The sequence below is a fragment of the Lissotriton vulgaris genome, chromosome 6 (genome assembly GCF_964263255.1).
Source record: "Lissotriton vulgaris chromosome 6, aLisVul1.2, whole genome shotgun sequence".
Lineage (NCBI taxonomy): Eukaryota > Metazoa > Chordata > Amphibia > Caudata > Salamandridae > Lissotriton > Lissotriton vulgaris.
In genome coordinates this window covers 1,703,929,912-1,704,002,000 of record NC_141694.1, presented here as the reverse complement: position 1 = coordinate 1,704,002,000, position 72,089 = coordinate 1,703,929,912, and positions in this window count along the sequence as shown.

The window sequence follows — 72,089 nt, the reverse complement described above, 5'->3', positions numbered from 1 at the left end:
TATGGAAAGAGGGACCGCCGGGTACAGGAGGAGTTAGGTTAATTTTAAAGTTTGTAGGTAAGAAGGATCAGACGCATTCAATCCACCGAAAGCACATGGCAGGCAACGAACCAGCGAATTAGCAACAAAACGAGGGAGAATAATTGAAAAAGCAGCAGAAAATAATACTCATCAGGATAGTAGCACATTCAAACAGTACATGCTGGCCATCGCCCGCCCCACGGACTTAGTACACCCAAATCCACGACAATAACAGTATCAACAGCGGAGAGAATAAGCAGCGCTACCCCTAAACAACTGACTGACCCAAAGGAAAAGGAAAGAGAAACCAAGAAAGAACAAGAGAAATAAGGCCCATAGAAACTGAAACTAAACCAAATCCCCACCTCCAACCCCCCACCCTGCACGCATGCGGAGGCTACGGCCTACCCCCCCCCCCCCCTAGCAGTGTGCCTGTCGCCCATAAATCGAACCTGAAATTTAGAACAGAAAAGGGAAAAAGAAAAGAAAAAAAAGTAACTTAATACACATAAGACCGGAGGAGGGCCATACGGATACACCCAAAACTACCAGCATGTATTACTCTGGCCGCCCGTTCCCAGACCCCGCCGCCAATACATTACCCATGTTCAATATCCCCGGCAGTCCATCAGCATCCCAGCAGTACAAGCGAGAACAGTCCTCACATGAGAGGAGACACCCTCAACCCTGTCCCCTGCGATGCGAAGCAGCGACATAGTCCAGCCGTATGGTAGACATCTTGGAAGAGGCGAGCAAACAAAGTGACCACATCAGAATGGGGGGATGGCCACTAAAGTCCATCCGGCACACAGTCACGTACGCAGCAGTGGTACAAGTAGAGGCAACGCACAGCAATGATCCTCCAAAATCGGCGAGCCCAGTCAATAGGAACCGCTCCAGGATAGGGGAGTATGTCCTGCCAGTAATCCCCTCAGGAGTCGCTAAGCATGGCGCCTGGCTACGTTTCCCCAGCCACATCGCAGCTCCAGAAACTTCAGGCCACCCCAAGGATATTACAGCCGGCACCTCAGCAGTATTAGGGTCTCGCACCTCCAGCGTGTCAATAGCGACCGGGGAGGAGAAACCACAGAAGGCAGAAGCAGGGTGTGGCACAGTGTCTTGCTCCCGGAGGCATCCGTGGTCAGGCAAGGGTGCTGCAGACAAAATCACATCCAGCCAGTCCCCCAATTCACTGGCAGCAGTACATAGGGCCGCTCTCAGAATACCTAGGGCGCCCAAAATGTCGCCAATCAGCACTGGTGCATCGGGGAGAGAGGACACAGCATTCCTCTGCACACGGGGCGAACAAATGCAGCGCTGTCCCGGAAGCCGGCCGCCATCACCCTCCGCAGTTAGCAGATCACCACACCAATACACCCCATTGCACAGCCAGTCCGGGGGCACAGGGGGAGCACACTCCATGTCCACACAGTGTCGAAATGGCGTGGACAGACTCCCGCGTCGTTAATAGCAGCCCAGGGTCCGCTGTCTCAGGGGATGAATGCAGGCTGTAAAATGGCGCTCAGCACAGCTCGCTGGGAGACAAAGTATCAAGCAAAGCCGTCCCCGGCTGAGGAAACGATACAATGTTTCCCCCTCAGCGGCGGTGTCCAAAGCCTGTGAAGCGGCGAAGCAGAATGCAGAGGACGAGACGCGCCTGCCACGCTTACCCGGCCGACCCCGTTCCGCCTGTAATGGCCGCTGTTGTTGTGTGCAGGGCCGGTCTCAGTCGGAGAACAAAGACCCGGTCACAGCCGCGCAGCGCCAGGGGGAGGCGGGGGCGTCTTGGCACTTTCGCTGCCGGGATCGAGCAGGGAAGCACATCAATAGAACCGGGTTCGCCTCCAGGTTCCGTTAACGCCGCTCGGTAGCAGGATAGACAACAGGATAGGGCGGAAAACGGGAGAAAGGCAAGATGGTCGGCGAGCCGAGGAATCAGGCGGCCATCATGGTTGCGGGCTAGGCTCCTCCCTCCATGGGTACTTTATTAACATGTTTCTCCTATACTTTGGAGAAGGCCGGGAGGAAGGAAATGGGTCTGTAGTTTGTAGGAACATTGAGGTCCACATTTGGTTTTTTCAGGAGTGGCATCATTTTTGCCTGCTTCCAGAGTGGCGGCACAATGTCCATTTCAAATGAGCAGTTAAGGACCTTTTTGACTGGTCCGTTTAAGGTGGCTGCTAGGGCAGGTGTCAGTTTAGCTGGGCACGCATCTGTTGTTGAGCCCGACTTGAGGCCCGGGATCTGCAACAGTGGTGGCCATTGTAAAAGTGCTGTGGGGGGAAGGAGTTGTGTGATGCTTCCTATCAGGCGTGAAGAGAAGAGATATCCTCCCTGGCCAACGTGGGGAATGACTGCTGGATCGTTGTTAATTTTCATGAAAGGAACAGGCCACCTGGCTTTTCCAATCTGCTGATAACGGGACTTCCTTGTTGACTGCTTTAGGAGCAGTCAACGATTTTATGATATTGAAAATTTCGTTGGTTGGTAGCTGCGATTCTAATCTACAGATAATTAATTTTGGCCATTCTTACCAGTTTGAACGGATACACAGACAAAATATCGAGTTTTAAATTTCGATATACAATTATATCGAAGTTTAAATATCGAAGGGACATAATATAGAAGGTAAGTAATATCGACACTCTTAATATCGATATTAGTAATATCGAAGTTTTAAATATCGATGTCAGTAATATCGAAGTAAATAATTTCGATGTTACTAATATCGATTTTTAAATACATTTTGTGTATATTATATTGTATTTGTTATGTTTTATAATTTATTTTTAATGTAATTTAGTTAAATGTTGTCTTTTAGTACTGTAGCCGGTTGTCGGTTTATAGGGGAATAGGGTGGGAAGTAATTTAATTATGTTAAATTAATTATTAATTAGTAGGAACTATTAATTAATTAATTGAGAATTATTTTTAATTAATTTTAATTAATTGATTAATTGATAAATATGTTCTGTAGCGGGTTATGGGTTTATAGGGGAATAGGGTGGGAAGTAATTTAATTATGTTGAATTAATTATTAATTAGTACGAATCATACATTAATTTTAATTAATTGGTAATTACATTTAATTAATTTGCTAATTATTTTTAATTAATTGAATAATTGATAAATATGTTCTGTAGCAGGTTATGGGTTTATAGGGGAATAGGGTGGGAAGTAATTTCATTATGTTGAATTAATTATTATTTAGTAGGAAGCATACATTAATTTTAATTAATTGGTAATTAATTTTACTTAATTGGTAAATAATTTTAAATAATTCATTAATTGATAAATGTGTTCTGTTGTGGGTTGTGTGTTTATAGGGGAATATGGTGGGAACTAATTTAAATGTAATTAAGTAATAATGATTTAAAAATCCTTGTTAAGTTAATTTAATAATTGTTAATTATTTATTAATTGGTAATTAAATATTATAAAATGGTATTTTTTAATGATTATTTTGGTTACATATATTTAGCTAATCATGTTCGTAATACTTATGTATATGTATTGTAAATGGTTTATATTTATTTAATAGATCATATTTGTATTATTAAAAAAAAATAATAATTTATAAGTCTGTCATTTTAACCCTTACGCTATCCAACACTTTCCCTATTGTTGCACTCTCTGCAGTGGGAATAGTAATTGTTACCCCTGCGCTATCCAACACTTTCCCTACTGTTGCACTCTCTGGAGTTGGAATAGTAATTGTTACCCCTGCGCTATCCAACACTTTCCCTTCTGTTGCATTCTCTGGAGTGGGAATAGTAATTTTTACCCCTACGCTATCCAACACTTTCCCTACTGTTGCACTCTATGGAGTTGGAATAGTAATTTTTACCCCTACGCTATCCAACACTTTCTGTACTGTTGCACTCTCTGGAGTGGGAATAGTAATTTTTACCCCTACGCTATCCAACACTTTCCCTACTGTTGCACTCTATGGAGTTGGAATAGTAATTGTTACCCCTACTCTATCCAACACTTTCCCTTTTGTTGCACTCTCTGCAGTGGGAATAGTAATTGTTACCCCTGCGCTATCCAACACTTTCCCTACTGTTGCACTCTCTGGAGTTGGAATAGTAATTGTTACCCCTGCGCTATCCAACACTTTCCCTACTGTTGCACTCTCTGGAGTGGGAATAGTAATTTTTACTCATACGCTATCTAAAATGTATTTATCTTTTTTATTAGTTTTATGTTGTTATTAATTGTTATTTATATGAATATTTTATGTATATAAATGTATTAGTAATTTATTAGATTTTTATTTGTTTATACGTTATGAAAATACATAATTTAGAGTTATTATTAATGAAAAATATATTATGTACTATATATTTATTATTATTAATTTGTATTACATTGTGTAATAATTTAAAATATTATAGTATATTTTTAAATATGTTTATTACATTTATAAGTATTATTTTGTTAATATTAGATTTTTATTTTATAAAAATAAAACGATATTTTACAAAAAACTATATTTTTGTCATTCTATATTTTTTTTCTGGATATTTTTGTACTTATCTTGTTAGGGATAGGATTCCGATATTTTTGCCATCGATATTTTTGTTGCGATAATTTTGTAGCTCGATATTTGTGTATTCGATATTTTGTCAGACATTCGTTTGAATGACATTTGAGAGCTGCTTTATAAATATTCATGTCTTCTGAGAGATAGTGCCTACGCCACTTTCTTTCAAGGCCTTTGCATTTGCTTTTGCTGATTATCATGCATGGAATGGAATGGAATGCTAAAATATTTTCAAGACAACAAGAGAAGCATTGGAGCAGAGAGAGCGTAGACAATTCTGTTTAGCTGGTCTGGTGTCTTAGGGTTCCCTATTTAACTATAGTGCCAAAAATCCAAATACAGATGGTTTTCCTCAGGATTTCATGATTCAAGTTGATAATACCAGCACCTATGAGTTGGGTAACAATACAAATCATCCTAGAGAAGAAAGAAACATATTTCAGTGGTTAAAGCAGTGATTTACAAATAGAGAGTTGGTTTATGGTGTAGTATAATCGACAGAAATATGGAAAAGTAAGTAAACAAGATGATAAAGACTGATTAGATGGTAAAGAGATGAAGACAAAGAACCTGAGCCGCTGGGACATCATATGAAGAGGAAGGAAGGGCGCGAAGTGATCATATTGAACGTGATCGGTTAGAAAATCAGAAAGTAACAAAAATATGTAAAGACATGACCGCAGTCAATAGAATGATAAGGGTAACTGTGCACATCTAAAACGGAAACTGTTCGAGAGTGGTAATGGTAGAGTGGAAGAACCTTCAGAGTTGCAAAAACATATGAGGTGAGCCAAGGGAGAGTTACAATTTGATTGGAAGCGAAGAACAGAGATTGATAAAAAATAATCACAGGTAATTTAAAAAATAACAAAACTGTGTTAAAGGGAGTCACAAGATTCACCGACATGTGAGGACATTTCCGTCATTCTTGTATAATGCATATGGATGATTTAACGATTGATGACACATTTACTTGAATGTGCATGCAAATTATGCATGACCTAGGCTGCTCACGTAAACATTAATGATCACAGAAATAAAGATCACTTTACAAAGGCCCTGCATCATTTTCTAAGGAACTAACTTTCACATTTTTGAACGAAACATGCAGAAAGCTGTACAAAAATCCACACCTGATCGCTTGCATCTTCTGATTTGAAATTCCCAACTTACATCAGGCTGAAAGAGGTATACTTGAACCGCAGGGGCTCATATTGGTGTTCGGATTTATGAATCATCAAACAAGCTTTCAAATGCTTGCCTTCGTAGCTGTAAATCATTACCCATTATGTGCATACCCTATCTCTGGTCACCTCTTGGACGCTCATGTGCAAGCCTGCGTCCTTGTTATTTAAGTCACGTGTGTGCACCTTTCATTACTTGCACACAGATTGCACAGCAACGTGAAAATTATGTTTTTATGTATACTTCACCGTTGCTTAAATGATGCATCTTGAGGGGATATAGGTAGTTTGAAAGACATTTCTTATTTTGTGAATTTTTCCTAATAGGTTAAAAGGAAAGGGTGATAAATGTGACAGAAGTCAGCAGTAAGCAACAAGGGATACTTGACCAGCGAAAGAATATTACCAAGTTGTAATGCTTTCTGGGAAGCTAGCTGGATTATAATGAAATATATAACTGAACAAAAACAAGAGTGTAAAAGACAAAATAAACAACTGAATGCTTCATCAGCAGAGCCAAAGGCAAAAGAGTTAAACATGACACTTGTACTGTAGCACCTCTCTTCCACAACCATCTATTGTCACAGTGGAACTAAAAGACGTATCCTAGTTGCACCAAACAGTCGTGGTTAAAGGGAATGTACTGTGGTAGTGAAACAGTCCACAAGAAGTAATTCCAGAAGAGCTTTTATTAGCTCATCCACACTCCGGAGCCAGACAGTACAACTGGCCTAAAGACTCCCTGGAATTTAGAACATAGGTTAAACAGAAACACAATGGCATCGCTTACATTGAAGAATAACAAGCCACATCTTATGCTGACCCTGGAATGCACATAAACTGTGCGAGAACCTTTGACAACAAGCATCCTGCATTGCAGGCTGACTATATACATCACTACACATACTATGCGCCTTGTTTAGAAAGACATTTTCGATTGTAAACATTTGTTTATATTAGGAAAGGAATACTTTTAAGCTCGCCTGAAATTCCCAGAAGGATTCTCAACAGGGGTTACTGCTGTGTACTTTATATGCAATGAGTGCAAAGAAACTGTAATAGGAAACCTCACCCAAGCATGAGGAGTTGGTAAGGAGGGGTTTGTGAATTGATACTTGTATAGCACACTACTCACCCGCAAGGGTCTCAAGGCGCTTGTACGAATACCACTGTGGAACCCATCCTGGCTTTCCCTGTGAGGCGTCCACTCCTGGGCACCCCCAAGGTGGAGGCCAGGCATCCTTAGCGTTGTGGGGGCCGTTGTGGAGATTAAGCAAGCTATTGCCCAGAGTTGCAGAGTGGGACTCTATGATTGGAATAGGCACCGAGGCGAGAATTATCAGGTCCGTGGAATTTTTGAGTCCAAGACCCGCCGAGGCGGGGAATTGAACCCTGGTCCCGGGCTAGACCCCTGCATCAGGGTCTGCTGCTCCAATCATTGAGCCACACTTCTCCACCCGCTCTAATCATTGAGCCACACTTCTCTGTGTTATACGTTTGTGAATCCCGGGTTTGGCTTTTACGAACTTCAATCCTACCCTTTTTTTTTACCCTGTAAATGGTTTTAGTTTTACCTGAGCATAAGGCTGGAGGAACTCCCCTTTCAGGGCGGGAAGAGGAACCGACCACCTCCAGACTTTGCTGAGGTTTACGGGAACAGGTTTCCCAGTGGAGATAAAAAATGAAAAGAATAGATGTGCAGTTGCACAGAAGGTAGAATTTCAATACCTTCAATTCTGCATCCGGGCAATGGGATACAGGGGAACATGTCACAGGATATCCTCAGTAGCATGCCTGGAAGAGATTTCAAGGCGTTCTAGTGGTACTGTTTGTGAAGTATCAAAAGCAGTAAATCTGCACCCACTAATAGGACTAATAATCTGTGCATGGAGCAGATTAAAACTAGGCTTATGCATGATTCCCCCCAGGATGCTGGTGGTATCTGCCATTCCTTTTCCTGTGGACACTCACCCTGCACTGCAGTAATATTTTATGTGAGCCAAGATGCTGTGACCGAAGCTACTGCAAAGTGTGCTGGGTACTCATATTGTGATCAAAAACACAAATAATAATGGCCGTGCTGCTGGAATGCACCAAGTTCAATTACATCCACCAGATTAATAAAGAGTAGAACTCGCTACAAATGTGGATTGCAGCTGTTTACAAAGGCCTATAGCATAAGCAAGGACGCACACATATATTACAGAATAACTATAATGTACACCGTCACCAAAAATGGGTAACTCTTTCAATGTAACATTTAATTAATAGGAAACAGTGACAAGTGTGCTCTAATTTAATATGAATCTGGTCCCATGAATCTACAATGGAAGAAGCAATAATCCCATTAACATGTCCCTTATGCAGTACCGTGGTGTGACTGGTTACCAGATCCATATGTATATTGGAATTATTCAAAATAATTGAACATTTTGTAACCAGATTAGCACGAAAATTCCAATCTTAGCTCGATATGTCTACAGTACCTACACTACACAGTGAGTTTTAAACTTTTCTACAAAATAAAAATAAAAGAAGGAATGCTAAAAATGAAGACGACCCTGCATGTTAATGTCCCTGGGGACATATCCTTTTATGAACCTAATATCTCTCTCCTGTAGTACAGTCAGCGTTTAATAGTTCCCTCCATATTGCCTTCAAAGCTCGTCCTCGGCTCCAGAGCCAATCAATCTCCTCTCATCTTGTAGTGCGTTTTACAGCACTGCGTAGAAAGTTAAATGCAACCCGCAAAGTAGGTCAAAGAAAGGAGTTGCACCTGTAAAACGTCTTCATTTGATACTGTAAAATGCTTCTCTTTCCGGGCCTTCTCCCTGCATATAATGAAATGCTCCATGCATTCCAACGCATGCTAAAAGGTTGTAATTTGGTACATTTACTTGGAATTTTCCATGGGCCAATGAACAATAATATTTGCCTTCAGGCCTATTTAGTGTTCATTTCCGGATCTTTGTCGCCTAAAGGAATGCATTATACATTCATAGGGCGTAGTAGCCAGTCAGTGTACCAGTTTAATACCTGAAATCTGCATGGCTAACTGGAAGCAGCTTATATTTAATATATGTTGAAGTAGTCATTTATCCTTTATTGTCGCCCATTTAAACTAAAAGTTGTTCTGTTGTTAATGGTGCGCAGCCTTGGCACAACATGTGAAGAGCCTGCCTATGGGACATAGAAAGATATTCTGCTTGTGCGAGTCCACGCACAATATCGAAGATGAACAATGCCTCTTTTTTTGCGCTGTTTCTTGTACTGGTGGTTCAAAAATTAATAACATTGGCGAAACATTTGTGCCACTAACCATGCTCCATTGGATTAGCAAAAACGGTATTTATTAACTAATTGTTCGGGGCTTACATATCTGGCTGCAATATGGTAAAAGCTTGCATGCATTGAAGAACTTGAAAGGAGATGATTTTGAGGGGCGGGGGAGACTGTTTGGGTGTTTGGAAGAAGATCTGGGGGCCCATTAGGATGGCGGGCGGACTTAGTCGTCCGCCATCCTATCGTAACTGGGGTCCGCCCGCCATGAGGGCGGGGGTCCCGTGACTGGTATTAGGATGTGCCCGCCACAATGGCAGGCACATCCTGCATTGTTAGCATTGTGGCGGGTGGAGCACTCAGCACCGCCCGCCACAATGCTAACAATGGAATGCAGCATTTGCATATACAAAGCGGCAGGCACCTCGCGGTGCCTGCCGCCTTGTATATGCAAATGCAGGGTGGTACCACAGGTACCCCCCCCGTGTGCACCCCCCACATCACCTTCACTCTGGGGGCCCGCAGGGGGCCCCCAGAGTGAAGACCGCATGCCTTTCCGTGGCGGCATCGCCACCGCTGAAAGGCATTCCAAAATGCCCATCATAATATGGCTGGCGTTGTCTATTAGACACCGCCACCATATTAAACCTTTTCCGCCCCGGCCGCAAGGCAATTGGGGCGGAAAAGCGGTGGACGGTCTTTCCCCCCACCATAGTAATATGGCGGGGGGGGGGAATGAGTGTGGCTGTCGGGTGGATTGCCCCCGCCAGGCCGGCGGTGGCTACCGCCAGCCTGTCAGGTGCAATCCGCCCGACACTGTAACGGCCCCCCTAGTCTGAAATATATTGAATAGCAATATTTAAAAAAGAATCCTCTACTCCACCCAATCAAAAGGGTGCTATTTCAATGCCAAACCTCCATTTCATAATTAACCAGGATCATAGCAGAGAGTGAGGCTACCAGCATGGCTTTCTGTCAGGAATGATATCAGATTGTGACATGGCAATGCAAGAATGCTCTTTTGCCAGGGACTATATAAGAGTCTGCAATGGCCAGTAAAGCCTTTTTCATATAAATCTGTTATTTTACTAGAGATAGAGGGCATGATAAATTCTGTCTGCTTAAAGCATGCAAACAGTTTCTTTTAGAGTATGGATATTTGACCTCTGAAGTAGTCCAATGATTTTTGTTCAGGCCTCAACCATATACGCCCTTTTTAAAAGGCCATTTCCCTTTACTGCCAGTGCAGCACCTGAATACAGTAAGACTGGTCTTACAATGAGACAAGTCACATGGCCGAAAAAATAGGGTATAAAATAGTAATAACCAACACGTTATCAGTGAACTGAACATAATGCAGATCAGTCTGCCCAGTTAACTATGTGCTGCGGTATGTGGCTGTAGAGTAGGTCATGTTCCCATTATAGCATATATGTCTTATGTAGTTGTATACACCACACAAACAACAGACCTACCTCCCTGTAGCTACATCCATACTAAAGCATGTCTTTAATCTGCATCTAATTTCTCAGTTCTCACAGAAGTCATTAATTTACCATTTTTAAGGTTTTTGCTATTTGGGTTAAAACAGATTTCAAATACAATTTGCTTCAAAGATATGAGAGATGAAAGCCACGATATAATCTGGAATTTGGCAAAGGCTAAAGTTTTCAGATGGGTGTGACGTGACTGCCTCCTACTCTCAAGCATTATATACTTCATGAACCAAGGGGCAAATAAGCAGGTTTAAATTGCCCTGGAACACACAAAACATGATGGGAGTAATACTTGCAATTTGTCTAACCACTGACAGTCACTTCGGGTAGCATCCCAACTGGCACACAAACAACCCATCACCTTTTGTGTGTTTCATGTACCACCCTAAAAGGCATGGTAATGTCCAGCTGGGAGAGGGGCTCTTGCAATAACCTGTATAGGACAGGAAGTTACAGGGTGCGATTGAGCTCATACAGATCCAGGGTATCCTAATGAATTGGAGATTCATAGAGGGACTTCACAAACCTGACATACACTCACAGGGGCTCTTGCTAGATAACCTTTGGGGGCCTCAGTTTTCACTGAAATATTTCCACCTATAGCTCAAGTTGCATCTTTTTTCAGATGCAATTGAGCCATATTAGTGCTGCAGCCCATCCAGCAAAGTTTATGTTTTACGTTGACTACTTTGCTGTACTTGTGTTGTAGCAACATTACTATATAAGCAGTTGTTTTATTAACTTCAAGACTTGATCTAATGCACAGTCTTAGTACTGCGCAACACTGACAATGGGGTTAGGCAAGTGCTTTACATTAAACTTTCAAAATGGTAACATTAACACACAAACAGTGGTAATGCAATGCCATTGTTGAAGTCCTCGAATACTTATGGTCGACAGATTTACTAAAAATGAGCAGGTTCTATTTAATTTCTTTGCAAAAAATCATAACTTTTAGGCAATTTCTTTACATATCTATGAAATGAAGCAAAATAATTTTGGCTTATCTTACTTCTACCTATTTTAATTAATGGACTTTCTGGGTCCTGAATGGAATGCCTTGTTTTGTTTCTGAATGTACCAATCATGTAGAACTTTTCTTATTGGTAAATGGGTTGGTCACGGTAAAAGGTATTTTTGGTAAAGCAGCAGTAATAAATCCCTGACATTTTTATTTTTTGCATATTTTATTTATTTTATATTTATTTGAATATGCGTTTCAATTAGTTTCTTTAATTGTGAAACCTCACTTGCACTCCCACCCCCCACAATCCAATACATTTCCCATTGTTGCTTAGTTTTTAGTAGGCAAAGTATTTTTGCCTTACCCCAAAATTCAACACTTCACCTCATGTTCCTTAATTTGGAGTGGGAATAGTAAATCTGCTTCCCCACCCCAAGAGTCCAACACCTTCCCCAGTGTTTGAAGTGGGAATAGTAATGTGGACACCCCCTCCTGAGTCCACCACTTTCCTCAATGTTGTTTAGATTGGAGTAGGAATAGTAAAAATTGATATCCTCCCCACAGAATGGGACTAGTAAGTCAAACACTTTCTTCCAACAATATTTAATTTGAAGTAGCTATAGTAGTAAATCTGACCCAACCTAGAGACCAACATGTTCCCTAATGTTGTTTAGTTTGTAGAAAGAGTAGGTAACCGGACCCCCTCGAGTGTTTAACACTTTCCCTAACGTTGCCTAGTTTTGAGTGGGAATAGCAAAACACGACCCCCAAGCATCCAGCACTTTTTATAATGATGTTTAGTTTTGAGTGGTAATAGCAATAGGACCCGATCAAATACATGGATTTCCACCAATCTTAGCGTCAAGCAGCTGTACCTGATCTAGCGATTCCATAGGAGCTGAATGGCTGAAGTCCTTCTACGATGAAAGTTTCCCACCTCCCCAGGTCTCTGAACCAGAAACTCAAGAGAGACTGTCACACTGGTGTCTTCACTGTTATTACTCCAGGAGGAATAACCGGCACTTGTAACAACAAGCAAAGGATTACTACAGTACAGGGATTCTAAGGGAGCCCTATAGTTAACTTTACATTAAACATCGCATTTACCTGACTTGTTGTGGAATTTACTTCTTTTTATTTCTGTTGGATTTTGTGTCCTATATGTATTCAATCCAAAGGAAAAAATTAGATATTTTCAATATATAAACGACCAAAGAATATATAATGCAGTCTTTTCTTTTTATTTCAGAGGTTCCTGCTGGTCCAGAAGATAAAGCGGCTACCGTTGGTAAGTACGAATATATATATATATTTATATATATATAATTATATTTACATGTTGAAGTCAAAAAAGGTTGGTAAAATAAAGAAGAAAAAATATGTCTCTAGCAACCTTTGTATCAATCTCAGTATAGGTTGCGCAATAGATGACTGTCTCTTTATTATAAGTGATGCGCAACAAAATGCGTCAGTAGTTCAAGCTTTGATACCAATTCTGTCACCACCAAAAAGGTCATGTCTTTTCTCCAAAACGACGCTCTCAGAATTAAGGCCAGCTTACTATACGAACTGTGCCAAGTTCTGAAAAGAACACACTGCAAGCGTTTTCCAAGGAATGGTAACGCTTAAAAGATCAAAGAGAATACCTGAATGGTTCCGTAGTCCTAGGAACGAGAAATGAGCAGGAATTCAGCATCAACACATTACCTGCTCAGTAGTCAAAACCAATGAAGATATCCTTGCAGCAGGATTTATCAAAATTGCGAGCGAAGAATCTCCTCCCAAACGAAATTCAGAAGCTCTGAGGCGCTGAACGGATCAATCAATCAATCAGGAGTTTGTTAAAGCGCGACTACTCACCCGTAAGGGTCTCAAGGCGCTAGGGGTGGGGGGTATGGGGGGGTGCAGGTTCCATTCCATCAAGGAGGGGGTCTGTCGAAGAGCCAGGTTTTGAGGTTTCTTGCGAAGATGGGGAGCGATGTTGTCTGTCTGAGGTGGAGCGGAAGGACGTTCCATGCTTTGGCCGCGAGGAAGGAGAAGGAGCGGCCTCCCGATCTGGTCTTTCTGGTGCGGGGGACCACGGTGTAGGAAAGCTGGACTGATCGTAGGGTCCTTTGGGGTGCGTGGAATTTGAGTCGGCTGTTCAGGTATGCTGGTCCGGTGCCGTGGAGGGCCTTGTGTGCGTGGGTGAGCATCTTAAAGGTGATCCTCGCCTCGACGGGGAGCCAGTGGAGTGTGCGCAGGTGCTGGGAGATGTGGCAGTGTTTTGGCAGGTTGAGGACCAGTCTTGCGGCGGCGTTCTGGATGTTCTGTAGCTTGCGGATGAGGTTTCTGTTTATTCCGGCGTAAAGTGCGTTGCCATAGTCGAGTCTGCTGGTGACCAGGGCGTGAGTGACTGTCTTTCGGTGTTCGAGGGGGATCCATTTGAAGGTCTTACGAAGGAGGCGGAGGGTGTGAAAGCAGAAAGATGAGACAGAGTTGATCTGGCAGTCTATTTTGAGCTCGGAGTCCAGGATGATTCCCAGGTTGCGTGCGTGGTCTGTGGGGGTTGGAGGGTTTCCGAGGGCGGTGGGCCACTAGGTGTCGCTCCAGGCATCGGGGTTTAGGCCCATGATGAGTACTTCTGTTTTGTTGGTGTTTAGTTGTAGGCAGCTGTTTTTCATCCATTTGGTGACGGCTTCCGTGCCTTCTTGAAAGTTGCGTCTGGCGGTGTTGGGCTCGTTGGATAGGGAGAGGATGAGCTGGGTGTCATCTGCATATGACACGATGTTGAGTCCATAGGTTCTGACGAAAGGAGAAATGTCTCCTCACCAGAAATGCGACAGTTGAAGTGAGCTGAATCAAAGGAGCGCACACACTACAGCTGTGGCTGGCTGAAAGAAAAGGAAGAAAACACTAGAACGCTGACCTACAGCACGTGTACTCCATGTTGTGTGTCCTCTGCCTGAGTATCTCCTCAAAACTTGTTAGGTGTCAGTAAAGATCCGCTCAACCAATTGACACCATTTGATTGGTGAGTGCAATAATGTGTAACCCTGCCTAATTTTGAAAGCTGGGCCCACGTGTCTTGACCTAGTGAAAGTCTGCTCAGTCCTGACAGTAGTTAGAATAGCAAATTTGATTACACTTATTGGAAATTCATTTTTTCCAATGTCAACTGGATTGGAGTTAGAATGGTGAATCTGACCCTGCCCAAGAGATGTACTTCCAAATTAGTTGGTCTGGAGTGAGAATAGAAAGTCTGGTCCAACCCAAATATACATTAATTTATTAAAATGTAACATTGTTTTTCCATGATGCCATATGTACAAAAATAATGTCATGTTGTCATTAATGCAATAATTTCACGTGCTCTAACTTCTGTAATATGTAAGGCTATAGGTCCTGAATGGAGAAGGGGTACGTTTTGGTAAATGTAGTGTGACGAGTGAGATGAGAAGGCTGAGTACGAAGGTGCTTGGGTGTATTTAACATTTTTAATATTTAAAAATGTACAAAAAGTGTACAGAGAAACACGCTCGCTACTAATAATTACTGTGATACTTTACAAAAAAACGCAGTCCAGAGTACACTGCTATAAAAATGAACAGAAATTAAAAAAGAAAAATGTTAACATTATAAAATGTTTTTAGGGTATTGTGGTACTACCATGCTCTCCATATTAAAAAAAAAGAGAGAAAGATAAATATTTTCATCTACCTATTACCACACTACTGCAGTGTTAATAGTATGGACAAAAATACCACACCTAATGCTTACCTACATCAGAAGGCATAACACCGAACACCGGCAAACTGTACCTGAAAACAACATTGTTGCATTTAACTTTTCTAAAACCAATGATTACACAATCAGCTAATGACTGTGGTGCTACAAAACCCATAGTTCGCTAAAATGAAGCAACAACTGATATCACTAACTCTAAATACACTAAAATGTATACCTACTTACCTAAACCGCACAAAATAATAATGCGGCCACTATAATATGTAATCTTGCTACATTTTATTAAAATGAGACTGGCGGTTTTAGCAAAACAGAAAATAAAAAAGTGTATATGAAATACATTGCAATTATGCACATTTTGAGACCTGACACTGACATTCGAAAAACAGGCCCAAAATCATTAATAGAGAAAATATTAAAAATCCATAGGTCAATATTATCTACACATCTGTAATCAAAAAAGGTAACTTATTATTATCGAAATAAAATGGTAATTATAATAAAACATAATACTTAATTATATGCAACACCCTAAGTCACAAGTAAGCAAAATGTTGCACACACAATAATGGAAATTCGTGAAACAAAACTGTATGGCTGAAATTTACTTTTGGTAACCACAGCCATAAGCCAATCACATACCCTGTTGTGAGCCCCATAGATTGTGGTATACCGTGAACTAAGCATGGTACACCATTGCACAATAAATAAGTATGTATTATATAATGTATATGTTTGACATTACTTACACTATTTACATATACTTGCTTGGGAGAGGTGTTTGATTGGATGTCCAGGTCATCGCTCAAACTGAATGGCTCAAAAACAGAGCTGATGATCTTGGGCCAGTCAAGTTTCGCCCTCTCGCCGAGCAGCTGGCCCAACTGCATGGGCACCCCGCCTGACCCAAAGAAGGAGATCAAGAGCCTGGGGGTCTGGCTGGAGCCGGATTTGTCCTTTAGGACACACGCCAAGAAGACCGCTGGCGTGTGTTATGGAATGCTCCGGTCGGCCCGTAAGGTTCTTCCCCTGTTACAAGAACTCTCTCGGAAGCTGTTAGTCCAAGGTCTAATCATCTCGCGCCTGGACTACAGTAATGCGCTCTTTCTTGGAACGCCGGAGTCAACGTTCAAGATCCTGCAACAAGTGCAGAATGCGGCAGCAAGGTTGCTGCTGAACGTTCTGGCCAGGCAGTCAGCCAGGCCCGCTTTAAAAGCACTCCACTGGCTCCCTATCCGAGAGAGAGTCACCTTTAAGGCCCTCTGTATTGCCCATAAGAGCATACAGGGGACAGGACCAGCCATCCTGAAGGATATGATCCGGCCTTACAAGCCTACAAGAGCTCTACGCTCTGACAACAAACACCTCCTTCAGACGAAGAGAGTTAGGAGAGCTCGTTCAGGCGGCAGGAGCTTTTCCATCCATACAGCGCGGGCCTGGAACTCCCTCCCACTCTCACTACGTTCTGAACCAAATCTTCTCAGGTTCCGGAAACATTTAAACACCCATTTATTCCCGGTATAACTTTAGATCTTTTGCTCTGCATGTGCAGTTCGCTCTAGGTCTCTATAAGCGCTGGGATGCCCCTGGGTAACCGTGCGCGGTACAAAATTCGTTAATAATAATAATAATAATAATAATAATAATATACAACCAGACAATTAGCATTTACATATTATAATATACATTTTGCAGATATAAAATTGACATTATTTCACACACTTTAACCCTATGTTTCATTTAATTTGTACACTCCAACTTTCACCACTCTACTTTTCAATAGTTCGCTTTATGACAGTCCACTGTGCGCTATTTAAAGTGTACTAAACCACTTTACGGCACACAAGTATACGCCTCTATACTGTACGCTAACTCACTGTACGTTAGTCCACTCTACTCCAATGAACTCCATTGTAAGCCACTCAAGTCTACAACATTGTACTCTATGCTATTATACTATTTACCACTGTATTCTACAGAACTTTTGTGTATGACAGTTTCTGGAGAACGCAACACTGTACTGCTTGCAAATATATGCAATTCACTGTACATAACTCTGGTTTACACTATGCCCCTATATGCTGTTCAACTTGGCCCCACTTCATAGTATAGTAGGTAAACAGTCAAAATATCGACTTTTTATTTTCGACCTACAAGAATATCGAGTTTAAAATATCGGAGGGACGGAATATCAAAATCAAGAATATCGACGACCATAATTTCGACCTGAAGGTAAGAAATATTGTTTATGTTAATATCAAAGTTAATAATATTGATAGCAAAAATATTGAAGTTACTCATATCGATATTAATATTAGTGTTATGTATTGTATTATGTATTTTATATGTATGTTTTTATAATTTTTGTTAATTATTGTACTAGTTTTAAAATATATGTATTACATTTTTAGAAGTTAGTGATAATTTTTTTAAGTAAGTCATGTATTTTAGTACCGTAGCGGGTTGTGGGTTTATAGGGATATAGGGTGTGAAGTAATTTAATTATAGTAAATTAATTAAATATTTTTTAGGAACTATTAAATAATGTTAAATACATTTTGCGTTTAAGTTCTGTAACAGGATGTGGGTTTATAGGGGAATAGGGTTTGAAGTAATTTAATTGTAATTAAGTAATTATTGAATTTTTATTTATTGGTATTAATAATCATTTTTATGTTAAATAATTATTCATTAGTAATTAATTTTTATTAATTGGTAATGAATTTGTATTAATTGATTAATTGGTAATTATATTACGTGTATTAATTTATTATTGAAGTGTGTTGTGAAGTTATAGGGTAATTGTGGGAAGTAATTTAATTGTAATTAAGTACATATTTATTTTCATATTGATAATTAAATTATTGTTAATCAATATTTAATTGGTAATTAAATTAGATTATTTATCATGTATTGGTAGTTATCAATAATTTATTGTTAATGAATTATTATATGCTAAATGTTTTTTAATAATTATAGATTTTGGGTATTGAATTTTTTTAATTTTAATGTTATTATTATTTGGTAATGCATTTTTAATAATTATTATGTAACTGTATTTCATTTATTTATTGTTAATTTATTATGTATTGTTAATTAATTAATAATTGGTAATTATGTTTTCATAATCTTTTATTCGGTTACCACTTGCTTGCAACCATAAAAAGTACAATTTATATAACAATAGAATAAAAATTATTATAAATACGAACAGAATAAAAATATTTTTGCCAAAACATGATCACATATTTTCAATCAAGAGTTTGTTGTATCTTGATAACAGCTTTTAAAAAAGTAGCTATGCATTTTGCGGAATGAGTTGAGTCTAGGAATTGTAGAGAGAGATATGCTTGATGACATGACCTTAGACCAAGGGAACGAAGAAGTGGTAGTATCCAAGTTTTTCGTGGCAATTTATAATATGTACAGAAAAAAGTAATATGTATTGTGGACTGAGTTGATAGTTCATCACATGGGCAGTTCGTGATATTACTCGACCAATTCTGTATCCGTGGAAATGAAACTAAACGAAAGAAGGTGTTAAAACAAAATCTTGTCAGAAGATATTTTTCGTGATTAGACAAATAATACGATAGATAAGGTTGGATGTTTCTGACAGGTTGGATTGCTTGGATTTGAGTATTAAGCGGTTTTACAATCTCAATTGAGCTACGAAGTTCTCTCAAATGGGCCATGCTTATTTTTTTTAACTCTTTTCTCGAAATATCCTCCACTCTAGAAGGATCATCAAAGTATGAGCTGCGGCCAAGGTCTTTGAAAAAGTTCTCCACATAAGCTAACCAGGGAATCTTTCTCCGGTTTGTTAAGGCCATACAGTCCGTAATTAGTGACCGAGTTAGATGGCACTCTGGTTTTGACCATATTCGTTGCCATAATAGGATTGGTTGGGAACATATATAATCAGTAATGTAATCCATACCTAACTCGTTATGAGAGGCAAAAATTGGAGCGCTTTGTGGGAGGGCCAACAAATATTTGACAAACCTGTTCTCTACTGTTTGAATAGGGTCTATTGGGCCATATCCCCAGATGCCCGCGCCATAAGTGGCCACACTGTGGCATTTTGCATAGTAAATTTTTAGGAGTTCTGGGGGAGCTGGTTTGCCAAGTTTTCTAGAAAAGGAAGTCAGAGCGGTTGTTGCTCGCTGAAAGAGGAGTTTTCTACTATCCGTGGCCTGCCGCCAGCTCAGGAAGTCATCCACCAAGATTCCTAGATATGGGTAAGCAGAGGTTTTTTCCAGTCTAGCCTGTTCCACATATATTGGTTTAAGGTTCTTGACTTTTGGGCCAACGTGCATGGTGAACGTTTTTTTGATGTTGATTTTTAGGCCAAGAGAGCCCATAAAAGAACAGTATTTGTTAAGTTGCTTTTGTAATTGGATAAGTGTCCTGGCAATTGGTAATTATTTTAAAATAAGTATTTATTGGCATTGTTAATTATTTGTTGTAATTTAATAATTACATTATTATTTTTTCCAAAAATGTTTGGGGATTATTAGTAAGTTATTTCGACCTCTACGCTATCCAACACTTTCCCTACTGTTTCACCCTCTGTAGTTGGAACAGTAATTTTAACCCCTACGCTATCCAACACTTTCCTTAGTGTTGCACCCACTGAAGTTGGAATAGTAATTTTAACCCCTACGCTATCCAACACTTTCCCTACTGTTGCATTCTCCGGAGTGGGAATAGATTTTTTTTACCCCTACGCTATCCAACTCTTTCCCTACTTTTGCACTCAATGTAGTGGGAATAGTAATTTTAACCCCTACGCTATCCACACTTTCCCTACTGTTGCACCCTCTGGAGTTGGAATAGTAATTTTAACCCCTAAACTATCCAACACTTACCCTACTGCTGCACTCTCTGAAGTTGGAATAGTAATTTTAATCCCTACGCTATCCAACACTTTCCCTACTGTTGCACTCTCTGGAGTTGGAACAGTAATTTTAACCCCTACGCTATCCAATATTTACTGTTTTAATTAATGTAGTGTATAATTTATGTAAAATTATTTTTTATAATTTGTTATAAATAGTTTTGATATTGTTATTTATATTATTGTTGTATGTGTATGTATGTATTTATAATGTATAAAATGTTTTTAACAATTTATAAGTTATTAGAGTATTTAATTGTAAATATTATTAACCCCTTCGATGCTCATGACGAGCTCGTCATGCAGTACACTGGTCGTGTGCTCATGACGAGCTGAGCTCGTCATGATCAATGGGAATAAATCAGAAGTAGCACAGAGGGGGAATTGCTGCAGTACTGATGGTGTTAAGTAAGTATATATATATTATATTGTAAATATATATGTTAATTTTCTTTACATTAGATGAATTACTTATAATTTAAAACATATTTTTAACTATGTTTATTTGAATGATATGTATTATTTATTTAATTTTATATTATTTTTAAACATTAAAAAACCAATATTTTTTACAACAATATGTTTTTTTCTCAATATTTTTGTACTTACCTTAATGTAGATAGGACTTAGATATTCTTGATGGCGATATTCCGCCTCCGATATTTTTCACGTCGATATTTTCAATGTCGATATTATGTCAGACATTCAGTGCAGCACTAGAGCGTACGCTATTGCAGTGGACACTCCTACACTCTACGGCACTCCATTGTACTGAAATGCAGTTTATTGCACACTACTGTACTGCAAGCCAACTGTATTACAGTTTACAAGAGTACATTCTGTGCCACTGCACTAAATACAACATCACTGTGTATTACTAGACTCGCTCTTCCATTCTCTAATACTGTTCTGTACGGTACTCCAGTATATATGCCACTCCAATATACTTTTGAAGATTTCATGTCATTAAACTGAACATTATTACTCTAAAGACTGTTCATTTCTATTCTACTTCACTATATGCATTATAGGGTGTGGGCAAAGATTGGCCTATTTACTTAGACCTCTCTCTTAAATCACAGCTGTGTTTAGAAGAGTGTAGGCAGGCCTTGGCCTCTGCAGTGAAATATCTTTCTTGCATGATGGGTGTGCAGAGTAGAGTATGTGGAGGAAGTGAACTCTCTATAGATACCTCTCTCTTTGATGACGGGTGTGTGTTGTCGAATATAGGGAGTAATTGGCCTCTTCACTGAGACCCACCTCTTGGATGATGGCTGTGCATAGTAGGGCATGAGGAGAAACTTCTCCCCAAGACCCCTCTCTTACATTAGAGGTATGCATAGTAGGCTGTATGCATGGACTGCCCTCTCTTTCCAGACATCTTTCTCAGATGATGGGTATGCATAGTAGGGTATATCGAGAGAGATTGGCCTCCCCACTTAGTCTTCTCTCTCAGATGATGGGTGTACATGGACTGGCTGCTTCTGTCAGATCTCTGCTTCAGATGATGGTGGTGCGTAGATGGGTGTGGACATGGACTAGCCTCTAGTGTCAAACCTCTCTCAAATGAGGGGTGTGTGCATTAGGGTGGGCACTTGGACTGGCCTCTACAATCAAATACCTCTCTCAGATGATGGATTTGCATAGTAGGATGTGGACATGGACTGGCCTCTTCTGTCAGACCTCTGTCTAAGATGACGGATGTGCGTAGCAGATTATATGGAAAAAGACTGTCCTCTCCACTAAGACCTCTTTTTGGATTACAGTTGTGCATAGTACCCTCTGTCCAGGTAATGTCCTCTATGCTAACACCTCTCTCTCTTCTAATTGATGTGCATTGAAAGGTGTGGGGAAAGTACTCAACTCTTACAAAGCAGATGGGTGTAAATAGTACACTCTGATAAACACTATCTCCCACAATAGCAAATGGTCATACAACAGTGTATTCAAAGATCACCTACCCCTTTTATACTGTTCCGTCCCACAAGAGTCTTGCCAGCTCATAACTTTTTTTGAAAATAAGAATTCACCATGTACTCATTACACTAATTAGCTCTAACACACTCCATTTAACAAATAACAACCACAATATGCATTCCTACTAATGGATGTATAGAGAACTCATCTACTCCTCATTACTATTTGCAATCCCAAGAGAGTCGCGCAAGATTGTAAAAATTATTAAGAAACAATATACATCTATTTTCTTCACAATAGTTATTCTATAGACACCTACTTTCTAAATATTGGAGGCAGCATGCTTTTCTGCTTCCCCCTTAATTAGCTTTTTTTATTTCATTTTCACATATCCAATTTTTCACAGTAAACAGTAATGGCAGCCATTTAATTTCAAACATTCCAAACCAGAGCACTTGTAAGAATCGCAAGAGCCTCTCTATCCCATAAGAGAATGATGGCTCACAGAAAAAAACTGTCCTCTTGAAAAATCACAGGGCTCCATTTGTGATTTCGGTCTCTCTCAGAAGACTCAAGAGACTCTCGCAAGCTGAACTGCCAGAATATACAATGATTTTTTCCCTTTAGTTTCTCAAAAACTGCTGAACGAATTTACACCAAATCATAAAAAGCGCAATCTGTGGACCAAGATGTAGCTTCCTGCGGAATTTGGTGTAACTCTGTTCAGCAGTTTTTGCTGTAGCAGTGTCTTAAGAAATCTATAGAAAATGCATGGGGATTTTATGTTTGGGTTCCCCACTTTTTCTGAGCTCCATCTTGACGAATCATCCCAACACTTTCAAGAAAGGGGCTCAGGTGGAGGATCTACATTTTTGGAAAGTTTTGTGTAGATTTGTCAAACTTATTCAATGCTATTAGCAAAACAAAGATGTTTCCATCCATGGAAAAACAGACCTAACTATAACTACTGGCAACTGCCAGTAGGTTACATAAATATTTAATCACCAAAGCATGCTGCTTGCTCCCCAGTTCCATGCCCAAATGAAGGTGATGCATTCCATCGGCATAGCTGCTGATCATATGTCACTTTCACCTCATCCACTGGTTGAGAAAACGTGCACTCAGGTGCGCCATGCCAAGATGTTTTATTGCCCCAAACCTGATGTGTTTCTACCATGCAGGATCTTGTTCACGCGAACAAGACCCTGTGTGGCCAAAGTGCATTGTGTTTGGGGAAATAAAGCACCTTGAAGCAACAGCAGTCATAGATACCAGTAGGTAGTTATTTTTGAGATCTAGTCTCCATAGACTGGTATTTGTTTTGCTAATTACTTTGGCGCAGTTTGACAAAACTTAGTTTCAAAACTAGCTTGCCACTCACTTCAGCTCCTGCCTTGATAGCTTCAGGGTGATTTGTCAAGTGAGGGCCAAGAAAAAGGGGGAGTCTCAAAACAGGTTTTCCCCATGCAATTTCTCATAGGGATTTTGAATATGACTACACCCTGAACCATTGAATATAATTTCACCAAATTTGTCAGACATCTAGATCTTGGTCCAGAAAGAGTGCTTTTTGTAATTTGGTTTAAATGCATTCAGGTGTTTTGGAGTTATTAAAGAAACCATTTTATAGATATCTAGGAACTCGGATCCTCAGCAGATTCTAGGGATCTCATGGTGAGGTTTGATTGGCTGCCAATACTTCAGCCGGACCCCACCCAAGAAAGAGGATAAACAAAAGAAAAAGAAGGGGGCAGGGTAGGAATACCGTGACCCCCTTAGGCATATTGGTGGGGTCCTACCGGGACCCCGCCGGACACAATTTCTTTTTTTGTAAAACCTTTGCCACGTAATCAGGGAGAATCTGCTAATCTGTGGCAAAAAAAAGTGTTCTCCCACGCTTGTTTTTTTATATGCCCAGGTTGGCTAGGTCCCGGGACCTCTGTTTTCTCTTGTGTGGTGGAAGCAATTTAAAATTCCTGCCAAGAGATAGCAAACATTAAGTCCACTCCCAGAAAAATGCTCTCACCTGCTGGGAGTGTTCTTTTTATCTGTTTCCATGCCTTCTGTGAAGCGAGCAGGGAAACAAATGAAAAAATTGCATTTTGTGCTGCTCCCTGCATGCTGGAGCAATGCCAGCTCCCGCTGAAGGCATGGAGCTGGCAGGGGCGCGTGGTCATTGAGGCTACCCCCGCAGTCCCCAACAAAAGACACTGTGTGCCCTGAGTGGAGCCTGGGCACCCACCATTGACTTGCCAAAGCCAGGTGGTTGGGATCCCAGGTGCCAATTCAGCCTGAGAGGGAGGGTTGCACAGCCTCCCCTTTCAATCATTAGCCAGTCCCCAGAGCATGTGTTTTCTGGGACTGAAATCGACCCAGGAGGGGAATGTGCAGCCCCCATTCCATATTTTTGATTGACCAGGCCCCAAGGCAAGGGTTTTCTGGGGCCGATATTGACCCAAGGAGGGGGACTGCATGCCTCCCTCCTAAATAATAAATCAAGAGAGCTGCAGGGTCAAATCGTCCCAGGAAAGCGGGCCACATGTCCACCTACCCCTTTTTTTTATGGCCGGGCCCTAAGGAATGGGGTTCCCGGGCCGATATTGGCCCAAGGAGGGTGGTTGCATGCCCCCTCATAAAAAATAAATCTAGAGAGCCCTGGGGGAAGGCTCCTTGGGGTGTCTCACTCCTCCTCATTTTTGATGGGCGAGCCCAAGGAGATGGGGTCCAGGAGGCCAAAATTGTCTAAGGAAGATGGCTGCTTGTCCCCTCTCCATTAAATATATGGATGAGCCCCAGGGGAGGGGATCCCTGGGACTGTATTCTGCCCGGGCAGGCAGGCTTTTTGCCCCCCTCATGAGTTGCTTGCATTGGGGGGTTGGCTGCAGGGCCTGGCTGTTGGACGTGTGCAGTGTGGGGTTGGGTGCAGGCCTTGGCCTTAGGCCATGTATTAAAGGGGTTGCATTAATGTAAGGTAATTAAATGTTGCTTGACGTTAAAAAAACATACAAATTCACTGGAAAAAAACACAGATTACAGGGGTGTTATAGTTAGGGAATCAAATTAAAAAACATTTTTAAAAAAGGCTATAAGCATGTTATAGTTAGGTTCAGATTTTACATGCACAAAACCATAGAAATTCAACAGTTACAGTTATCCTAATCCCAAGAAACTCTAACGAATGCCCTGTGGTACATATAACCTGTAACCTCGCTATGGACTGTTAATTAGCCCAGATATTAAATCAGTCTTGACATCTTTTATGACATCATTGATAATATCACTGTAATATTTGCAATAAAAGTATTGATGAGAAAACTGTGCATGGAGGGAAATGCTCTCTTCATTTCCAAGAAATATGCATTATGTTCATGAGAATAGATAACATACTATTCATAGATGAAATGAGAAAACAGGCTTTAAATTCACAACAACCAGAATATTCACATATGAGGAAAGTTACCAAACAAAATTTAAATGTTTGACATTCATGTCAATTACAAAATCAGCAGTAAGAAATCTTCTATAAAGAAAATCAAAGTTGCATGTAGTACCAACTCATGAAATAAGAGATTGTTACTTAAGTACATTCAAATAATTCATTCAAATATTTATACTCATATTCCCTATCATTGATCAGTACATGATTGAAAATATTTTATAAAGATTCGTTTTAGAAAATTATTCTGGAAATAAAGTGAAAAGAGGCAATTCCTTTGGGTGAATTGATCCATAACTAAAGAACTAAAGATGTAAAGTGAAGATAGAAAAGCTAAATTCCCATGGTGAAAGAGTGGTAGCCATGACAATCAATTCTACAAAAATGTATTCACATGAATCTGGCAACTAATCTATATACAACTTTCCCGAAAAACATACAAGATCATGATTTAATAGGCACAACGATAATCAGAACCGTTATCTTTGAAGAATATAAACGTGTAAGTCCCAATTCTTGCACAATCAAAACCAAATTTATTGTAAAAGACAAAACAACATGGAAGACAGGAAATCAAAATCATACATTTTTCTCCATAAAATCATGAAAGGTTCAAGTCATAGTATTGTAAATTAATACAAACTAATCTGGTGCCAAAGACTTAATATAGATGATAAATTATCCAAAATTTTTGTAAAAAATCTTGTAAAAAGTCCATCCCTTCACTCGTGTTTTATTACTTGTTCCCAAACACTAAAGAAGAGAAAACATGGCAAAAGCAAAGAAAAAGTATCAAAATAGATTACAAATATTCACCTAAGTGATAGCCCAGGTGCAATCAAAACACAGGGAACACAAGAATGAAATAATGAGGGAAAAGGAGGAAAAACTCTAAGGGATACATCTTAGAATACTTAGAAAATATATTGAAAACATGTTTCCTTAAAAATAATATTATGTCCCCTTCACACTTAATCCATAGTTGATGAATTTGCAAACTAACTTAAAGCCTAACATTTCCAGTTCTCATACAGTGGAGCACGAGACTAGAAGGGGCAGTAACATAAAGCATATTGAGATGTAATAGATTAACCAAAATAAGATCATCTCTTCACTTAATCAAGAGTATGCAGTACTGAGGAAACCCTACTAGTGGCACATAGTCAAATTCAGGAGGTACATAATGAACCCAGGGGCATATTAACAAGGGCTTTATCTTGACTTTTTTGGCTTAAAAAGCCAAAAAAAGGGGAGATAAAACTATCACCCTATTTACAAGAGGGTGCTAACATGCATAATCGCATTTTAGCACCCTTTTTCCCAACGCCACCCTTTGCATCTCTAATGAGATGCAAAATGGGCGTCACTGGGAGTACCCCGGATGGACTACCTTGTTAAATATCGCTGATGTTCACATTGTGATCTTTACAAGGCAGCCCACAGGATTTTAGCAGCTGTTACATTTTGGTGAAAACTGCAGTGTCCGCCAAAAACTAATGTCTGCTAAAATCCTGACTTACCTGTGCTGCACATAGGGGGTGGATTATGCTGATATGACCACTGGGTCGTATGAGCAAGGTTATTGCTGTTTTACAGGGAACATTGCTGGAAATGTTCCCTGTAAAGCGGCGATAACCTCGCTATCGCTGAAATGTTTATCGCGCTGGAGAAACGCGTTGTTAATAACGCGCTACCAGGGTGATAATTTCCAGAGATAGCCTGCAATAAAAAATGTATCACTAAGCACGGCCAGCGATAATTATCGCTGGCCAATTATAATATGCCCCCAATTTCTCACAGCTCAATGTGGACTGCCATTTCTTCATCACTATTCACACCATGAGGACTTTTGGGGTTCAAACCAATGATATAATGTGATTCCAGGATTCATAATTGTCTTTCTTAGTCACCACCTCTGATATGTTTAGTAACATTATCCAATCCAAAGGAACATAACTGTTTATTTCTACTATTATATTTGTGGTAAAAATGTCTGGCCCCTGGGTCGTTTCAATTAATGTTCTTAATTGCACGCAAGAGCTCTAAATTCATTTTTCTCAATGGTAGCTTAGTACTCCCAAAATACAATAATTCACATGGACATTCCAAGGCAAACACAATGAACCAGCAATAAGATCCTCTAAATGTGGCCACCCTAAAGGGGTTTGTCCACTTATCTCTCAACTAAACTTGCCTGCTCATCAGAAAAATTACCCACGGGGACAAATTGGGTTTGCACAACGAAGTTGGAAAATCACAAGATGGATCCAGCATTGACAATATTCATTTTATTGAACATTTATATCTATACAAAAAGGAAGACAAAATAGGAGCACATGAAAATGCTGTATAAAATGTTTAAAACAATACAGAGGCAATACTGTTAAGCACAGTTCATTATTACAGGTGACTTCAATATAAATCTGTACAAAAGGGAACCAGCATAAAAAGTGCAATAGATTTAGAAGTCAGCTTGAAACACTATGCTTAAAACACCTATCGGACATACAAAAGAGGATTCACCGGCATCAACTACCTCTATAAGTAGAAAACAAAGCTCAACTATCGATCACATACTAGTGAGCGAAAACGTAGCCCGCCAGATATATGAAGTCCAAATTATTCCACTCGCGGAAAGCGACCATTTTTCACAAACAATGCAATTTGAACAAAGGGTAACCCGGTTGAAAGCGGCCAAAGAATGAATCTCCGTGCATGCAATTTAAAAAACCTGAGATCGAGAAGAACAGAAATTGATAAGGTGATGGTCGAAGTATACCTCCAAGCTGGAACGAAAGAAGAAAGAATAAAGAAAGTAGGAAGCCAAGAAGCTTTAAAATTACCAAAGGGTAAGAGACTAAAGGCCTGGAAAAATGTAACAGGTGCCTTATTGGAAAGATTCTCTCAGAAAAAGAAGTACCAGCCCCAAAATCACCATATGAAGCATAACTGGACAAACAGTCATCATCCATGGCACAGTACTGAATTACTTATGCAAAAATGTTTAATATTGCGAAAAATCAGAACAGTCTCAAACCAGTTAAAAAGAGGAGAAAGACCAGACAGAAGCAAGATAAAAAAAATTAAGAACTCAATATAAGAAAAGCTGTCATGAAGAAAAAATAAGCCACTGTGTCACCATGTGGAACAAACTTCTTCTGGAGCATAAACAACGGAACGAAAACAAATTCTGGCATCAGATAAACTCCCTGACATTTGGGAGAACTAGATAGCAAAAGGCAGGGATTAACGAAGATACATGGGAGGCCCATATAAGAGCAAATTACAAAGAACCAGAGATCAAATTATAATCAATTAGTAAAGACGCAATTACCAACAGTAGGTAGAGCACCGTACAAGTGATGCAGACACCCCCAGGGGTTATCAATATGAACAACAAGCACATTGCCCTCCAAAGTAAAAACTAACCCTGGGCGAAGAACTACGCTCCGTTTGCGGAGTTTGCGGAGTTTTGGCAACTCCGCGTTCCGCGGAGTTCGCGTAGCTGCCGATAACTCCGCTATCCGGTGCGGAGCGTAGTTGTCGCGCGCTAAATAACATTGTCGCGCGCTAAATAACATTATCGCGTGCGCGGCAATGGCTTACCTTGGTTCTGCGTTCGCTTTTTCCCGGTCGCGTCGGCCACCATGTTTGTAAACCCTTCCGTGCAGCTGTGCGAACGCGATAACGTCATTGGAAGCGCGATAAAGCCATAAGGACGCGCGAGTATGTTTGTTGGTAAGATCGAGTTGCCGAACACGCAGAACCTGCAATCTTGCACAGAATAACTCGCGAGCATGTTAAAAGTTAAACCATAATAATAAATTACCATTTTGGTTAGCAAACAAGTGAGAAACCCCTCAAAGTTGTACCTTTGGATGTATTTTTTGGGGGGAAGGAGTCCTCTTTCTGTTTCTACTGTATTTTTGAATATTAAGGAGGAAGGGCTCTGGAGTTTACAACTTCCTGTTCCTGTCCACCAGGCTCCTCCCAGTGCTTTGTCCATGAGGTGGTCACTTTCATTTGGATTTTGAGCTGGCAGGATCACTTTCTCTGTGTGTTGGCTGCATTACTGCTTTTTTTGAATCTTACTGAGGACTTTTGGATTTTGAATTCTCTTTTTCAAGTAAGTTCAGTAATGTATGAGTGAGTATGATGTTGTAGACTTGTGTTTGTTTGATTTAAAATGTTTTAACTACATTATTCATTCCTTGATTTAAATTATTGATGGGTGCCTACTTTTATGAGGTCCCAACTTGTATTTCTTTTTAAATTTCATCCAGGCTACATAGAGAGGTACCCATGGGTAAAATCATAATTCTGTGTTTAAATTTTTATTCAAGTTTGTAAACAAACATCATGGCTGGCATTGGATTATGGTCATCATTATGCAATAGCAATGTCTGCTGTGGAATTTCTGTTTGTGTAATGAAAAAGTTTTTTTATTTTTTTAAGCCAATAGCTGACCCTAGTACTCCATGTAGTTAGTGTGTAGGCATGTTTGAGTTCATTGTAATAACTTTCTGTGGTTGGCCTGGCCATGTGTTGTTGGCGGCCATTTTATGTTTCCCAGCCACTTTGGTCTTGCCATAGGCCTCCAAACTTGTGGCCTACTCTTCCAGTAGGCCAGAGGTACTAGTCATAGGGTCATGAAAGGTAATCAACTGTTTTTCTGGTGTACCTCTAATTAGGAAATCATGGATGGACTGGATTGATTTAGAAAATCTTATGTTTATGTGTGGGGTATGTCAGGTTTCGGGTGTCTGTCAATTTCTGCCATTAGGTAACCCTAGGAATACAGCTCGGGTAGTTTTGGTAACGTCGCGCCGTGTGAGAACGCGACCTTACCTTTTTTGTCTTTTTCGCGCGCTCAATGTACTGGCTCGGGAACGCGATAACGACTTTTTACTCGATTCGCGTTGCCGAACACGCCGATTTTGCATTCTCGCGAACAATATGTCCCGAGTTGCATAAAAGTTCCTCGAAAATGTTTTATGTGTCCCCTGTGCTACCAAAAAGTCCTCATTTTTGTGTTATTTACTTATTTGGTTGTAGTTTTGTCTTCCTGGAGCATGGGCCACTCCCAGTTCCTTTCTGTCCTCTATGTAATGATTTCTTGTTTATGGTTGGGGTGACCAATTTGGGGGGTGGTGTCTGGTGTGTTCATTTTGTGAAGCAAAGCATTGTCCCTTTGGCATAGGCATTTATTGTCTGTCCTCTCTTTCTTTTCATGTAGTGGTGAGGGCCATTTTGTGTGTACTTACTTCCTTTGTGATGATTCTGCTATGTTGTTGTTGGTGGGCAGGCCATGTGGTGGCGGCCATTTTGTGTATGCTTCCTTTGTGACTGATTTTGCCATGTGGTGGAGGCCATTTTGGGTGCATCCCCTTTCCATGTTGTCTTTTGGTGTCCCTGTCCTCCTGGCCCTATGGAGGCGGCCATTTTCTGTGTCCTTCCCTGGTCCTCTTCTTTTGCCATAGCCATCCAAGGCTTTTGTAGGTACTACCACTCAAAGCCATAGGTGCATTCAAGTTAATCAACTATTTTTGTGGTGTAACTTTAATTACACCGTGTATGGCTTTGGATTGCTTCACATTTTTTTGTAATGGTGGTACTTTTAGTTTTTTGGTTGCTTGTGTGTAGCTATTATGGCACTCCCTGCCATTAGGTAACCCTAGGAATACAGCTCGGGTAGTTTTGGTAACGTCGCGCCGTGTGAGAACGCGACCTTACCTTTTTTGTCTTTTTCGCGCGCTCAATGTACTGGCTCGGGAACGCGATAACGACTTTTTACTCGATTCGCGTTGCCCAACACGCCGATTTTGCATTCTCGCGAACAATATGTCCCGAGTTGCATAAAAGTTCCTCGAAAATGTTTTATGTGTCCCCTGTGCTACCAAAAAGTCCTCATTTTTGTGTTATTTACTTATTTGGTTGTAGTTTTGTCTTCCTGGAGCATGGGCCACTCCCAGTTCCTTTCTGTCCTCTATGTAATGATTTCTTGTTTATGGTTGGGGTGACCAATTTGGGGGGTGGTGTCTGGTGTGTTCATTTTGTGAAGCAAAGCATTGTCCCTTTGGCATAGGCATTTATTGTCTGTCCTCTCTTTCTTTTCATGTAGTGGTGAGGGCCATTTTGTGTGTACTTACTTCCTTTGTGATGATTCTGCTATGTTGTTGTTGGTGGGCAGGCCATGTGGTGGCGGCCATTTTGTGTATGCTTCCTTTGTGACTGATTTTGCCATGTGGTGGAGGCCATTTTGGGTGCATCCCCTTTCCATGTTGTCTTTGGGTGTCCCTGTCCTCCTGGCCCTATGGAGGCGGCCATTTTCTGTGTCCTTCCCTGGTCCTCTTCTTTTGCCATAGCCATCCAAGGCTTTTGTAGGTACTACCACTCAAAGCCATAGGTGCATTCAAGTTAATCAACTATTTTTGTGGTGTAACTTTAATTACACCGTGTATGGCTTTGGATTGCTTCACATTTTTTTGTAATGGTGGTACTTTTAGTTTTTTGGTTGCTTGTGTGTAGCTATTATGGCACTCCCTGCCATTAGGTAACCCTAGGAATACAGCTCGGGTAGTTTTGGTAACGTCGCGCCATGTGAGAACGCGACCTTACCTTTTTTGTCTTGTTCGCGCGCTCAATGTACTGGCTCGGGAACGCGATAACGACTTTTTACTCGATTCGCGTTGCCGAACACGCCGATTTTGCATTCTCGCGAACAATATGTCCCGAGTTGCATAAAAGTTCCTCGAAAATGTTTAATGTGTCCCCTGTGCTACCAAAAAGTCCTCATTTTTGTGTTATTTACTTATTTGGTTGTAGTTTTGTCTTCCTGGAGCATGGGCCACTCCCAGTTCCTTTCTGTCCTCTATGTAATGATTTCTTGTTTATGGTTGGGGTGACCAATTTGGGGGGTGGTGTCTGGTGTGTTCATTTTGTGAAGCAAAGCATTGTCCCTTTGGCATAGGCATTTATTGTCTGTCCTCTCTTTCTTTTCATGTAGTGGTGAGGGCCATTTTGTGTGTACTTACTTCCTTTGTGATGATTCTGCTATGTTGTTGTTGGTGGGCAGGCCATGTGGTGGCGGCCATTTTGTGTATGCTTCCTTTGTGACTGATTTTGCCATGTGGTGGAGGCCATTTTGGGTGCATCCCCTTTCCATGTTGTTTTTGGGTGTCCCTGTCCTCCTGGCCCTATGGAGGCGGCCATTTTCTGTGTCCTTCCCTGGTCCTCTTCTTTTGCCATAGCCATCCAAGGCTTTTGTAGGTACTACCACTCAAAGCCATAGGTGCATTCAAGTTAATCAACTATTTTTGTGGTGTAACTTTAATTACACCGTGTATGGCTTTGGATTGCTTCACATTTTTTTGTAATGGTGGTACTTTTAGTTTTTTGGTTGCTTGTGTGTAGCTATTATGGCACTCCCTGCCATTAGGTAACCCTAGGAATACAGCTCGGGTAGTTTTGGTAACGTCGCGCCGTGTGAGAACGCGACCTTACCTTTTTTGTCTTGTTCGCGCGCTCAATGTACTGGCTCGGGAACGCGATAACGACTTTTTACTCGATTCGCGTTGCCGAACACGCCGATTTTGCATTCTCGCGAACAATATGTCCCGAGTTGCATAAAAGTTCCTCGAAAATGTTTAATGTGTCCCCTGTGCTACCAAAAAGTCCTCATTTTTGTGTTATTTACTTATTTGGTTGTAGTTTTGTCTTCCTGGAGCATGGGCCACTCCCAGTTCCTTTCTGTCCTCTATGTAATGATTTCTTGTTTATGGTTGGGGTAACCAATTTGGGGGGTGGTGTCTGGTGTGTTCATTTTGTGAAGCAAAGCATTGTCCCTTTGGCATAGGCATTTATTGTCTGTCCTCTCTTTCTTTTCATGTAGTGGTGAGGGCCATTTTGTGTGTACTTACTTCCTTTGTGATGATTCTGCTATGTTGTTGTTGGTGGGCAGGCCATGTGGTGGCGGCCATTTTGTGTATGCTTCCTTTGTGACTGATTTTGCCATGTGGTGGAGGCCATTTTGGGTGCATCCCCTTTCCATGTTGTTTTTGGGTGTCCCTGTCCTCCTGGCCCTATGGAGGCGGCCATTTTCTGTGTCCTTCCCTGGTCCTCTTCTTTTGCCATAGCCATCCAAGGCTTTTGTAGGTACTACCACTCAAAGCCATAGGTGCATTCAAGTTAATCAACTATTTTTGTGGTGTAACTTTAATTACACCGTGTATGGCTTTGGATTGCTTCACATTTTTTTGTAATGGTGGTACTTTTAGTTTTTTGGTTGCTTGTGTGTAGCTATTATGGCACTCCCTGCCATTAGGTAACCCTAGGAATACAGCTCGGGTAGTTTTGGTAACGTCGCGCCGTGTGAGAACGCGACCTTACCTTTTTTGTCTTGTTCGCGCGCTCAATGTACTGGCTCGGGAACGCGATAACGACTTTTTACTCGATTCGCGTTGCCGAACACGCCGATTTTGCATTCTCGCGAACAATATGTCCCGAGTTGCATAAAAGTTCCTCGAAAATGTTTAATGTGTCCCCTGTGCTACCAAAAAGTCCTCATTTTTGTGTTATTTACTTATTTGGTTGTAGTTTTGTCTTCCTGGACAGGCGATGTGGTGGCGGCCATTTTGTAGGTACTTCCTTTGTGCATTTATCATTGGCCTCCCTGCTTTTGGTCTGATCTGATAGTAGGACAGAGTCCCAGAGGTGGTAGTTAGTTACTAGTTAGCGGGGCTGCTTTATGTAGCTGTTTCTATTTGGTCTATTTAATTACCATCATTACGGCATGTGTGTATGCCATTGCATTTCCAAGTTGGTTGTCTGGGCAGGGGGGTAGGTAACTTTTTTGTGTGTGTAATAATTTTATGACTTGTATGTGTTTTTGCAGTGAAGTTTTACAAACTCTTAGCCATGGGGTATTTTGATTTTCCTTGCATTAACCTGTCATGACTCATGTGTAGCAGGCAACCTCCTTTTTCTGTCCATATTGGTATATGATAGGCCTGTTTGACTTTATTATTGGTTATTTCTGGCTGGGAGCTGTGGTGCTCGTACTATTAGTCTTCTTTTTTGTGTTTTATACATTGCCCTGTGTGTCTTTCAATTGTTCATGTGTTGTTGGCTTACTGCTTGTTTGACTGACGTTTTCTGTCTTCTTTGCTTGTAGGTGCACAGAAAAAGACTGAGGAGGTGCTGGCTGTTTTCATCCATCGCCCGTTCAACTGCCAGACGGACGTCCTTCAATTGTACGCCACGTGTGGTGTGTGACTCATCTGACCACACATCTCTGCAATTTGTGCTACTGAGTGCTGCTGTGTGCTGCTGACATCAGAAGAAGATGGGTCCTAAGAGAGCAGTTACCAGGTCCTCCACCACCAAGAAAGTTGCTGAGAAGAAGGTACAGAAAAAGGAAGTGTCACTTAAGGCTGGTATGGACCCCCAAACCTTTTTTGGGCCCCCAAAACGTACGCCTGCAGCAGCGGTGTCCGTGGTGCAAGCTGGAGCCAGCACATCCGCATTAGCGGGGGCAAGCCACCAACCCAGGGCCAAGCACATGAGGGTCGAAGAGGTAGCCGACCTAGTGTTACAAAGCAGTGATACTGAGCCTGAACTTAACTTATCGCTGTCTCAAAGTAGCACACAATCCACGCAAGCTGAAAGTGCTGAACAACCGCCGCCAGCAGTAGATGTTCAACAACCACAACCACTTCCCGCAATAGTTGTTGAAAAACCACAACCACCGCCCGCAATAGTTGTTCAACAACAACAACCAAATCCCACAGTAGTAGTTGTTGAAGAACCACAGCACGCTATAGTACTTCCTCAAGAACAACAACCACCGTCTCCGCACGCAATAGTGGAAGTTGTTCCTCCCGATGTCGGGGCAGTTCAGGAAGTAGAGCCTCATTCCGAGCAAGAAGAAGAGGAAGCCACTTCTGGAGGTGATCTACTGTCTTTAAATTTACGAAAGGAAAGGAGGGTTAGTGGCAGTGCATCGAGTTCTTCGCATAGCATCCCTTCAGATGACCTTGATAAGGAATGGCATCCACAACGAAGAACTGAGCATTCAAAGGAGAGGCATCAAAAGACCAGGCTGGGAAAAAGGAAGGATCCGTCAAGGCTTGAACTTCCGGAGTTCGATGTAGGTGAACAGGATACTGATGGTGATAAAGACGGGTCTGACACTGACAATGTCATCATCACAAGCGTTATTCCTGGTGCAGAGGATGTAGAGACCAGCATTTTCACCCTATCCAGAAGGGCTGCGATTAGTGATGAGCAGGTAGCACGTGTAACTCCTACACACTCAGCGCCCAAAGTAACACCAGCTCCCATTTTTGCATCAGCGAAGGCCCGGCAGCGTGCGACATCCAGCGCAAGCGCCACCTCAACAGAAGGAGGTAGTGGCAGTACTAGTACTGAACTGTCACATAGGGAAATGCAACAAAAAGGCTCCAGTTCATCCGGGATTGGAAGTGGGTCCTCCTCTTCCTATGGCAGGAGACAAAAGTTTAGCTCCCCAGTCTGGGATTTTTTTACGGTTCACCCACATCAGGAGAACATTGCTATATGCTCCATTTGTCACACCAATGTTAGTCGTGGTAAGATTGGTACAAACTATGGTACTGGAGGCCCAACGACCCATATGAAAAAAACACACACAATTGTATGGGAGAACCACCTTGCAAGCTTACAAAAAGATGTAAGCACTGGTGTTGGTGGGGAGGATACAGTACTACAAGGTCCACTCATGGAAGAAGAGGGAGACGATGACCTTCTATCTGGGAGTGGTACACCAATGAGCCCTGTCGCCAGCACTGGAGTGGTGCAGTCCAAATCCTCAGCATCAGCAACTTCTCAGTGGCACCAGAGTCAGCCGGAGACACCAAGGGCAAGGAGTGAAAAGTCTGCGTTGAAAGGTGGTCCGTCTAGCAGAACAGACAGAATTACCAAGCAGCTTACCATTACTGGCATGTTTAGGCAGGAGGGAAAGTACGAGCGGAACCACCCAACAGCACGTTTGTACAATGCGAAACTTGCAAAAATGTTGGCACTGGACCTTCTCCCATTTTCATTTGTTGAGGCAGTGGGATTTCGGCAATTAGTGGCAACACTCGCCCCAAAATGGGACGTTCCCAGTCGCTACTATTTTGCAAGAGTTGCTATTCCAGCACTACACCACGACGTGCTGGGATTGATTGGGAAAGCCTTACAACAGAGTGTTGTCCATTGTATCCACCTGACAACCGACATGTGGAGCAGTCGCGAAGCCACAGCAGATTACATGTGCATCACCGCACACTGGATCTCTTTTGCAGGTGTGAAAGACAAGTTAACATCAGGCCTTCTTGATGTTGCTGGGATTTTCAATGACACTCGCAAACATGCAACTGTAGCCATGTTTGGTATGGAGAAAAATCATACTGCTGACAACATTTTGTCTGACTTTAACAGCAAGGTCTTTGAATGGCTGAAACCAAGAGGCCTTAAGATTGGTTTTGTTGCCACCGACAATGGCAGTAATGTAGTGAGGGCAATGAAAGATGGACAGTATTTCAGGGTACCCTGTTTGGCACACTGCATTAACTTAGTCGTGCAAGACTTTCTGAAACATGAACTCAAAGTCAGCACCATACTGACCATCTGCAGAAGAATATGCACGCATTTTAACCATTCTTTCAAAGCGCGGAAGCTGCTACGCGTCATTCAGCGGGAGCATAATTTGCCAGTCAAAGCACTGATCCAGGAGGTCCCAACACGTTGGAACTCGACTTATTTCATGCTTGAGCGTCTCTTTGAGCAGTACATACCACTGAATGCTTATGTAATGTCAAGAAGATTTGTGGATCCTACTGTTAATCTTAAAAGCCTGACCGTTGAGATGTGGCAGTGGGACATCATTAAATGCTTGACAGAGATGCTACAACCTTTTGAGGTGTTCACACGTGCAGTTAGCAGGGAGGACTGTACTATGGGCCAAGCCATCCCATTGTTGTACATGCTCGAGCAACAGCTGAAGGAGGTCTGTGAAACATACGAAGGTGACGAAGAAAAAGTTGATGCATGTACCTTGGCCAAGGCCTTACGCAACCGCTTATCTGTAAATGCAAGGCTTAAAATGATTGTGTCAGATCCAAATTACATAACTGCAACAATCTTGGATCCACGGTACAAATTGTTTGTCAGCAGTAGCGCAGTCATTCCTTTTTCAGATGGGGATGTTGCCAATTACAAAAGTTCCATAGCTGTGGAAGCTAATGATTTCGAAACTGAACGGCTGTTACTTAAAGGCCTGACAGTGCCAGCCCAGGACAGTCAAAGTACTCCAGGCCATCCTCCTGAGGCAACTCTGGCAAGTTCATCACAGCATGAGAGCGGTGCGTCCGCTTCCCAGCAGGCACCAACAGTACCAAAAGCAGCACCTACACGATCTGATTCAGCAGACACAACCAAAAGCATAACTGCTTTTTTTCTACAGAAGGGAATGGGTAAGTCCGTTGCTGTTGCAAAGGGGAAAGAGGAGCAGCAAAGCCGAGCACCATTGAACACTGAGCGGATGGTTCAGGCCTATCTGGATGACACAACAGAGGTGTTCATGGAGCAAAGCCCATTGGTCTATTGGTATGAAAGAAGGAGACAGTGGCCAGTGCTGAGCAGGCTGGCGATAAAGTATTTGGCTTGTCCTGTAGCCAGTGTCGCCTCTGAGCGGGTTTTCAGTGCTGCTGGTGCCATTGTGACATCGAAAAGGACCAGTCTCTCCCCCAAAAGCGTCGAGAGGCTGACAATGATAAAAATGAATCAACACTTCATACCACCAGACTATACTGTACGTGAATCAGAGCAGGATGAAGAAAGCGAGCCCGAAGAATTTATCACTGCTGGGTTACATGACCTACTGCTGTCCGGACCCGCAGAGTTTGAGGACGAGCACCTCTTCCCTGACCAATAGGCTGTTAAATTGTGACTTTTTCCCTTCTTTTATTTGTGTTATTTATTTTCTTATTAAAAATGACTTTCTGGTGCATAACTGCTAATCTTAAAATAAAAAGCTCAACCAAATCCATCCCCACCACTCATTCTTTTAATGTACCTACTGGAGTTGCACACCTGTGCATTTTATTTTCGCTGTATCTTTTTTAGTTACCTCCTGGAGTTGCACGCCTGTGCATTTATGTTCCATGTTGACTGCACTCCTCAGAGTCTTGCTGCATCTTCTTGACTCCCACTCAAGTCAATACAATTCCATCTTGGCAGCCATACATTTGATGTTGTAGATGGAGTATAGTACAATAACAATAATGTAGCCTCTAACAGTCCCTCCATAATAAGTGAACCGTACATGACTACAGCCATCCTCTATTTCATTTGAAATCTGCAACTCATAATAACTGCCTTGCTGAGTCTTACTGTTAAGGCTACCACCTCTGTCTGCAGGCATTCAGAGACGACTCTTCTGTGTCAAAAGAAACTTGAGCAGGCATCCACAACTGAAGTCAACTTGTTGTGATGACTCGCATTACAAAGGCTCGGCAGCATCTGTGATCAATCTTCTGACAGTGAAAGAGAAGAAGAGCAAAACAGGTATAAAAATGAATGATGCCATGCATTGCATTGGATGTATTTTTTGGCTGACTCTGAGCTAATGTGCATGGAGTTGAAGTATACTAGTAACTACAGTTCAGACTCACGTGATAGCCAATTCTTCCATGTTATTTACTAATAATAGAAATTATTTACGCACTTGTGTTCCTACTACTACAGATGCAGTCAGGACTTAATTTATCTTTGCTGTCCGGCGGTTGGATCTGAGCTGATTGATGCACGATGTTTCTTGGAGTGGAATACAAGGTAATAAATAAATACAAATAAGAGTCACAGCACAGTAGACCCAGGCTACTACATGTTTGTGCACAGTGCTGTGGTAGAGTACAATAGTGGTATGATTGATGACTGAGAATGACGCATTGATTTTGTTGATTAATTTTGTAAATGCTAGGTTGCTTTTTCAATTTCATTCACCTTTCTGTGGGTCTGAAATTTTTAGGGAAATGCAGTTTGTATAACGGCCAAACCTGTGTCGTCGTGGGCCTGTTGTTGTGTGCTTGCTCCTGTCTTTTTTTGTACTTCTACATTAAAAATGATATGCAACTAGTAGACTTATACAAATTGTATCCAAGCCGCCTCAGTCTGAAAGTCCTCTCATACGACTACTTCTCTTGTTTTGTATTGTTTTTTTATCTTCACTGTATTACAATTTGTTTAGGTCATTCACATTCTTTTGTATTTGCCTTTTCTTTTTCAGGCTGGACATCTTTCACGGTTCACCCACTGCTTTATAGTATGAGCATCAACTCTCATCCTTACCACAGATCCTCATCATCAAGCAATTGGATTGCGGGAAACCAAGAATCATATTCAGCGTGTCCTTTTCTTACGTCCATTGCTTACAATCATTAGCTAGCTGATCAACATCATAAATCATCGTCTTCATTGTTTTGCTTTTGTTGTCTCCAATCTCCATGCGTACTGTTTTTCTTTCTCAAACCTTTCCCAAAACCCCCGTACCCATCCATTAAACAATCCCTAACCCTCTTCCCCCGGGCTGCGTGGTTACATTGAGGTGTGATGTTTCTTACATTAAATATACACCAACAATTTGATCACGCGCTTGCTGGGGCAGATGTGGTCAAAGCAACAATAGTGAAATGTCAACAAGGCATGGCCAGGATCTTCTGCGGCTTCCCAACTCAAGCTCTGTGTATAACGCCAAATAATTTACCATTAACATCAAACAACGAATGCATCTAATGAATTGGCGTAATTTTTTGGGTTTAAAGTGTAAAGCATTATGATTTAGAAAAGTTTGACGTTGCCGTGAGTACTACAAGTAAAGTTGAACTTCTTATCTTCTCTTGCACTTTGTTTCCAGTCCCCAAAACCATTGTTTTGTTTCAGTTTAGCAGTTGCAATATTGGGTCACCCATGCAATGTACTGTACTTACTTATACTACCCCCACATTGTCTGTCACGCAAATGACTGTCTCTTTCTTTTTGTCGCTACTGGCAGGGTCTGTCTACTACTATCACAGAAGTTCTGATTCTGAACCACAGATTCTTCGCCATTGTCTTGGAAATCAAATGCAGCCCTTGCAGTGCCACACTTCATGATAAATCATCATCATCTCATCAGCAATCACAGGTAAGATAAGTTTGCAGTGAGGTATAACGCAAGACAGACTGGTCGTTCTTCTAATACTACAAATATAACTCGGTGAGGGTTTACTGCATCTATCTGTTTGCATGTTAAAGAAAGATGTGGGCAATATATTTAATTATTAAAAAGCACTGTCCGTTGACCTGCATGGCCAAATTAAACCTTGCGAGGTTGCACAACGTACATTATTTGGTGAAACACTCCCCCCTCCAACCCCACAAGAAACGCAAATGAACTTCAAATGTTTTCTTTTTAACATAACTTTGTGTCTCGTTTATTTTAACATAATGTAATATATAACTAAAGATGATACAAAAATAAAATATATATAAATCCTACACCAAGCTGTCCCCCTACCCGCCTCCCCTAACCCCAACCAAATTCCCACGCTCAATGTCATGTAAAAAAAAAGTAAAAACCCAACACCCAATTCCCACCCACCAACAAAAGGATTGAAAAAGGGGCAAACAGGGTCCATCTCATAGCCGGCGGGCTTTTAAGTGTTGATCCACCAGGATCTTTACACGCTCCTCTATCTGTTTTTTAGTCTGACTGCTTTGAGCCTCCAGCCTGGCTACCCGGAGGAGAATTTTTCGCTGGAACTGGCGGCACCTACATTGGCAGCCATGTTGTTGTGGGGGGGTGGACGATGCGGGGAAAATCTGGCGGCGGGCGGCTGCCTGAGCACGCCGACGTACTCCTGCAGGCTTGGGGGCCGGGGCATTGGAAGAGGCAGCAGCTGCTGCCGCCGCCTCCTCCTCCTCCTCCTCGGCCTGAGCCACCAGCCGGCGGTAGGCCTCAACGATGGCCTGCAGTTTCCGCTGACGGGCCCGGACTGCCAGCTCCTTCCTCGTTGGTTTAGAAGGAGTAACTATAAAGAAAGAGACAGAATTGTTGTAATCAAAAATCCCAGCAAATAAAGAACGCAAAATGGATCCAACACATAGTGGGCGGCACAGTACAGTAGCAATAGCAAGCAAGTTGAGTACCTAAAATGTTGTTTTATCTATCTTGAACATTCTACGCCTTATATACTTCATTTGTCTGCCTTTTTGGCACGGCATTATGCCTGCCCTAGTAACATAGTATGGGTGTACTTCAACGGTCACATACGAACACCTGTCTTTTTCATATCTCGTTCTTTTATATCATATACTCTGTGCTTCCGGGAAAAGTGACAGTCTCAAACTAACATTAAATTAACAGTGGCCAGCTAGTACTAATAAATGTCTACTCTAGAGACTATCATTCTTTATATCGCCAACAAACGTTAGGTGGTTTGTGTTTCGCCAGCAACGACCCGGAATGCATCCAGTCGTCCCCTCCTTCCCTTGCCTTTGTGTTTAACCAAAACACCGCTGCCAACACTAGTATCCACTATCCACTAACCACCAATATTGGATGTGTCTCCCACCCACGCAGGCAGCTGTGTTTTCCACTTTCTATGCTTCCACAACAACCCACGCATCCAACTGCTCTCAAACACCTGCATTGCTGATTCCAAAGTATCCTTCTATATTATATGATTAGAGCTTTTTCCTTGCACCTTTCATCATACTTAAAATCAATCTCATGTTAATCCATCGCGGTCATGTAATGTTGTGGATAAGACTTTTTTAGTCTGCCACCAACCTTTCACAGCTGAGTTGTAGTCACATAGAAGAGGCATGTATAACTAATTTTATCAATTCTGGCCGGTGGTAATGCTTTTGCTAAGCTTGGTAATGAGAACAGTGGCGTCATATATTGTCCAGTAGAACTTCAAGTTCACTATAAATATCAGAGTACAGTGAGGAAGTTTTCCCCACCCACCAAGTAATGCGGATCACTATTGAATGTAACTTACCATCGCCCACCGTTGTTGTCTCCTCCCCCGCTGCTGCCGGTGCTGCTGTAGGTGCCTCTGGTGGTCCTCCATTCCCCTCCGGGATCGCCTCTGCTGACGGCGTTGCAGCGCCGCTGCCCCCGTCGGCACTGGTGGATGGTACCGGTTCTGCAAAAATAAAAATAAGTAATTAAGTACACCTTTTTAGATGGATGCACAGCCCCCATTGTACTTGTTCACCAAGAACGGAGTTCTGCAAAACAGTTAAGTACAACGTAATCACTAGTAGTCCACATTGCCTAGTACAGCAGAGTAAGTAACACACTACACATATCAGCATTTATTTGGTATGGTATGGTACCCAAGCTCATCTCATCTATACTGGTACTCTAGTCCTTGGAAAGTTAGACTGAACCATGTAACCTAACCAGTTTACTTTGTACATCAATGACATGTCTACAGTTTTGCGCATGCTACCTCACAGCTTGTTGCGCAGTACGAGGAGACGCCTTTGAGGCCACATGATAGTTCAAAGCATACACCTGAAGAGTTTGGAAAATAGAGGCCCGTATTTACTTTTTGAATGTGGATTGTGGAGTCCAGTTTCCTTACAGCCTCAGGTTACACCTTTTTTTTTGCATGACAGCTAAAAAGTTGAATAAATGTATGTAATGTTTTCATACTGTCTAACGTGCACCACTTTTGTCATTATCTTTCGGCAGATGAGAAGATTTACTTCTACGAAGCAAAGATTTGCAGAGCTTACCAACAAGAGGCATATGCAACCAGTATACGTTCAATGGTGAGGGGTCTCGGACATTTCCCACATTTCCCTATCGTGCATTGGTAGCTGTACAAATGTAGGATACTTTTTATTGAGCCTTTTTTAACTCTGGATTTCTTCTGGTGGCCCTGCCCTTGACGTATTTGACAGAACAACTTAAAAACATTGATGTTACTTACTTAGTTACTTCTAACAAAATAAAGGTTTTGAAGTACCACATTGACTCGGAAGTATATTTTCAGTGTCTGTTGTCTTGTAGACTTACACGAGAGAGTGAGAAAAAGGGGGTTACTTAGGTTATGGATTGTGTAATAAAAAAAGCATTTGGCATCTTCATATTGGGGTTCAGGAAAGGGGTAATTGAATAATTGACCAATGACTGAGCCCATATAGGTTGTCGTTCATTGAATTGTGGGTTCCTCTGAGTTCTGTGACTGAGGTGTAAGACTGTAAGTAAGTAAGGTCCAACCTGCCTATTAACAACAACATCCAATTTTGGGGTGCATACATAGTTATGTATGTCACTGCATAGAAGAATACCCGCAAGAGTAGTAGTGGTATTCATTACTAACGCTTACAAAATAGTAGACCAACATCTGCATGCATACTTGGTTGGTGTCAATTGCCAAAGAAGAGACATTACAGAGGAAAAAGCATAAGACAGGAGTGGACCCTGTGCCTTCCGCTATTCGATCACAGATTTTTTGAAAAGATTGATACCTTAACTAAACAGTTAGGTGAAATGTCATTAATCGGTTGGAAAAAAAGCTCCGTTAGAAAGTTAGGGAAATATCATTGTTCCAAAAGAAAACACTGTTGGACTTACTAGGGACAGCAGCAGGATCCTCAGTAGAGGAGCTCTGTGCCTGTGGTTCACAATCACGTTCACCCGCCGACTCGGTCCCAGCCTTCTGCTTGCCCCTGGGTTCTGTGGTTCATGTAAGAAATAATAAAGAAAGAGAAAACATTGAGTGCTGTGAAACATAGACAGCAAGCATTTCAAAAACCACTGCTACAACATTAAAAGAAACAAACATTGGTCTACCAAATGACTACTGCCTTGCATGATTCACTGACTAGTGTACTTGGTGAAAACAAATCAAATGTTCCATAAACATTCTGATTGCAGATTACTAAGTAACACAGAGGCAGTAAGACCTGAACAACACCAGAGATTCAAGAATGTAAGTAGCCATTTCTTTTTCATTTTTTGCCAGCAAAATACATAGATCGCAAGGAGGAGACAAGCTTAACTTTGTGCATACTAACTAACACGAAATTGTACGTTCATGGCATCATATTTTGTTTTGCTACTGACTGAATGCTACTGCTGCCCTACCCACTCAATAAACAAACTACATCAGTTCTATGGAGGGCTGAGGCAGGGGCGGCTATAGGCTCATGGTGGTCCTGGACTCCTGGCCAGGGAGCGTAGGTGGGGGGCCCGGAAGAGGAGGTCGGGGTGGAGCACGGAGGCCAGTGAAGAGGGGGGAGTCAGGGTGTTTGGAAGTGGAACAGAGCCGGAGGCACCAAATCCCTGCCAGGGGCCGCCACGCAAATATGTATCCATCCTCTGAGGATTATTAAATTAAGGATATATATTGGTGGGGTGGCCCCTGGCGTTTGGTGGCCCTGTGCAGTTGCACAGCTTGAACATGCCTAAATCCGGCCCTGGCTGAGGTAAGAAGAACAAAGTAACTTTTGCATTCATTGCCAGAGGAGTATTATTCATGCAGAAGAGAAGGCCGTGAAAAAAAGATACAATATGCATTGCAAACACGTACAATTATCCATCAACGGCTATTTCACTGACGGACAAAGGAAGGACAAGACTCTATTAATAGCATTAACTAACTTCAGTTCTCTACAATAAAGAAAATCTCACACCAATAAACAGCAAAAGCTAGCGCCAAATTGAACACGCAAGAGTCAGTGAAGATGAAGAAGCGCAGCATAGACCAGTGTCATACAATTACAGTAGATATAATAACGGAATACATCGGAAATGTAACTAGGAGCACCAGTCATTGCGTTACTTATTCAGCCAAGATTTACAAAGATACAACAACAATACTTATACTACTATAGAGATATATTATACACACTTTTTTTTTTGGGTAGCCACTCACCAAGACCCACGACCTCGACGCCAAGCAGGTCCAACAGGTCCTGCTCCTGGTCCAAAATGTCTGCCCAATGGTGGGTCAGCTGGTGGTGGGTACGCCGGATACCGGAGCAGCGGAAGACTGCCCGGCGCACCTTCACCCACCGCCGGAGACGCTCCTCAATATGCTGGTAGCCGGAGCCGGGCCTGCCACCTGCTGCCAACATCAAGGGGAGGTAGCGCTGGATAAAAAAAACCAGGGCAGCCACCTCCTCCTCCCCAAAAAGTTGGCGGGGCCTCACCCCTTGGGGGCGCATTCTGCCGCAAGGCAGCCTAGTTTTTTGGGGCACTGGCGCCTTGCCCTTTGAGCCGCCGCTGCTGCTGGCGCCCTTGACCATGGTTCTGGGTGGAGGGTAGAAGAAAACTAAAAGTTCAAGACAAAAAGGTAGGGGAAAGAAGAAGCAAGGTAAAAGAACAAGAAGGAAGTAAAAAGCAATAGAAAAGTTGTAAAAGTAGAAATAAAATGAAAAATATAAACCTAGGCACAGAGAGAAATAGGTAATAACTAAAGAAAGTTAGAAAAAGTGGGTAAAAAGACAAGGATTAAAGAGATTTTAACAGGATGCAAAAGTAGGCCCAAAACCATAGCCAGAGTGTGTGATCCACAAGATGGCTGCGCCCATCGCGACCGCATGGGTAGGTTCGCGCGATATTTAGCGCGATCACGCACTTTTGTAGTGCGAACGAGAAGATGAGTTCCCGAACATGTCTTGCACAACGCGACCACGTTAATTGTGACCCGGAACAGGAAATAAGGGAACGCAAGCAGGCGGGACAAACCTCTGTGGTAATTTAGCGCGCTAGCCATCCCGAGCATGCAGGCAACGCCCCGAACACGCGCACCGCGCTCCCGAAGACGAAAAACGGCGCGCGAACGGGCCCAGCAAGCAACTCCGCATGCTTGCGGAGCTACGCGTAGTTCGCGGAGTGCAACTACGTCTTCGCGTAGCTCCGCGGAGTCCGACTCCGCGAACTACGCCCAGGGTTAGTAAAAACATCTCTGAGGAAACGGAAACAGATCAACTAAACAAAATAATAACGAAATTAAAAACAGAGGGTGCAGCAGGCCCAAACAGAATTCCAAATGCACTCTTTGAGGGCGAAGCAATGTATTGGCCTCACTACTTCACACCATTTTTTAATGAGCTATTTTCGACAAATAGAATTCCTGAATCATGGAGCTGCAGTATTTTCCACTCAATCTTCCAAGGTGGAAATCCAGCAAAGCCGACCAATTACAGACTCATTGCACTAATAGATGTGGAAGCCAAGCTAAATGTGGCCTGTCTGCTGACCCATCTGAAACAATGGTCAGATGACAACAATTGCATTCCATGGACACAAACAGGTTTCAGGGCTTGTGCAGGCACCCTGACAAACCTAACAGCTATTAGCTGAAAAAGCCAAATATAAGAACTACCAACTGTTCGCCTCCTTTGTGGACCTCAAGTCTGCTTTTGAAAGTGTGCCCGAAGATGTCTATGGGAAAAACTGGAGAGTTGAGGTGTCCCAATAAAGTTAATAAATGCCATAAAAGAACTATACACAGATACCTGGATGCGGATAAAAATAGGGGACGGCTCAAGTATAACAAAAAAAATAGACATCCACAACGGATTAAAGCAGGGTTGTGTGCTAGCCCCCAGTCTTTTCAACTTGTATTTATCTGACCTCGAAGATGCTCTTCGGGAAGCTAACAGCCGTCCTCCATCATAGCCAATGAGGAAATCGGGTGCCTCCAGTCTGCAGGCGACAATGTACTATTAAGCCAAACTCCAATCGGTTTGCAACGTGGAATGAGCGCATTAGCCAAGTACATGGAAGTGCAAGGGCTAGAATTAAATTGATCAAAAACAAAGGTAGTATGGCTAGTGGATGCCAAAGACAAGAATTAACCATGGCACCAGGATGGAAAAAAATTAGAGGCAGTTGCTTCATATAAATATCTCAGATTCAAGGTTGAACAAAAAACGGAGTTACAAATCACAGTTCACTGCAATGCAAACCAAAGCCCAAAATGTCATACATGGTTTCAAACTATTAAAAAAGAAATTAAGCTGTCCATCCCATGGTATCCTACTATCCGTTATATACACACAGCTAATGCCAACAGTTACCTATGCAACAGAAATAATGAGGGTTCGTAAAATCCTAGCATTGAACAAGATATAAACAAAAGTTTACAAAATCGTTTTCCCCATTCAGCAAAGTGCATCATCGGCCCAAGTCCAACTTGAGTTTGGTGTGTCCAACCAAATATACTGGAGTAAAGGTGCATTCATTAAATTATATGGGAGGTTGCATGCATCTGAAATGGGTTCCTTCGACAATCTGTGCTGGAAAGAAATAGATAGGCAAAAAGCAAATAAAATTCAAGGATCCTGGGGTTGATATCTAAACCAGGTGATAGAGGACCTTTGTGCTCAAGACATGTGGAACTCCAGCATTGGGAAAAAGGCCTTTAACAAATTAATCAACTCAACAATAAAACTCCTGTTGCTTTCAACGGACAAGAATATTTACTACAAAGACGTCACACAGTGATTAGCTCAAATGGTACTAGGAAACCTCAGAAATATTTATCAGCTTATTTCTCATCGGCTTTAAAACATCAATTTATGAGATTACGTTTTGGCATGTGGGAAACAAAGGATTTCATCCCTTCATGGAAAGATTACAGGCACAACCGAGACTGCAGACTGTGTGACTATAAATATGAATCTCTCCAACATATTTTATGCGCATGCCCAAAGTTATTAAAAGAAATATTTAACAACAAGAATATTCGAACAAGCAGAGAAGCAGTAATCAGCTGGCTAGGTGGGACCTCAATCCCCCTAGTCTGCAGGGGGTAAATATTTTAAATCTGTATTTAAAGGAAATAGGTTGAAATCCTGTGGAATTCCAAACAGATTGTTAGAATAATGAAAAACTACAAAAATGTGTAAAGAAAACGAGCAGTCTTATACACGGTTTTTATTATGATATGTTTTTTTCAATTTTAACAGACATTTTATTTAACGTCCATCAAATGTAGAAGTAGGATTAATTGTTTTGAAATTCTATTATTTTTTTTTATTAGGATGTTTCAGCGCTGTAAAACATGTTGCTTGGTGTAATGGTTTTATAAAAGACCGAACACTTGAATAAATAAAGTAATACAGTAAAGCACACACAACAGAAGCAGATGCACATGTTATACATTTCGATACTTTCTTAACTTGCCCAGTGGGAATAGTGTACTGAATACAATTCCTGCTATGTTTACATGTTTAGCAGGTACCACACTTATAAAATCCCTCCTGTTTCTCCAAACAAGTGGGATTTCTGCATGCTTCAAATGACTGTGTACCAGCATATTTCTAATTGACCTATGTGTAATTGACTGGAAATGTCTTACAACTCTCCCTATGATGGGACCAGCCATTAAAAGTCCCCAATGTTATGTATATATCTATTTATACATGGCGGCCTCCAGTAGGTAGTTATAGTTAGAACCTAGTTTCCATAGATGGAGCATTTTTTGTTTTGCTAATAACTTTGGGGCCATTTGACAAATCTTCATGAAATTTTCAAAACGAGTTGCCACTCCCTTTATCTGCTGCTTGGAAATTTTCAGGGTGTTCCATCAATCAGGAACCAAGAAAAAGAGGGGTTTCCAAATCACTTTTTCTCCATGCAATTTGCTATAGAGAGTGACTTTAGACACGATTACAGCCCAAACCGCTGAATGCAATTACACCAAATGTGGCAGAAACCTAGATCTTGCTCCAGAAATAGTGCTTTTTGTAATTTGGTGTAAATCTGATCAATAGTTTGAGAGTGATTAAAGAAAAAGGATTTATATATAAATACAAATGTGGCTCCACCATGGTGGATCCGTGGATCCACGCACCAACAACAATGCTGTGATTGGCTAGCCGCAACTTAAGAGAAAAGTTGCATCTGACCATTTTTTGTTGGGACACGGTTCTGTGGGGGGATATTAACTATCAATAGGATTTAATGGATCAGGAAAGAGGTATCCTGACCCCATGGGATTGATGGAGGGTCTGTGAGGGACCCCTCATGGGCAACAAATTGTCCAAAAACATTTTTCTTTGGGTGAGCAAGGATCTGCTGATCCCCCACGGTGGTCAGGACAGCCCCGTGTGACTACACAGCAGATTTGTGGAACCAGAACCTAATTTAAAAGACACATCTACCACTCAAAAACGTTTGCGCGCACTCCCTGACATACCCACACAACCACTGACTAGCCACATCCATACGCCTACTTACTCACCTACTCACACACCCATACAGTCACTCACATACCCTCTCATACACCCATACAGTCACTGATACATCCACTCACAGACCCAGAAAAACACTTACACACCCACTCACAGACCTACACAGGTACTCACACACCTACTTACACAGCAATGTACATATCCACACACCCACTTTCACACCCGCTCACAGACCCACACAGCTACTTAAATTGCCAGTCACACACCCATACAGCAAAACCACTAACACAGCCACTCACATACCCATACAGCCACTCACAAGCAACTGAAAGACCCACACAGTCACCTACACACCCAGTCATATACCCACCTATCACACACATATTTACACCCCCACACAACCACTCACAGACAATCATACAGCCACTCAAACACCTACTCGGATACCTAGAAAACCACTCACACACCCACATATACACTCACACACCCAGTCACACATCCATATGGCCACACACATATCATCTCACACACCCATACAGTCAATGATATATATATACACTCAGAGACTCAAGTAACCACTCACACACCCAGTACAGACCCACGTAGTTACTCACACATCTAGTCACACACCCACTTACACACCCACACTACCATTCACACACTCACTCACAACCTATACATACAGTCACACACCCACTGTAGTAAATGTGTTGTCACTTTGTATTGAATCTGTTCTTTTTGTTGTAAACGGATCCATGGATCCGTCAGAGATTCGGCAGAAGCATAGCTGGCAGACCTCAGTGAGAAATTGATAAAAAAAGGATTTGAAAAGAGAAAAAAACTGTGTTTAAGAAAAGGGTTGGCTCTGAAGAGAGCCTTTGTGTTTGTGGTGTGCAGATGATAACTACATATAACAGAGGATGCAGTCTTTTAAGTTGTTGAGTAATATTCTGTTGCATAAGTCTGTAAAATGGTCTCTTTGATATATTCCATCCATGTCGAAGTGTAAGTTGTTATAGTATCTAGAGCCCATGTTGTGGTCTCCGAGAAATGAAGAAACAGCTTTTTTGACATGTTTCTTGGTTTTATCTACCCTAGACAAAATTGGGTTGACAACTACCACTTTTGTATTTGGCATTTGTTGGAGAACACCAAGGCAGTATGTGGAAAAAGTGTAATTAATTTACCAGAGATATCCTTTATTAGGATTTCCTTTCCTACCCTAGTAATTGTGCTTAGGTAATTGCCACTATAGTGCACAATCATGAGGTCTGGATGTTGGCAATCCGCAATTCTTATTGCTGAAGGAAGCAATTGATGCCACTTTAACCCTCTCTGGGCAACCCAAGTAATGTCTACATCAGACAAACCTAGGTCCTGTTAATGCCAATCTTTCTAGCACTCTCTCTGGCCCAAAACACAAAACTATGGCTCACACTCCAGACTCTGACCATTTTGGAGACAAGTAGGAGTATAATACAGTAAAAGGGTGCAAGTAAAATATAAATGAATATATTTGATTGGATTGCGGAGATTTGCAGGGATTTAAATTTAGGTAGTGACTTTAACAGAAAAAGTACATATCTCTGTGAATGGCTTTTGAAAAATACAAAAAAAGTTATGTTGTTTGGGATATGCATGGGACTGCTAACAGTCAACTACTCAGTCTACAGTAAATGTGAAGCTAAAATACTGTTTAGAGAACATTTTGTAAACGTTTCACCCACAGATAGGTGTAGACTAACGTGGTTACTTTTGAAACAGATGTAAAAAAGTGTGGGGGGAAGGCAACAAAAGAGACTGCAGTGTGGAACTGAAAAGCAGACTGATGTACATAAAGTTCTTAGTAGCGCATGTATGTCTAGTAATTGACAATATTTTACAAAATGAAACATAAATGAAACGCATTAACAGCAGAATGTTGAATGCTTTTAAGGGCTTCCATGTGCATCCACGGATCCAGAGCAGATTTACAGAGAGGCGTGCTGAGTACCACAGTGGATCCAAGGATCCGCAAAACAGCTACTAAATGGGGCTCCTTTACAGCATACATGGAAAGGAAGTCTGTGATTTGCTAAGTATAAGAATATGATTAAGATCCAGTTGGAAGGGGTAGCCATTTTAGGTACTTTTCTTACGAGAGTGGGGGAGGATTGCCATCATTCTGACTTGAGATTTGCAATGTAAAACATATGTTGACAAATATTACAATAAAAGTTGGACAACTGCAAAGAGATTTTACAGGTATGTCAATTAGGTTGTACTATAAAAAAGTATATTTAAAAAATTGTATATGTACATAAGCTGAAAGAAAATGTGTAGCTTCTAGACGGTACAGGAAAGGGCAAAATAATAGGGAGCCTAAATGAGAACATTAACTAAAAATATAGTGAGCAACAAAGGAGGAAGAGGAATTGTTATACTGAAAATATAGTTATTTTATTAGGCCAGTATTAATGAATGTGTTAGAAATTAGATGTGGGTGCTTGCTTATAGTATGTAATTCAATATTATACAATTTGCACGAACTCATACAGTCAGGCAAGCACTTACACACCCAGTTGCACTCCTACAAAAGCCCTTAAGTACCCACCACTCATACAGCCAGACAGTGATTGATACTCTCAGTCGCACACCAATAAAACCACCCATACACCCATTTACTCACTCACACATCCACTTACTTAGTCATTCAAACACCAATACAGGCGCACACCACTCACACACCTATACAGCCATTCATGTACCCAGCACTCAGTTACACACGCATGTACACACCCATACACCCAGTTATACACCCAGTCATCCATCCATACAGCCACTCACATATCTATTTAGCAAACCATACAGCCACTATCACAACCAGTGAAACTGAACAGAAACAATTACACATACATTCAGACACCCACACAGCACTTATGTATCTACAACTAATAGAGGCACTTGCATGCACAGTTAGACACAAACACCAACTAACACACCCATTTACCAATCCATGCAGCCACTTACATACCCATTTAGACATCCATGCAATCACTAACACACTCAATAACACACCAACACAGCTACTTACACATCCAGGGACAAACCCACAGAGGCACTGATACACTTACTCACATATCCACTCAACTACTGACACAATCTGTACAGCCACTCATATAGCAATTTATACACCTATACTGAGACAAGTACACAACTTCTTACATACTGACATAACCAATTATGTAGCTACTCCCTTGTTTATAGTATGTAATCTAAAAGTATGCAATCTCAAGTTAAATGTATTCTAGATTCACTTTTCATTTATCTACCTTTGGGAGTAATGGAAGAAGGAAGGATGAGGGGACACAAAATATTAAGAATTATACTTAATGACAGCATCCATAAACTGGGCAATAAATGACATATTTGCTTCAACTGGCATATGGCATTTGGCACAATCAGGGACCGTGTCTTGCAGTTTTGGTGAAACAGTTGGGATGGTAAGTATCTGGTCAGGTGGTAAGGATCCACAAATGGCCCAACTGCTGATTATAATGCACTATCTTCCCTCTTTCTTATCATCCTCTGATATATATGATTTTCAGGTGTTTCGCAACAGAGGATGTGCCATGCGAACACTTCTTCACAGTACCTATTGACAGTTTTTTGCTGCATAGATTGCATTGGGAAGATTTTGCTCGAACTTTCTTTTCTCCTGAAGGCATGGAGAAAGGCTTAGGGGAGATTTACTAAGATTTTGCGCTGTGTTTGCATCATAAAAGTGATGCAAATCGGTGCAAAATATTTTTTGCCCAATTTACTTTCCAAAGCTAAACTTGTTTAGCGTTGGAAATAATGGAAGAGTAATGCAAAGCCTGGCATAGGGCTTGTTTGCAATAATTTACGCCATGGGGCGTGCCAAGGGTAGTGCATGGGCATTCCCATGCAACCACCGAAGGTTTCTTACGCTAAACCCAATTTACTAAATAAAGTAGATTGAGTTTAGTGTGAGAATAATGCGCCCTTTTCAATTAGGCGGAAGGAAGGATAAATGCTTTCATTTCTCTATCCTTTTCTGATTTTGCATGTGTGCTGCACTTTACAGTACACATGCAAAGTGGGAAATGGTTAAAGTGAGTCTGAGCATAGTATTTTTTACTGGAAGGGTTCCTTCCAGTACAAACCCAATGCTAGACTCATGGAGACACCCTTGCACCATGGCCCAAAGGTGTCTCTGTGGCACACAACAGCTGATTTCTGCACCAGCACTATTGAGAGGGAAGGAGAGTGCCTTATTTTAGTAAATAGAGTGTTGTCCTTCTTTTCATGTAGCGCAGCACAACATTTGCAGCAGCTGCAGTGTGCTATGTGAAAAATGTGTACATCTGCCCCCTTGTGTTTTTGCTATTTGTAAAATGTTGAATAAGTTAGATTATGTTCATTTGTTAATTGTTAGTTTTAAAATGTATTTAATTAAATGTGCAAGTAAAATGTATTAATAAACTTGCAAAATGTGCATAACTAAATTGAATTTTTAGGTGAAATTGTAGTACAATATATATTTAAAAAACTGTGAAATTCCCTAAAAAAAGCAAATGTTATAGTGATGTTATAGTGAAAGACGTATGAACAAATGTAGAAATTCACTAAAAAACCAAAGGTTACAAGGACATTATAATTAGGTTCAGATTTTACCATACAAAACCATAGAAATTCAGCAGTTATAGTTACTTAAGCTAACTATCACTTGTGCTCCCACAATATACTGCTTATGACTTCACTTATTACATCAGTCATGGCATTGTCTGAAATTTAAACATGATGGGGAGGCACGCAGCCCCCCTCCTTGGCCATATATCGCCCCGGGGACCACCACCTCCCCAGGGCTGGCTCATGCAAAACAAAGGTGGGTGGGTGCCTCTAGACACAATTATGGCCCTGGGGACCGCCACCTCAAGGGCCGGCACCTGCTATATCTCAGGGTGCTCAACCTTGGTCATAGCTGTTTGCTTTTGCTTGGCGGGACCTGTGACAGCTCCTGCCAAGCGACAACAAACATATCTCCGCTCCCAGCAAGCAGTGGCTGTCAAACTGCTCCTGCTTGCTGGGACTGGAGTTTTCATCTGTTTCCCTGCCCGCTGTCACTCCCTACAAACAAGTTAACAACAGAGTTGCTTTTATCTCCCACACTCCCAATGGGCCACTAGCACAGTTCTCTGTAGCTCTTCTAAATGTGTGGTCACCACAGAAACATGAATCAGAGGTTTTTGATTCCATAAATGATGGGAAGCTAGACCTCCTGTTCCTCACCAAAACATGGCACTCTGAATCGGCCAACCCAACATTAGCCACAGCAATCCCTCCTGACTTTAAAATCCTTAGGAAAGACCATAACACAGGCAGAGGAGGTGAGATAACAGAAGTCCACAAAATGGAGTATGAATGTGTAACCTTCCCAATCGAGGGTCTTGCATAGGTGAAAGCAATCAGCTTTTGCCTGACCCTATCCCCTCAACAGTCACTGGCAGGTGGCCTTTTCTGTAGACCCCCTGGTCATCCTGGCCCATGCTTGAAATCTGTAGGCAGCACCCTGACCCTGTGGGCCCTCAGGAATGTTCTTTTTAAAGTCCTTGGGAACATTAGCGTCCTTTTGGACAATCCTTCCGATCCGGTGGCCTCCACACTTTTAGATACCATGCGCTCCCTTACACTCATCCAACAGGTCTTTGGCTTTACCCATCAAGCTGGCCTTACACTTGACCAGATATTCTCCAACGTGAGCCGGGAGGTCTCTAAGTCGACCCCCCTGGTGTGGTCTGATTACCACCTCATCCCATTTACATGGACGTGAACATCCAAGGGGCCTCCCTCAGAAAAAACACCTGGGTCTTTTCCTGGGCCTTACACAAAGTCCAGCAAACTGACCTAAATCTGGCATTTGTAGCAAATAACCCAGCCATGTCTGGTTCTGTTGAAGAGGGTGTTGCGTGGGAAAATTGTTGGATTCAAGAGACTATTAATGAGCCAGCCCCTATCTCAGAGTGTCACTCTCCCAGGACTGAACTAACAGCCCCCGGTTTAATGAGGACCTCAGAATGAACGAAAAACATTGTAAACACTGCAAAAGGAAATGGAGGCATAACTTCTATCTAGAGGATAAATCGACACATAGGATAGCATTGTAAATGTAAATGTAAATGTGTGTGTCTTGTAAAGCGCACTGCTACCCGGAGGCGTCCTGGTGCTATAGACCGCTGGGGAACCCGTCCTGGCTTTCCCTGTGAGATGTTCCCTCCTGGGTATCTCCAAGGTGAAACCAGGCATCCCCGGCGTTTGTGGGGGGCCGTTGTGGAGATGAGGCAAGCTAATGCCCAGAGTTGCCGAGTGTGATCCCTGGTTAGAGTAGGCACCGAGGCGAGAATTATCAAGTCTGCTGACCCTGGTTCACGACCCTGCCACGTCGGGGATTTGGACCCTGGTCCCAGGCCATCCTCTGCTTCCGGGTCTGCTGCCTCTAACCAGTGAGCCACACCACTCCACTCCACTCCAATCCAGCATTAAAGGACTAATACGCAAAGGTGCATCTTGCAGAAAAGGGCCTTCTTTGGAAGAAAAATCGATGAAACTGTGAACAAATCTACGAAGATCTTTAAAGTTGTGAAATATTTTCTTAGTCCTGATGTAATTTCCAAGGACTGCCAACCTTTTGCAGATTGGTGCGAGGAGTTGAAACTATTTTTTTCATTACAAAATCACTACCATCAGGCAGATCTTCTTATGAGTATGCGATCTGATCCTATCCTTCCTGTTTTAATTGCAGCTCCGATTCCTATTAGAGGAAGTACCATTTAGGCCAATTTCTGCCCCTTATCCCTAGAAATGTCCTTGTCAGATATTAAGAGCTTGAAGTCAGGTTTTCCTTCTGACTCTTGCACTACAGCTACGGTGACCAAGGGAGCTCAGATCATCAATCCTACTGTAAGTAGAATACTAAACACCTCGCTATCATCTGGCAAGGCTCCAGCACACTGGAAAGGGGAAAAAGTGCTACCTCTGCCTAAAAAATCTACAACTGATCCGAAACAACTGGCAAGCTATAGACCTATCTCCCTCCTTCCTGCCTATTCCAAAATATTGGAAAAATCGGTTAATGGACAACTGTCTCACTTCTTGGAGGAGAACAAGCTTCTACATCATAGTCAATCAGGCTTTAGGCCACACATCAGCACGGAAACAGCACTCTTGGAAGTAGTGAAAAATATCAGAGGCACCCTTGACATTGAATTTAAGACCATCCTTATTATGCTGTATCTATCAGCTGCCTTTGTTAACGTTCCTCATCAAAGGTTGCTTGAATGCCTTCAGGAAATTGGGATTAGAAACACTGACCTGAACTGGCTTTCCTCTCTTCTGGACAAAAGAAGCCAAGAAATCTGGCTGCCTCCCTTTTCATCCATAGTTCGCATACTGATGGTTGGTGTTCCCCAGGGCTCAGCGTTGAGCCCTACCCTGCTTATAGTCTACCTTTTACCACTGGTGGCACTGGCAGAGTCGCTGGGTGCAAAAACTAATCTCTTATCCAGATGACACCCAGCTTTTCTTCTCCTGTGGAAAATGAGAGGAGCTGGATGGCGAGGCGATTACTAACTGCCTCTCCAAGGTGTTTCAGTGGTTGGCTATGAACTAACTAAAATGCTACCTGGACAAGACCAATATCATGATCTTCGGTACTTCCTGCCCTAATCTGTGAAGATCTTGCTAGCCGAAGGCCAACAGAATTCTGTAAGGAACCTAGACATTACATTTGATAAGGCCCTTTCCTTTCAACCACAGATTCAGGCTCTGATAGGCTCCTACTTTGGAATGCTTCGGAAGCTGAACACATTTCCGCCTCTTCTGTCAGGAAAATGGTCATCCAAGTGCTAATAACCTTGAGATTGGACTAAGGTAATGCCCTTAATCTCGGCCTCCTGGAGTACCTTCGGTGCAGACTTCAGGTTGTTCAGAACTTGGCTGCTCAGTTGCTACTCAATCTCCCCCTGGATCACACATGCCCGCTCATTTAGAGGCTCTTCACTTGCTCCCAATAAGAAAGTGGATTCAATTCAAGGTCTTCGCCTTAATTCCCAAACCCTGACCAGCTCAGGCTGTGGCTATTTGAGAGAGAGGATCCATGACTACATCCCTGCCCACACCTTGCATTCTTCTTCTGAACACTTGGCTAAAGTCCCTCGTATTTACCAGCTCATAACAGGGGGTAGATCATTCTCTTATCTAGGACTGGTTTAATGGAACAAGCTCCCTAGTAAGAAGGGTTTAATACGGGACCTCTCCGTCTTTAAAAAGAAACCGAAAACTTGGCCTGTATTAATTTCATCAGTGGGTTCCGTCTTGCCTTTAGTGCCGGAACACTCTTGGGAGTAGGTGTGTGCTGAATAAATCTTCATAACATAACAATGGAGTGGCACAGAGGGTGTTGGGTGCCATAAACAACAAGATGGAAATGATGGGTCATTGGAGGAAGATGCAAGTCACCTCACAATAGAGCGTCACATAATTTGATTTTACCTATGCTGGCAGAGGTGCTTGGGGTGAGAGCTCAGATTTCATCCGTATGGAGACCTTGTACTTCTGAAATGTATAAATGAGTCCTTAGACTACTTCAGTTTGAAGTCCGCAGATTCCTTGTGTAAGGGCACCTCAGTCTTTTTCACTGTTGGCAGCTCAGAGTCTTTTAGATTAGAACTAATAGCAGTGCCGCCAGCACAGACAGCAGTGTCTGGTTCAGCTCTCCAATTTCCCACTTTAGACTTTCCGCATATGGCTGAAAACCCAGGAGGGTGGCACCCACCCCCTGCCAGCCCTAGCCAGCTCCCTCTACCTTTTGTCGGCTGGGCCCATCTCCATGCACCTCAGATACCATAATCTTACATTATCTGTTATAAAGAAGGATCACTCCACTTCCTGAGTGCAGAAAGAACTCAAGTATTGCAGAACCTCACATGCGCCATTTGGAATCCAATAATGTGTAAATAATCTGTACACAAGTGGCACTAATGAAAGAAAAAACTCTACTGCACATGCGCAAGGTATCAAGTATAGGGGTGAGCATGAGCGTGCCAGTAAACTCCGCTCTGCCATTGCCTGACAGAGTTTTTGCCAAATTCTGCACTTGAAGATGAGCATGGACAGGCTAAACTACATGAACTCAACTGGCAGAGTAGAGTTTACCTCCCACGCCTACATACAGGTCACTCCTAAGGTAGTCCCTGGGAAGCCCTATAGGCAGGGTGAAATGCATTTAAAAGGCAGGACATGCACTCATAGAGTTTTACATGTCCTGGTAGTGAAAAATTGCTAAATTAGTTTTTCAGTACTACAGGGCCTATATCCCCCATAGAATAACATCTTTTAAGTGTAATATTCCACATTGGGAAAAGATAGAGATTTGGAGTTTTGTGTCTCTGGGTTCACAATTTAAAATCACAAACTTATGATGCAGTTGGATTTTAAGTTGTAAGTCTGAAAATGCCATTTTAGGAAAGTTGTACAAAAGGGGGTGATTTGCATATGGCCATGTCTGAACGATGGATTTAGGCCCAGATCTCTGTACTGGGGTGAATGTATGACATTGTTCTGCATTCTGTCCATCAACTGTGGTTTTTCATTTGTCACCCGAGTGGGATGGGTATGCTCAGACACGAGTCCCATGCTCTCCACACCATTGGAGTCAAGCTATCCTGGCTGAAGACGCTGATTGCCAGAAACCGGTCCTAGGATGCTTGATTCCGGTCCAGGAAAGACATGGCTTGGCAGTTCGGGCTGGACTGTTCCCATGAGGCACAGGGTCAAGGCTGATTTGCATATGGCCATGTCTGAACTGGGGTGGTGTGGAGTGCAAAAAAACGATGGATTTAGGCCCAGATCTCTCTACTGGGTGAATGTATGACATTGTTCTGCATTCTGTCCATCAACTGTGGTTTTGCATTTGTCACCCCGAGTGGGATGGGTATGCTCAGACGTGAGTCTCATGCTCTCCACACCACTGGAGTCAAGCTATATTGGCTGAAGATGGCTGATAGCCAGAAACCGGTCCTAGGATGCTTGATTCCGGTCCAGGAAAGACATGGCTTGGCAATTCGGGCTGGACTGTTCTCATGAGACACAGGGTCAAGGCTGATTTGCATATGGCCATGTCTGAACTGGGGTGGTGTGGAGTGCAAAAAAACGATGGATTTAGGCCCAGATCTCTCTACTGGGTGAATGTATGACATTGTTCTGCATTCTGTCCATCAACTGTGGTTTTGCATTTGTCACCCCAAGTGGGATGGGTATGCTCAGACGTGAGTCCCATGCTCTCCACACCACTGGAGTCAAGCTACCCTGGCTGAAGACGGCTGATAGCCAGAAACCGACCCAGAGATGCTTGATTCCGGTCCAGGAAAGACATGGCTTGGCAGTTTCAGCTGGACTGTTCCCATGAGGCACAGGGACAGACTGATTTGCATATGGCCATGTCTGAACTGGGGTGGCAGAGTGGGCTAAAGAACAGTGATGGACACTTGCACCTCAATCGGGCAGTGCCTGTCGCCACACAAAGAGCTGCACCCCTCTGTAGTGAGTCTGGTGCCAGGGCAGGAAAGGCAGGCACTTTGGAATCTTCAAAGATCTCTTTGAAGACTTCCCTACTTCAAATGCACATTTGGGTAAAAGTACTTGACCACAACACCGAATCAGAACTTTGCTGGTACCAAGGACATTCTGTCTGGAAGAAGAGCTACTGTGCTGTAGGAAGGACTGCCACGTTGCTACCTGCTGTGCTGTTTTGGCCTGCCTGTTGCTTCTTTCCTGGAAATGAGAAGGACTGGACCTGCTCTCTACATCCTTGATCCCAAGTTTCTTCAAGGGCTTGTTGGCTTGCCTCCTGATCTCTAAAGTCTACAGGACTGCTGGTCACAAAATACTTCTTGCATCTATGAGTCCTACCCTTGCCTGATGTGCCCCCTCCAGTCCTGGGCCTCAGAAGTGGGTTCTGCAGCTGTTTTCTGCAAAAATCGATGCAGTGATCTCTTTGAACCCATCTGAACTGACACAGAGCCCTCCACTGCCCACGCAGTACCGATTCGATATTGACACTGGTCTCAAATGTGAGGTTTGACAATGAGAGAGCACCGATCTAAAGACGTTACACATTGATGTGAGTCTTGACTCTTAAGCAGTGATGACCCTTCAATACTGACTGTGAGGCGCGACTTCGACGCATCTGCTGGACTGCGTGAATCGGTACCGACGTATGGAGTCCTCTACGCTGATGCTTGCTCCGTGCAAGGTGCTTTTTCAGTGGGCCCTTTGTGGATTCTGTAGCCACCCTGCCCTCCATCGCGGTCGGCTTGAAATGTGGAAGTACCCCGGTGTAATGTGACATCAAGTAACATTTAAGCACTATTGACTTCTAAGCAATGTTTTTGGATTTAATCTTCGAAAATTAATATCTTGACTTCTCCTTATTGAATTTTTGTTGTTTTGCTCTTGTTTTACTCAGGTTAAAATTCTCTATTTTTCTAAGCTGGTGTGACTTTTTGTGGTATTTTCACTGTGTTACTGTAATTAAAGTGTTGCACAAATACTTTACACATTACCTCTCAAGTTAAGCCTGACTGCTCTATGCCAAATTACCAGTGAGTTTGTACAGGTTATTTGATGTTGTGTTTCTGATTTAACTTGACTAGGATTGTGGCTCCTGCTTAGACAGGGTTTATATTCTGCCAACCAGAAACCTCAATTTTTAAAAATCCTCTAAGGATTTGTGTACCTAATGATGAATATAGGAGTGGAAGGAAATTAGGGGGAAGTGTTAGGGTAAAATAAACCAAAGTTTATGACTAAGTAAAACGTTTTTACTGCACTGTTACCTTAAGGGTGGTTTCAAATAAGAAATTAGCTATGGAGGTAGAAATGTTCGGTACTTCTTCAGAAATTAGACGAGTAGAAAGGATTCCAAAGGAGTAATTTTCAGGTATCTTTACAGTTAGATTTGAGAACGTTTTTGAGAACTTCAATTTCAAACTAACAATTAACCTGATTGGCTGTCAAAATGTGATTAACTGTTACTCTTGCCACCAATATCTGATGAAACAGGTTATGAACTAACAGAGGTTCATGAATATATCACAAAAGAAAATATGTTGTGGATGTGTACGTGGGTCATGGGGAATCAGTTTCACCCAAGAGAGATAAGGGAGTCCCCATCACCCTCAGATGGCTGGAATATATAATTCCCCCCCAAAAGAAATTCTAGTATATTTAGTCAAAGGAGTTTTTAGAAAAGGTGCACATTTTTAATTTCAAAATAAACTTATGATAGACCTATGACCTACTCCTATCCCTAACATTTAACCAAATTCTGCCATGACATGTCCCCAGTATCAGTTGGTGTTAGAACATATTTCTTCCAACTTTAGGGCTGTGAATATGCTTGGGCCTGTGTAATAAATCAGCAGAAAACATTGCAAAAAACCCAATATATATTAAGTTGTATTTGGATTAAAAAATTAAGTATCAAAAGTTACATTTTCCATGTTGCTTGTGACGTGATCTGTGAGATAATGACTAAGGTGCAAGGGGAAAATAATGAGTGTATGTCCCATCAAACCTGGGGAATGGATGTGCTTTTTGTATTTGAATAATAACATCGCTTTGATGAAGTTGTTCTGAAACCCTTAATCTGTATGCAATCAATAGAAGGATATATTTGCAGTGCAATTGCAACCTTCAGACAGTCCAGCAAGGACGTCTAGGTGTTGACAGCGGTACTGGACGGTTTGTTTACTCGCCATTCTTCATTTAGAGATCATATACACATCAACTAGCCCTTTGTATGTAATCTTTCCAAGGACATCCAGGGGTTGAATTTGTTTCTTATAACTGATGTCACCAAAGATGCTATTGTAATTGTAATGTATTGTAATTGCATTTATATAACGCTTACTACCCCTGATGAGGTGTTGAAGTGCTTTTTCTGCGAGTAGCACGCTACCCTGGAACCTATAAAGGATTAGTGATGAATTAGTATAGTGAAATATGAATGTGATTTAAGTGATGGATATGCTAGTCAGTTATTTGGATAGAGAAGTATAGTGGAGGGATAGAAGAGGGAAAAAGGTTTGTATTTATATAGCGCTTGCTACCCTTGATGGGTGGTGAAGTGCTTTTTTGGCAAGTAGCATGCTACTTCAGAACCCAGAAAGCATTAGTGGTGAATTAGTATAGTGAAAATATAAAAGTAATTTGAGTGGTGGATTTGTTAGTCAGGTATTTGGATTGAGAAGGATAGCGAATTGATGAAATCATCTCTGATGCCATAATATTACGTCATGAGTGGTGTATTGGAATGCATTATGGTGTCACAGCCAGCCACCACTGGGTGATTTCAGGTGGTTTTGTGACTTTGCATCCTAATTGCAAATGTGGACATTAAAAAGAGGTATCAGCCTCTCCCTCGGGTTGCCGTTTGATACCTTTTACACTGTCCTTGATGTCAATAAATGGGGTATAGGGGGTTTGATATCATTTCTCATTTTATTGAGTCAATATTTATGATAGTAACACACATACAAGAGAGGTTTTCAGGAAAGAAATAACTATTCTCTAACTACCCCCAGGAGAGGTAATATTCACAAAGCGACATGCAGAGCAGGTCACAGTGTCCAACACTCCATCATTTGCTGTCACAGGTGTGCCCACTGGGCATTACCTCAGAGGGGGTGATTGAGCGGGCCGTGACTGGGGGGACTAGCATTGGCTCAGGTGGGGTCCTGGCATTTTAACAGTTTCACACTACCTGTAGAGACAAGGGACCTGTGCCCGGGGTGATATTTAAACCAGGGCTGCTCTAATGGACTGTAAACGTCACATTCTCTCGGCGCGGTGAGATGCTGTAACTTACCTGCTCTCGTAATTAAATGTGATGAATGATTATCTGCTAATACATTTAAATTCCAGGGGCCTCATTTATGAAAAGTGACGCTTTGCTGCGTGAAAACAGCGGTGCGTCTCTTTTCACTGCACCCTCCTTGCGACACCAATGATGCGTCATATTTACAGTAGGACGCATCATGGGACAAGGAGTTACAGATACTCCAGTATTTCTGTCGTATCTGTATGGCGCAAAAGTGCCGCATTGCTGGAGTGTGTCACAAAAGTGACGCAACTCCAGCAATGTGTCCTTTCACATGGGGCAAGCCCCATGTGAAAGGGCCTGCGTCAGTCTTACGCCTGCTGTGAGGCAGGCGTAAGAAATTTACGCATTTGTGTCCTAGAAGTGGCGCAGTCAAAACGCCCCCCTTGCATACATTATACCTGGCGCAGGTATAATGCGGCGCAGGGGTTTACAAAGTAACACATCTACCTAGATGCGTCACTTTGTAAATATGGCGCAACAAGGCACATATTTTACGCCACTGGTGCGTCAAAAAAAGTGACGCATCGGCGGCCTAAAAGTGATGCACTGCCTCATAAATGAGGCCCTAGGTGTCTAATTACACAGTGATTTTCTGTTGTAATAGTTTGGCAAATCTACTCATTTCTATAAGCGAGCCCTATAGTGGTACAAATAATGACAGTAAATGATCCAACGGGTTACATAAGGAATGGTGATCAAAAGTGATACATTTATGTTTTGTCATATCTCACGAAGTGAAAGATACATGTTATATATTGCCCAATAGCAATTTTTTTAAATGTTCTTATTGAAGAAAATAATTCAGGATAGTTCATAGCAAGGGTGTCAGAGCCATTTCTGTTCTTTTGTTTTGCTTTCTGGTATCATTTGCTATCTTCACTGGCGGAGACATTATCAGGGGCGACAACTCTAACCACTTGTTTGTGCCAGACGGCAAACTTTTTAAGTTTTCTTTCCTTGCAGAAAATGGTTTGTTTGAAATGCCAAAGGCAACGTAGTCTGCAAGTGGAGTTTAGTTTTTGAAATTCAATAAATATTTGTGCCAGGATCATTAGAGATCCTTTCTCAAGGCAAGCAGTTTTTTATAAACTCAGCTACATCTGCTTTTTCGTACAACTTTAACAAAACATTATAAGCAGTTATATACCCCAAGGTTTACAGAGATTTTCTAACAAAAATATCAGCCATAGTAATCACAAGTTACAATAAATATATCGAACACAAATTACATAGCTCATTGCAGTAAATGCTAGATCAGAAATATACATGTGTATATAATGAATGTAAAATCAATGGGTGGAGTTGGCTTGGGTGGTAACTGAGCGAACTTAAAGCCCTTTACATGACACTGGCAATGACGCTGGAATAAGAGGCCTTGGAAAGTCTGTTTTTGAATGATCCACATGACGGTTTTGTCGATGAATTTCCAGAAGGAGGGAGTCTGTGATCCACATTTAGCTAAGGGCCATATGTATCAAGATACCCATTTGCGATTCTCAAATAGCGATTTTTAAGAAATCGCTATTTGAGAATCGCAAATGGGTATGTATGTACAAAATATCATTTTTTTTGCAATTCCTTAGAATTCCTTAATTGCGATTCGCAAATTGCGAATCGCAATTAAGGAATACTTTCCCATTCATTTCTATGGGCCAGGAGGCCCATAGGAATGAATGGGAAGTAATTCTCAATTTGCGATTCGCAATTTGCTAATCGAAAATTGAGAATAATTTCAAGGGTGCAGGGGTGTCCAAAGCACACCCTGTTGCACCCCTGAAATATGCATGGGTGCACATGTGGCCACATACATGCCCTAAGGGGATGTATGTGCGTCACATGGCACTTTGAAAAATACAAAAATTTGCATTTTTCAAGGAATTCGCAACTTACCACCAACTAGAAGTTGGTGGTAATTTGCGATTCCTTAAGGGCATTTTGCTAATTTTTTTTGCAACATACATTGCATTTAAGGAATCGCAAAATTTGCCATTCCTTAAATGCAATTGCAAAATAAGGAATCGCAAATTTTGCGATTCCTTATTTTGCACCAGTTTTGCATCATACATTCCATTTAGCAAATTCGCATTCGCAAAGGCCAAAATTCTGCGAATTTCAGCTTTTGCAATTGCAAATTTGCATGATACATACGGCCACATGCATCATTGTTGCTGTTTGCGATTTCTTAATTGCGAAAATCAAGGAATCGCAATTAAGAAATCGCAAAAGGCTATGCATTAAGAAATCGCAATTTTTTTGCGATTTCTTAAATTTCCTTAATTGCGATTCACAATTTGTGAATCGCAATTAAGGAATCCCTTCCCATTGATTCCAATGGGCCTAGAGGCCCATAGGAATCAATGGGAAGTCATTCTCAATTAGCAATTAGCAATTTGCGAATCGCAAATTGAGAATGCAATTTCAAGAGTGCAGAGGAGGGCCCCAAGGGCATGTGTGTGTGTAAAATGAAACTTTCAAAAATGCACTTTTGTGCATTTTTGTAAATTTTCGCTAATTACCATGAAGGTCAACTTCATGGTAATTTACCTCTCCCTATTTGCAAATTAGCAAATTGAAAATGTTCGTGCATTGCATTTAAGAAATCTAAAATTGCGATTTCTTAAATGCAATCGCAATTTTAGAAATCGCAACATGATTGTGATTCCTAAAATTGCGAAAAACATGATGCATCCCAATTTTGTCAATTGCATTCGCAAACGGCCGAAAATTGCGATTCGCACCGTTTGCGAATGCAATTGACAATGATGCATGTGGGCCATATGGCCCTTAGACCTCTAAGAAGTGGCAGTTTTTCAAACATCATGCTTAGGATACAGGGGTGTGATGGACCTTATGACCTAAAAGGGGCCCTCAGTTAAAAATGCTTTTCTAATGATGTCCGGACCTCAGGAGAGATCTGGCAACTATCCTGATCCATGTGGGAAAGTTTTATGTCAGAATACTGCTAATATAAATATCTTTCACATAAAATAATAGCCTAAATATTGTTTATAAATATATCATCCCATTCGCCAAAGGCTTTCCATTTTAAACTCTGATCGGGTGATATTTTATAAACAGCATTAGTGGTTGTAAGAAAGTAGGTAATTTATTAGGGAGTATGTGAGTCAGAACAAAGAATAAGACCACAAACTTAGCAGGGTAAAACATAGTTTCAATAATTTAATCCTGGGTTCAACACCCTGGAAGCTATGACAACTTTAACTGAAGAAAATGTGTACAGTTTATAGCAATAACAAACAGTTAAAATATCAAAACACAACACAATAAAAATATTAGTGAGCAAAATTACTGCAAAACAAGAAATACCTACTGAGTTATTTGAGAATTGAATTTAAAAAAGTAAAGAAAAAAGCACCAAGTAAAAGTAAAGGACCTAGGAGTAGTCACTGTTTGCAGATGTTCATTATTGTGGCCAACCGCAATCAAGCACGCACAGAATACTTGGGCTTGTTCGTGTCAATGATTTTACCTCTTTAGTCTCTAAAATGGTGGGCACTAATCCTTCAGCAATTCATGGTTTCAGGCTGTGTCCGCCGAAGTCCTCTCAAAATCGTTGACGCTCCCGAGGTCCTGGTAGTCCAAAAATGTTATAAGTCCCAACCAGTGGCGGTTTCCCGATATGAGTGTCAGTGCTCCACTCTCTTTACTTTCTCTTCCAAATATGTTTCTTCAGTAAATTTAAAACAAACAATTTAAATAGAAAAATAAGTTACAACATATTGGCTGAGGGCATGGCAAAAATCACTCACCCCTAGTCACACTCCCTTCTTAGTACGGTCTTTAATGCACTGATGCACATGTGCAGCTGGGATGCCATCAAACAACATTTGCTGGACAGACGACCCCACAACCCTGAGGACTGTGAGGTCACCAGTCTGACAATGCCATTCCTTGAAATGCTATGGACCTCCCACTCCCACTCATGTCCTGAGGGTGAATTTAGCCCTGGGCAGTTCAGGCTAAGGCCATGTAATGCCAAGGTCTAAATGTCAATCAAACACTGGCACTATGACAGTCTACCCTTTCACAGCTCTTCAGAGAGTGGAGTAGAGTCAGCAAGCCATACTGACCCCCCTCTGTGATGAGATTAAATGGATTGGGTAGAGGATGCAGGTCAGATGTGGAGCATTGAAGCCTGAAGATATAATTAATCAAGGCAGCTCTGACTAATTTGTACACTATCACTAACACAATAAGCATCTCTGGTCTATCCGATGAGTGTTCATTAGCCTCAATGTGTCAGCCTAACTTTGAGGGAAAAGAACTCATTTTACAAAGTGTCATGTCCTTTAGGCTAGTCCTGTCATGTGTACCCCATTACATACATTTGTCCCATCCACATGACAATAACGATTCTAAACAGGTGACCTTTTACCTAGTAGCATGCTCCTTTCTCTTCGACACCAGGTCTCCATACTCCCTGTACCAGACATACATCAACGTGTCCTCAGACACAGGAGAAGTATTCTGTATATGGGTCACCACTTGTTTCATCCTTGGCCAACAGCCAGCTGTGCATGATCACACTTCCTTAGAAAAGCATTGGTGATTGTTTTCAAAACATTTATGATTATTTTCAAAACATCCATGATTGTTTTCAATACATATTGATCCTAGAAAAAACCCTGGAGTGACCACTTTAGTATAAAAGACACTCACTCCCCCTTATGAAGTAAATGTGTATTCCTTCCAAGCTATGACGAGGCCCTGCATACTGAATCTTCGACATGCAGCAATATGACATCCCTTGCGGGCTGTCATCCGCTGGGTCTTTCATTCCAAGCCATCAAGTGAGGGGGCTGGTTCTTCCCTAGGGGTTTCTTGGCTATAGATACACATAGCTACAGGCATATACACCTACATATCCAGGTTAGGCTAGGTACATCTAGATGAATTACTTAGGGTGCACATTTTAGGAATATGCAAGTGCTACTGTTTTTATCTGAACTGCGTATGTTCATCTTAATAGCACTATGGTCGAAATGTATCTACTCTTTACAAACATTGGTACTAGCAATCTCTTTCAAATGCTTCTGTCTCTTGATTGTCGCAGCACATATGTTTTACACCAGGCTGTCACTGGACCAATAATACTTAATGAAACATCCTAATCGCCATCCTGTATATTTTCTGAGAAAAAGCAAGCACAAGTGTCTGAGCTAAACGTACTGTACTGTTTTCCACGATCCCTGAGGAATCAGGGTTGTCATGTTCAGTGGTTGCCAGAAACGACCTACCTCACTGTAGATTACAGGGGGTGGTTGTGGCACTGTAGACTGGTTGGGGCACCAAGCCCTCAGTTTAGGTCATCTAAAACGTACAGGCCCTGGGGTATTCCTGGGAAATACACTACACTACAAAAGGTTCAACAAGGAGATCCCAACTTTAACCTTATGTGCCAGGTGCCTGTGCCAATGGGAGGTCAGGCTCACTTAGCAAACTAGATGTTTTAATCTTTCATTTTCTCCTCTTGTCCCTCTTTACCCTTTTCACCTTTAGAGTGGTAGGTTCCTTCCTCCCCTCTTTCCTTGGAATGATCTCTGAAGCTCACCTCAGAATGTTGAGGATGGGCAGTTGATTGTTTGAGGAGAGCGGATGACAGGCAATAAAGACGCACCGTGTTTTACTCATTTCTTCATCTGGATGTCTTTGAACTTACAATACTGGCAACGATTTTGGTGTAGGGGACCATCTAGTCATCTCCCCTGTCAGTGCTCTCTCCTTCATCTGTAGTTTGGTACTTGCGTGCCTTTATTTTCCATGGCAAGCGCATTACCTTTTGAATCCGGACCCAGCGATGATCTCCCTGCCTGCTGAAAGCCATTGTCTTCATTGAGGTGGGAAGAACACCTCCCTCAGGAAGTACACCCAGAGGCGGAGCGCCGTAACCTGTCACGCCCAGGATATCTACACCGGCAGTTCGCTGATCATTGAGTACACCTTCACGAGGAACGCCTCCCTCAGGAATAACACCTAGAGGTGGAGCACAGTTGTCTGTCACGCCCAGAATATATATCTTCGGCAGATCATCAAGCACATCTTCACGTCGTATGGGTCGAACATACCACAAAACCAAAGCCATACTTTTACAGAGTCCTGCAGACCGTGGGAAGCCATTTTGCAAAGGAATGTACAGCTAATTTCATCCGTTTTGTGCTGCGTGCACAGTCTCCATCTCCTGCAACACTCATTTGATAATACGTAATTATAGAGTGTCCTTGCAGGAGCGCGTGCACTGCATGTAGGCATCATTTCAGGTATGATTCATCAACTTCAAAATTTGTATTCACAATGATGTACACACCAGCACCATATATGAGAGACTTGTCTTTCCTCGATTTTGTGTGCATATGCTTTTGACACGGTGACACACACACCTTTGAATTGACAATATTTTACAATTGTTCCCTGGAAAAGATATTTAACGGTGACACACATACCTCTTCAGTATATACTGATGAGTTTGTCAAGGTGACACGCACACCTTCTATGAGTGTCAATACCATTGCCACATTCTTTCAGAATTATAGACATTTTACGGTGACACACCTTTTCTGTGTGTTCCAATACTTTTGTCACGGTGACAAGCACAACTTCAATTAATGTTAGTATTTTTCTAGATAATCTTCAGTATATTGTTATATGTCATATATTTTCTTCAACAATGTGAAATTTTCATCTCTGTTTAGGCGGGTGTTGTTTATTGTTCTTTACAGTAATTGTTTCCCTTAATAATTATTTATTCTATATTCTTATAAGTCTGCATCTATTTATTCTTGACAATGGCTGTGCCTGCTATGAGTCAACCACCTTCATTCCTTAGTGAGATTTGGGAACCAGGAATCCACTGGAAGGACTGGATACAATTGTTTGAGTCTTATCTAACTGCCATGGATGGGGAAAGATTTCCTGCTATCCATAAACAACATATATTACTACATAATCTAGGTATTCAAGTCTGGAAAATATATGAGACATTACCAGAACCAGGATTAGAAGAAGAGGAAGAACAGGATGTTTTCAACATTACCCTTTTAAAATTGGAAATGCATTTTAGTGAAAAAGTAAATGTAGTTTTAGAATGACATATGTTTTTTAGTCGTATTCAATACAAGCAGGAGTCTGTCACAAAATACGTTGCACCTCTAAGGTGTCTAACCGAACTATGTGATTTTGGTGACCCTAATGACTTTTTGGTGAGGGATCAGTTGGTTAGAAGCACAAATAAGAGTCGCATTAAGAGAAACTGTTGGTTAAAAATCCAACATTAAAGGAGGCGATTAGCCTTGCACAATCCATAGAGCAAAAAGCCAAGTGCATCAAGGAGATGAAAATGTCTAATGAAGTAGTTACAAGCATTGAGAACCGCATGTTTGCACAGGATATTCAATCTGAGAGTGAAGTACTTAAATTCAGAACCAGAGAAGTAAAGGTTACAAAGCCTACTAAGGAAAGTAATAACTTCCAATAGAAGAGGGCACTTTGATAGGAGGTGGCGAGAGTAAAAAAAAAGTATGTATTCCAAGTGAAGGATATTGAATGTGATAGCACTCCTAAATATCCTAAATGTACCGTCTACATTGACAATACGCCTATAGTCATGTTTGCTGTTTCTTGTTCCCCATTCACTTTGATTAACTATGAAGATTTCAGTAATATATTTGGCATTATGAACCTTGATATGTTAGAACCTGACATCTCCCCAGAAGTATATACCAGGGAAGCTATACTTTTGGTTGGAATGGTAAGGATGCTTATAGACTTCAAGTGCAGATCCAAGTTTGGCAGAGTATATGATGTAGAAAAGGGGACCAATCTTTTAGGATGGCATCATCAAAAGGAATTAGGAATTATACTAGATCCCATAATAAAGAACAAGTCCTTCTTGTTGAGTGTGTTAGTGGGACAAATGACATTTGTGAACAATATCCAGAATTGTTCTCCAAAAAGCTTGGATTGTCAAAAGATCTTCAACATAAAATAAAAGTTAGATAGGGTGCAAAACCTACTGTACACAAACCTCGTCCAGTTTCCCTAATGCTTTGGAGCTTTTAGAGAAGGATTTGAACAAATTGTGTGATTTGGTTGTCACACAACCCATAGAGGCATCTGAATGGATGGCCCCCATTGTTATAGCTAGTGGCTAAGTCCAGCAGTGAGGCAATCCGTTTGTGCGTTGATTTACATAACCTAAATGACAATATATGGTTGGAGAGATTTCCTCTCCCTCATATAAATGAGATATTAAACACCATGGGTGATGCTAAAGTTTTCTTTGTTATTGACTTATCCATATTATTACAAACAGAGGGGTCCCGGACTGAGGGGGACAAAGAAAGAAATGTTTAAGAATAAAAAGGATGAAAGAAGAGACCAATCAAGAGTACGATGTTTTTATTCACAACGTACTGTGACCTTATTGCTGGTTA